Below are 72,089 nucleotides of genomic sequence, written 5' to 3'. Positions count from 1 at the left end.
TCAGCTATTGATCTCTTGCCAGCTGATCTGAAGTAAAGGTTGTGTTGAAACTGAAACTGTTGTGTGGTTCGATACCAATGAGAATAGTACCTCGAAGGGATCAAACGAACCACCTGGACCAGGTGGTTAGAAGGGTTTGGCTATTCTGTATTGTTCTTGAGGTAAAGAATCGGGATTGGGACCACTGGTCAGGGAAGTAGTAGCCACTATGTGACGGATTTGGCTTAGAGGGCTGCCTTCCTCAGATATGGCTGGTTGAAATGATGAGATAATAGAAAAAGGAGGCAGGCTTGGTAAACTTCTCACTCAATACTATTGATAACGTCAGTTGAAATTTATTTATAGTAGAGCAAGGAGTCGTAAGGTCCAATGGGACAGTCCCTCTATGTAGTCGGAAAGGGGACTCCCTTTTAGGCTGTGTGTCAGAGAATACCTGATCAGGAAAATGATTTGTAGGGGTTAGAGGCTCTTCAGGTAAATTGAACACTTTGATAAATTCTTTGTGTGAATTGGGCAACTTGATAAATTGTACAAATTAAAGGACACCCACTTTGAATGATTCAACGATTGTGATAGTGTGTATGTGTGAGAGACAGGTGTGAAAAGAATGGGGAACAACATCTCTCATAAGGCTTTCCCTCAGAAGAGAACACCTTTAACACACACGTATGTCCTTTACAGGCCTGATTCCAAAACAAAAACTTTGTCAACAAATGTGTGAAATGGACACAAAGAACTCAGAAGCCAATTTCACCTGATGGCACATTTAATTGTGATCACATAAAACAATTGGCAAAAATTTTGACAAAATTGAAAAGGCAAAGGAAACGGAGAGAGAGAGAGAGAGAGACATCTGTATGACTCTATGACTCTATGAGCTCACGGTGGCACAGTGGTTAGCACTGCTGCCTCACAGCGCCTGAGACCCGGGTTCAATTCCCGCCTCAGGCGACTGACTGTGTGGAGTTTGCACGTTCTCCCTGTTTCCTCCGGGTGCTCCGGTTTCCTCCCACAGTCCAAAGAGGTGCAGGTCAGGTGAATTGGCCATGCTAAATTGCCCGTAGTGTTAGGTAAGGGGTAAATGTAGGGGTATGGGTGGGTTGCTTCGGCGGGTCGGTGTGGACTTGTTGGGCCGAAAGGCCTGTTTCCACACTGTAATGTAAAACAGATTTTGGTGGTGTGTTCCCTGAACTAAGTGTTAACTCTTTGTGGTCTGTTTGAACTTTTGTTTGTTGGTGGTTACATGTGGTCTTGTACAATATTTGCTTTTTTTTTGTCCCCTGGAAGTCGAGATCCAGGAATGTTTTGAATTAAATCTACATTTTGGAAATCAGTGGTGATTTGAAAATGTAGTCTATCCTGTATCAGTGTGGATCATGTAACATACTTTTGAGAAACTATCAGTACTACCGTAAAGTAAAATCTGCCAGGAAATGCTGATTTTAAAAATTCAGTTGTAAAGATTGTTAACTCTTGGAATTGGAATTTATTGCGTTTGGAGTTTCATTTTCTGTCTAGAGTGAATTTCCAAATACTGTTTTAATGAGTAAGCTCATAGAGTCATTACAGATATACAGCACAGAAACAGACCCTTCGGTTCAACTTGTCCATGCCGACCAGATATCCCAACCCAGTCTAGTCCCACCTGCCAGCACCCGGCCCATATCCCTCCAAACCCTTCCTATTCATATGCCCATCTAGATGCCTTTTAAATGTTGTAATTGTACTAGCCTCCACCACATCCTCTGGCAGCTCATTCCATATATGTATCACCTTCTGCCTGAAAACATTGCCCTTTAGATCTCTTTGATATCTTTCCCCTTTCACCCTAAAACTATGCCTTCTAGTTGTGGTGAAAATTGAAGTGCTAGAAATGTTATTAATGACAGCAAATCTATTATTTAAACACTTTTTTATACTATGTATATGACATTTAAGTCTTGTTTCTGTACCCTCTGTATAGGTCAGGAAACTAGGGACCTGGGCTGTGGCCTCTTGAGAACAGGTGTTGAACCTAATTTTAAAGAAAAATTTTGAGAAAAAGTGGAAATTATTAATAAAGAATGGAAGGATAAAGCTGATAGTAAATGGCCAGTAGGTGATAGGGGGATAGAGGTATGTACAGCAGATGGAACTCCCAAAAGTTGGAGGAAGTGGGAAAGTACCTGCATAAGTTAACCAAAACTCTGCAAAGTTTACATTCACAGATACATTGTGCCTATCGAGATGGTGATGATCTTCCTGAAAGAGACTACCCTACTGTAGAACCTGGAGATTTTGTCCTGATTAAGACTGGGACCAGGGAAAATTGGAGCCAAGGACCATTTCAGGTGCTGCTGACCACCCCGTCGACTGTGAACGTGCAAGGACAACTCCGCTGGATTCTGAGAACTGACTATAAATGAGTCAGTGAAGGAACAGACAATGGTTAAGGAAGAAAAATGAATTGGATACTAGTGACTTTGGCGGCTTTTACTTTGGGGGTGGAAAGATTTCAGACTGACACCTGTTGTTCCTGGGAGGGCGTCTAAGATGATCTGTATATCATAATGCTTTTTCGTATTTGGCTTGTCAAAGTGCCCAAATGACAGAAAAAGAAACTGATTGTTGGGTATGTGCACCCTATTCACAGGGGGTATTCCTTTCTGGCCCGAAGTGACCAAATGGCTAATATGCCAAAACTCTTCTGGTGATCCTGATAAAACTGAAGACATGCGAGAATGGCGGTCAGCAGGGTATGATATGACCCTCTTTAGAGATTGGCTATTACAGATTCCATTTACCCCTTTTCTGGCACCATTTGCTTTAGTCAAGACAGGAACTTTTCCAGTGGCATTTATATAGGGTGTAGTAGATGGTCCTTTATTATCCCATCGATTGAACCTAGCCAAAATTTGGTTACTTTTTGATTGACTGGCCTGCCATCCTTAATAAGACATCAGGCTCACTCTGGAATGACCCGAGCCTCAGACATGTTATATAGGGTATGTTGTGCCTCACATTCAAATTTTAGATAAGATACCTTCACCCCCAAGGTCCCTCGCTGGTCTCCTTTCCTGACTGGGGATGTCTTCCCCTCATGTTGGAATCCATTTGCAGGGCAAAGAATTAAGTAAGTTAAAGACAGTATTGGAAATTGTCGCCAATGATACTGCAAATGCCTTGACCGGTATCAGTGCTGAACTATCCATGGTCAGGACAGTGGCCCTTCAGAATTGTTTGGGCTTGGACTCTATACTAGCTAAGGAGGGCAACACTTGGACTATTGTAGGAAAGGAATGTTGTACCTACATTCCTGACAAATCCACCAATATCACTGATCTCTCCAAGCACCCAGGAGATCCAGAAAATCCAAGATGTTGATTATGATTTACCTGGGTTCGGTAGTAAAACGGGATGGTGGCCATTTGGGGGTCTCTTTGGGAATATTGGGGACATGTTACATTTTGGGATTATAATACTTACTGTAATTGCCTGCATTCTTGCATTCAGATTCTTATGGCCACTGATATCTGATTGCTGTCATTATAAACTTTAGGAATAGTTAGGTCCATTCCATGGGATAATAAAGGACCATCTACTAGACCACTGGATAAATGCCACTGGAGAAGTTCCTGTCTTCACTAAAGCAAATAGGTTGATCATAAAAATGATCAGAAGGAGAGAATGATAAAGTATTGGGGTATCAATGGTAAAAAAAACTTCTATTTGTAATCATGATTTGCCTTACAAGTTTGAAATGGGAACTTGCGGACTGGCAGACTAGAGCTCAGAACAGAAGTCACAAGTGGCTGTGAGAATCATAAATCAAAAGAGTAATTTCCTTTGCATAACCTTGGAGATGTTCCTGTATACACTTCTTCCCAGTACTAGGACTGGGCTGTTCTTATTTTAATCAATAGGACATTGTTAGCCACTTTGCTTTATCTACTTTTGATTTATGAGAACTCTACTAGAGGTAATATCATTAAATCTTATGGGAATGAGAAATATGTGGTCACACAACTGAGGGCTATAAAATATACTGCTAAAGGTCAGAGGTCTATTAAGGATCCACCAAGAGATAGCTTAATTGCTACTCTGAGTTGTTGACTATCGACCCCTCACCAGCTGATCTGAAATAAAGGGTGTGTTGAAACTGAAACTTCTGTGTGGTCCAGAACTTTTTGAGTCAACAATAGGACCTGAATAGCAGGTGTTTGTGAACATCATCATTTCCAATTCACAGTCCGACCTGGACAAGCAGAAATTTCCTCCATTTAAGTATTGGGGAGTCTGAAATTATTGTCTTTCCTTCCTGCTAGATAATTCACTCCTTCATCATTGAGTCCGTACCTCTCCCTGCTAACTGTTGGAGGCTGAACCAGATTGTTCAGCACTATGGCAAATATTTCATCTCAAGCCAAGCTTCCAACAATATCTGAAAAATGGACTGCAGAAATTCACCAAAGATTCTTAAGACAGAACCTTCCAAGCCCATGATCAGTTCCATCTGGAGCGACAGTGGTAGCAGATTCATGGGAATACATCATTCTGATTTTGAAATATGTTGCAGTTTCTTCATTGTGACTGAGTCAAAATCCTCCTGAAGGGCATTGTGTGTCAATGAATTGCAACAGTTCAAGAAGGCAGCTCAGCACCACCTTCTCAAGGACAACCAGGGATTAACAATAAATGCTCACCAGCCAGCAATGCCAACATTCTACAAATGAAAATCATTAAAATATAGGCAGTGTTGGAAACCATATTTAGGCAGTTGGTGGAGGTAACTATGACGCACTAAACAGAGCTAAAATGGAGCCATTATTAGAGACAGAAAATGATAGAGATGTTATCAGATATGAAACAGCAGTGAATGCACCAGGATTTAGACCCACAGCAAAGGAGCCACACCAGCTCTCGTGCATTGGACCACTTACAAAGAACAGCAGTAAAAATTGAAAATTATGGACAAATTGTCAGAAATAGTCACCTCTAAAACAATTTCACCCTTTTCAATCAAAAAAGAACACATCTGCTCGAGCCTGAAGCTGCAAAGATATCAGAAATGCTGGAGTCATAGAAAAATCTTATAGTTGAGAAAATGCCCAGGGAATGGGTGATGTCACCATGCATTTGTTGCTGCGTGATGACATCACACACAGAAACAGATCATTTTGGTCTGTGCAAACCAGAGGTCACCACACCGTGTGAAGGGACCTGGAGAGGTGGCAGGGGAGATTTACCAGAATGGTTTGAGGGAGTGAGAGGTTGTTTTTTGGACACAGTGTGCTTGCACAGAGATTTGAAACCATTGTACAAGCAAGAGTGGGCCACTCGACCATGCTCTGTCATTCGGTCAGCTCATGGCTGGTCTGATTTTAATCTCAACTTTACTTTCTTGAATATTTCTGATAATCTTGCACCAGCTTGGCATTCAAGGATCTACCTACCTCTGATTTATTTGAAGATCCTGACTTATTTGAAGAGTCTTTCTCAGGAAGGGAATTCCAAACAGTCACAACCCTCTGAGAAAAGAAAATGTAACCTCATCCGTTTTAAATGTGCACTCCTTATTTTTAAAGTTTCTGTTTGCATTAGTAAGGTAGATAAAGAAAAATTTTCACTTTAGCTGATAGTAAATGTGTTATGGGACATAGATTGAAGATTTTGGGTAAGATCTATTGGGATGATGTGAGGAAGAAATAATTTGCAGCTATTAGTAAAGACTGAAATTCCATGCTAATATATAAAAAAGTCTGTCCTGTCAGCTTCTGTTGTGATGTCTGTTTACTGTTTTCCAATTGAAATTATCTTGGAATATCCTGCCAACATGGGTAGAAATTCAAAACAGACAACATTTTTATTGGTTTGGTTTTGTATGTAAATCTTCCCCTTCTGACTGTCATCAAAGGATCTTCTAAAATCAGACTGGGGGTAAATTCACAACATTCTACCCTGTCCCAGGATGACCATGTATGGTTTCTACTACATACTGCCAATTGTCGTGATTTGCAGTTCCTTGATTCAAGGATGATATCTACTCAGAGTGGTGAGTTTCTGACCTGGGCATTAATGTGACTGAGGACAGTCCAACTCTTTGGAGCAGACAGCTCATAGTATATCTAAGATCTTTATTCCCAGGGTAAAAGAGTCCAAAACTAGAGAGTATAGGTTGAAGGTGAGAGGGGAAAGATTTGAAAGGGACCTGAGGGCATTTTTTCACACAGGATAGTGCATATATGGAGCGAGCGCCAGATCAAGCTGTGGAGGCTGGTACAATTACAACATTTAGAAGAAAGATTTGCTTCCTTTTCTTCACTTCTGTGCCATTGCTCTGCTTCATCGATAAGACATTAGGTGTGAAAAACGGTTTGATGGACAAGTTAAACAATGGGCAGTAAACTCCTCCCAGTCATTCCAAACATTGTCCCTGACAAACATAGTGACTGTGCATGTGCCCTGGTGCTTACAGATGCCCAGCTGTTCCCCTGGGCCTGTCATTGGGACAAAGCTTGGAGCTGTCGTTTTCTTTATTTTGAATGGTTACCCGGGTTTTATTATTGCGATTTGCAGCCGACACAAAATGTTCGCCAAGCCTTTTCATTCACCAGATCTATCGCCCGTTTCTTTTTGTCTCAGTCGCAATATTTGAGGAACCAAAAAAGACCTAAACCACCTGATTCACCATCACACGGTTCACACATCCTCTGTTTGTAATTAGAAACAAAAACAGAAATTGCTAGAAAAGCTCAGCTGATCTGGCAGCATCTGTGCAGAGAAATCAGTTATAATTTCGGTCCAGTGACCCTTTGAAGTGAGCTCTGTGTTCACGCACTACGCTCCTGTTATGTTGATTCCTGGTATTCTTAACTGTGGTGATCTCTGGGTGAGATCACCGCCATGGAATGGACTGACTATTTGTGTTCAGATGCTTTCTTTTGGAGTGAAGAATGAAGCGAGACCACCAAATTACAGGGTGACCCTCATATCTGCCTGGTCTGGTTATTGCGCTTTCACTTACCTCCTGTTGACCGTGGCCCGAACATATAAAAGAGAACGTTCCGGAACAAGGGACCAGGAAGTTGACGGGAAGGAACATTTCCTGTTTTCATGAATGGGTTCGCACCTATCCGCGGTTTCCAGCTTCTGCAGTAGATCCTGGAATGTATCCCCCGCAGGTACTGTGGTAATGGGGAGGTGGCGGGGTGGGGAGGGGGGGTACATTGGTTCTTGCTAGATTATATTGACAATTAGCTGAACCAGAGACTGACACCATGATGCAATACACATCTCTTTTAAGAATCACAGCGTTGTTACTGTACAGAAAAAGTCCAGTAATCCTATGTGGCAGATTTACAAATGACCATCCAATCTAAATTCATGCTCCTGCCTTTTCCCTTTATTGCTGCCTGAAAATGTGTTGCGGGAAAAGCGCAGCAGGTCAGGCAGCATCCAAGCAGCAGGAGAATCGACGTTTCGGGCATGAACCCTTCTTCAGCCCTTTCGTGAAGAAGGGCTCATGCCCGAAACGTCGATTCTCCTGTTCCTTGGATGCTGCCTGACCTGCTGCGCTTTTCCAACAACACATTTTCAACTCTGATCTCCAGCATCTGCAGACCTCACTTTCTCCTTTATTACTGCCTCCATCACATCCTCATGTATTGTTTTATGCACCCTAACCACCCTAACCTTCGGAGGCTGGAGGTGTAAAATGAATACAGAAGGTCATGGTAAAGTGCTGCTGGAAGAGTCATGTCAGACTGGAAACGTTAATTCTGTTTCTCCTGACACAGATGCTGCCAGACCAACTGACTTTCTCCATCACATTTTATGGAACATTATTAAGTTCTTGAGAAAATAGATGTTTGACAACATTTCAGACAGACGTGGAAGGTGTTTTATATCTTTCCTCTGGGAATTGGGTTGAAATTGATGTTGAGTTTGGAAATCCATCAGGATAACACTGCAAGCTCGAGGCAGACTTATGATTCCTGCTTCTTCTGACTATAATCTGTTTGATTGATATTGCCAGCCAAATTAATAATCCGAAACACATTCTACCTGGAAGTGTGGTAAGACTGTAGCATGAGGGAAAGTGGTAGAACACTGCAACAGGTTATGTTGCCCTTCCTGTAGACCAGCAGAACATAGAGTGCCAAATGTTCATCTTCGATCTCACCTGGGGTCTTACCTGAATGGGACTGAGGTGCTGGAATATCAAAAGTGCAATGAGACTATTTGAAAGAAGAGCAGGGGAGGTAGAATCCCTACAGTGCCAATAGAGGCTATTGGCAATGCCAATCAAGTCTGCACCAATGCTCTGAAGGGGATCCCAGCCAGACCCACTCCGTTCCCACATTGCACATGACTAACCCCACTAGCCTACACATCCTTGGACACTATGGGACAATTTAGCATGGCCAATCTACCAAACCTGCATATCTTTCCACTGTGGAAGGAAACTGGAGACAGACACAGAGAGAACATGCAAACTCCACACACACTCAGGTCCGTGGCATTGTGACACAAGATTGCTGTGAGGGGAAATTGAAAATATTGTTGTCTGCAAAAATCACAAGGTTGAATAATGAAGGGAGGGGGTGTAGGTTAAGCTAGATATGCTTGTACAAACAATTGTAAGCATCTGTTTCCCGCTTCTGCAAAAACAAAAAAAAAACCACAATCAAGAGGTCATAAGGCTCTGTGAACGAAGAATGGGAGGAAATGCTGCTTTAGCAAGCAAGGAAGCAGACGGCAGTGAAGGAGAATATACGCTAACAATAGACCACAGAGGGATGTGGTGAAACAGCCAAGCAAATACCTGCACTTTATCACGCACAAGGCCGGATGAGGCAAGAGATAAACAAGAGTAATGGGTGCCAGGTTTAGAGAAGTGGGAGATGTAAACAGGGGAGGAGCAATGGAATAAGCGGGGGGAGGAGTAAAGAGAAATGAATTGTATAAAAATTATGTACTTGTTAAACTCGGGGTGCCTATCTTGTAGACACCACTCTTGCAAGAGTATAATAAACGATACTGCTGCTTCAGATCTTGTCTCGAACTGAAATTATTGAAGTGCCAAATATTTCCCACATTTGCTAACTTCTGTACTCGTGTTTTGCCCAAAAAGCAATCTCTATTCAGTTCTACCAGCAAGTGAAACATCATGCCTTACCCAGATAATGTGGGAGCACCACTGTTTCTCTTTGAGTGTTCAGTGAAAGTGATGCCCACTGCAGAAACATGCCCCCCACCCAGTGTGTTGGGTAATGTTTATCCCTCAATCAAGGTGACAAAAACAGATTCTGTATTTGAACCAACAGTTTGTGGGAGTTGGCTGAGTAGATGTTGGCTGCCATGTTTCCATATTAGGGAAATATTCACATTTATAACAGGAGTTCCTTATCTGGAAGATGCTCTGAGATGTCCACTGGTGATGAAAAGCATTTTCTGAAAGCAAGCCAATATTACTTGGATTTTCTGAAATCTCAATCTTCTGGTCATGTGCGCAATTCCCGAGCTTCAGTCGGGATATCTTGGCTGGTGCAACTTGTAAAAACCTGTTCCTCATGAATGGCTTTTTCTGTGTGAAAGGAGCAAAAGTCCTTTTAAATTTTACAACAGCTATAGCAGATTATTCCTGTCCTTTACCTAACTCTGAAAGTTCAGCCCCTAAATGAGAAGCGGCAGAAGTTACTGACACATAGAACAAAGAAAGTGCTGACTATGTTGATTGTGACTCGGCAGACAGGTAAACATTTCTTATCGAAGTGACAGCGTTTTGTGAAGCAGATTCACAGATTTGTTCACTGTCTGACAGTGACCGTGGTGTTTAAAGTTAAGGAATGTAATAACTTTGGGATTTTCTAGGCTGATGAACTTCAGCACCTTGAAATTCAGAGGCTTCAAATGGATATGAAAAAGGAGAAATTAAATTATGAACATATATGCCTCTTAGTCTCAGGATAAAGGGGGAAATTAATTCACGACTGAACAAACCTAGCTAGTTCAGTAGGTCGCACATGCGTCTATTAATCTCACGATCGTGGGTTCACCCCCAGACTGGGCGCCTTTACTTTGGAACTTCACTTTCTGAGTTGATACCTGGCTCTTCATTCCTCTGGCAATGTGATCATTCAAACAAGATTTTTCTCCTGCTGCTTTTGTTGTCAGTCTCTGGGTGAAAACTGTTTTCACTTCATAGGAAGGGCCAGAGACAAGTTTGTAGGCGCAGCCTCATGTGCAACAAATGATAGCACTTTCAAAGGGCAAGTTCTACTCCAGTCCCTGGACCAAGAAAACCGCTTAGAGTCACAGATTGAGAACAGAGACTCTGGGTGAACTGATAGTAGTAGTGGATCCATGTCAAATGGAGCCAAACCATAATTAACTGATTCAGAAGCTTAGGGGAAATACATCATTGATGTCCTCTTAATATTGTCCATTTCCCAACAGAAACATATCATTCTGCATGACCTGTTTGTGTTTGGTCAATGAAATGCTTGTTCCCAGTAATGGAGTGAAAGGATTGTAAGTTTTTGGGGAGGGACAAAAGAGTTCTGGGTGAATGGGGAATTAAAACTCTCTCAGAACAAAGAGCTGATTGGTCCAGAAAGATTCTCCCAACTTCTGTTTCTTGTGCAAGTCACATTTCCTTTTACGTTTCACCATCTTCCCTTTTGTTAATTCAATCTCTCCTGTCTTCCACCCTATTCACAGAGCTTCTTCATTATTCTTTCCTCTTCTCCCCTTCCCCTGTCTTTGGATTTGTTTCAAACTTGTTGCAGTTCAGTTCTATTGGAAGGTCGTCATGCCGAAATGTTATTTCCCTTTCCCTCTCTCCACAGGGGCTGCATGAACGGCTGAGTATTTGTAGCATCTTCTAATTGTAAAGTCAAAATCCAAAGATGTGCCAGTCAGGGGAATTGGCCATGTAATATTGCCCATAGTGTTAGGTGCATTAGTCAGAGGGAAATGGGTCTGGGTGGGTTACTTTTCGGAGGGTCGGTGTGGACTGGTTGGGCTGAAGGGCCTGTTTCCACACTGTAGGGAATCTAATCTAATCAAATCTAAAGAGCCACTCTGCAACAAGAACAATAGAGAAGTCTGTGTTTCACTGTGATGCAGGAAGGTAACCAACTGAAGTAATGAGTCAATCGTCAAATTGTACCCATCACTCACCGCTATCATTTCTGAGGTTTTAAGGGGTTCTGGGGAAGGATCACTGAACTCGGATTGTTAACTCTTTCCTTCTACAATAGATGCTGCCAGACCTGCTGAGTTTCACAGCAATTTCTGCTTTTGTATCATCTCAGAGTTTATGGATCTGGAAATGAACACTGGTATCAATGGCACTCTCGTCCCATGGTTTTATTTTAAATCGAATAGAGATGTCAAAGGATCTCCTTATGGCCATAATTTTACTGTTTTGTTTTAATTCAGTGTCAATACCAGTGTCACTGGGTAAAGTGAAGTGGCCTGGCTGAGTCAGTCAGGCATTTCAGTCTCGATAATAGTGTTAATTGACATCCCACCCCCGTTAACATTTCAGGTTAGTTACTAACCAGGTGCTCGCAGTGCACTCTTAAGGATTCTCAAACAGCAGCCGCTGTGTGTGGGGGTTCTCTCCTGGCAAAATGATCCAGGTCACGTGGTGTATATTGCAGAGAGACTGGGAATTTATGGGAGAATGGTACCAACAGGACTGTCCTTTGTATCTGCTGGGATCATTCTCTGATTGAAATACCAGAAATACTGGTGTAAACATAGGCCTGGCGTCATGCGAAGAGTTAAAATAATCCATTTGCAATCCCTTTGTGATTTCCCAGCAGACATTTCAGAATCGCAGAATTGTAATGTTGCAGATGGAAACCATTCAGTCCAACTTGACTGTAATGGTTCTCTGAGGATTTTTTTTACTCATTGCCAATCTTCAGCATTTTCCTTGGAACATTGTTTCTGTTGAACTAATTATCCAGTACCCTCTGGAATATGACAATCAAACTTTTCTGCCTTCATGTGTTGCTGCCTTCATGTTAAAATGTTACAGAAAACAACGTATCAGAACGAAAAAAATACAAGAGGATTTATTGTCTCTTTTGGTTTATGTTTCACGAGAACTCAGAATGATCTCGACTTTAGCCTAATGAATCATCCCTAGACACTGAGACACATTTGAAAAGTAACAAAAATCTCAGGTAAAGAGTTCCGACTTCAGGAACTGTCCTAAAGAAGGAAAATGTGGATTCCATGTTTGTTCCAGTGAGCAGCAATGGGTCTTTGTTGAGGGAGGGAATTGTTTCTGTTCCATTGTTAGGCATCGTTTGCAGGAGAAAATTGTCTCTCATGAAAATGGTTGGAATACAAACACCAAATGCTGAAAGCAGCGACAATTGGAGTGGTTGCAAAAACAAAAGCTTTGAGCAGCTTCCCGGTGGTCTGGTTAGGAATCAATACTTTCACTGCTGTAGCCTGGGTTCGATTCCCCAAAGGGAAATTATGACTTATTGCTTTGGTTGTGTAATAGGACAATCCTTTAGGGAAAGAAATCTACCATCCTCACCTGGTCTGGCCTACATCTGACTCCAGACCCACAGCAATGTGATTGATTTTCACTTGTCCTCTGAAATGGCCTAGCAAGCCATTCGGTTGTATCGATTGCTACAAACTTTCAAAGAAATGAAACCAGATGGATCACCTGGTATCGACCTAGGCATCGGAAAAGACAATGGAAGAAACAGTTGTGTCGACCCTGCAAAGTCCTCCTTACTAACATCTGGGCACTAGTGCCAAAATTCAGAGACCTATTTCACAAACTGACAGAGTCATACTCACAAAGTCATACCTTGCAGACAATGTCCCAGACAGCAACATCACCATCCCTGGATATGTCCAGTCTCACAGTCAGGACAGACACAGGGGAGGTGCTGGCATAGTGGTATCCAGTTCGGAGGGATATGCCCTGGAAATCCTCAACATTGCATCTGGACCTCATGAGGTCTCATGCCTTCAAGCTAAACATGGACAAGGAAACTTCCTGCTGATGAATCAGTACTCTGCAGCGAGTAACTCACCTCCTGACTCTCCAAATCCTGTCCACCATAAGGCACAAGTCAGGAGTGTAATGGAATACTCCCCACTTGCCTGGATATGCACAGCCCCATCAGCACCCATGAAGTTTGACACCATCCAAGACAAAGCAGCCCACTTGATTGGCACTGCTGTACTATTTACGAGATACACTGCAGAAATTCACTAAAGATCCTCAGATAGCACCACCCAAACCCACGATCACTTCTATCTAGAAGTACAAGAGCAGCAGATGCATGGGAGCACCACCACCTTAAGTTCCTGCCAAGCCACTTACCATAATAGTTTGGAAATAAATCTTCATTCTTTACTGTCACTAGGTGAAAATCCTGGAACTTCCTCCCTAATTGCATTGTGGGTCAACTTACAGCAGGTGAATTGCAGCGATTTAAGAAAGCAACCCTCACCACAACTTTCTCAAGGGCAACTAGGGCAATAAATGCTGTCCAGCATAAAAAGGACAGGATGTACAAAGCAAAATACTGCTTCTGTACTATCCTCTGTAAATACCCAAGTGAGGAACAATCCTGGGTTCAATACAGAATACATCATCCTCCACACCATCCTCATCTAACAGGGCTAGGTACAGAATAAGATACACCTCGACATTATTACTCCCTCAAGCAACGTATTATTTGTCCTTCTCAGATAAAAAAAAAGGACAAATGATTATGATTAGACTCCCTACAGTGTGGAAACAGGCCCTTTGGCCTAACAAGTCCACACTGACCCTCCAAAGAATAACCCATCCAAAGCGATTTCCTCTGACTAATGCACCTAACACTTCGGGCAATTTAATAGGGCCAATTCACCTGGCCTGCATGTCTTTGGACTGTGAGAGGAAAACAGAGAAAACCCACTCAGACAAAGTGAGAATGTGCAAACTCCACCAAGGCTGGAATCGAACCTGGGTCCCTAGCACTGTGAGCCATCATGCCACCCTAATGGATCTATGGTCAGTATGTTCATGGCTGATTGTCTATCTCGATGCAATATTGCTACTTTCTCTCCATATTCTGTGATGTTTTTAATCTCTAAAAGCTTTATCATTCTCGTTCCTAAATATATTGAGTGACTTGAGCTGCATAGCATTCTGTGGGTGAGAAATCCACAGATTGACCACTGTTGGAATGTAGAAAGTTCTCTTCATCTCCATTCAAAATGGCCTAGCCCATATCCTGAGACCATGACCCTACCGAGGCCAATCAACACTCCCCAATGGGGAAACAGTCTCTGCATCTAGCCCAGGTAGAATTGGATACATTTCATTCACATCCCATTCTCCTGAACACAGGCCAAGCTGAACCAACCTATCCCCATGGGACAGTTCTACCATATCAGCCTCTGCTGCCCTCCTTCTATGGCAAGGATATCCTCTCTTAGGTAGGGAGAAGCAAAGTACACATGACCCTCCTTGTCTGGACATATTAAGTCCTCTGTTTCACTGCGTTAAGACATGCCTAAATCTTAAATGCAATCTGTTTACAGTGAAGGCCAATGAAGCATTTACCTTGCAAATCTGTTGCTGTAGCTGCCTTTCATGGAGTGGTTTACAAGGAGACTCAGTTTGATAGGATACGAGCAGACTCAGGAGGATCTCAGCAGTCTGATGAAATGGATAGACACATGGCAGTTCACTGAAATGCTAAGAAGGGTGCAGCAATTTATTTCGGATGGAACTCTGAGGAGAGGCAATAAAACCTGAATGGTACCAATGTTAAAATGGGCACATAGCTCATCTTGTTGGTGAGTTTTTAAGAGTCACTGTGGGTCTCAGAATTTGCCATTCTAGTTAGGTTTAACAACCTGAAAATGTTGGAAAATTGCATTATATTTGAATTTGTGCATCTTCACAGTTCTCCCTCTCAGTTCTTGTCTGATATTTTCTGACTCCCCCGTCCCTCTCTCTCTCTCTCTCTCTCTTTGTGCTTGCCTCTGTGATGCTCTCTGTGTCTTCCACCTTCCCCATCTCTGACAGTTCTCTGACTGTATATTTTAACATTGTAAATGTGAAGGCTCAATTAGTGTAACAGTGTTTGCTGTGTTCTGGAGGACATAAGATTGGCTGGTAAACAGGGTCATTTCCAGCTTGGTGAGCTAATAATAGGGAGGTGCCAGAAGGATCAGTGCTAAAGACACAGTCATTTACAATCGATATTAATGAATTATACAAAGAGAAGAAGTGTAATGTCTCCAATATCACTGATAAGACCACGTTGGGTGGGATAGAAAGTTGTGGGGACAACCAAAGAAGCTTTAATCAGATATAGACAGGTTTACTGAGTAAGCAAGGAATTGGCAGATGGAATATAATGTGGAGACATATCCATATGCAGCAGAGATTTATAAACTACCTTATTGATATATTAAAATACCCATTCCCTGCCAAGTCCACAGTTTCAGACCCAGTGAGGTTTTGTCCTGGTGTGAAGGTAGTTTTCTGACTGGATATTATAACATTGCAACATGGAGGACCGAGTGTAACACAGTTCGTTACTTCTCATCATATTATCTACTTTGCTATCTGTATTGCGTGAGATATATTTAAAATATTGCAGAGAAAATACAAGGTGGTGAAAGGCAATTCACGTTTTTAGGAAAAAAAGGAAAAACAGAATGCTTCTGTTTAAAATGGTGAGAAATTATTAAACATTATTGTCCAGTGTACATTGATGGTATCCGAAAACAGAACCACACTTGGAGAACATTACAAACTCACCAACGCACAGAATCAGCCAACTTTACAAATGCCTCTCACTCACGCTTGAGCACAGTTTCTCAAATGCAAATGTAAGCTCTCACTCCTCACTGTCACACTCATTCCTTCACAGTCACACGCACTCTCTCACATGAACTGAGCCAGCAAGTTTGTTTAATTGCAATTTTGTTTTTTTTAGTTTGTTTTTAGACAGCAGAATATTTGAAGCCACAGTAGCTCTGTGGTGCAATGGAAAGCGCATTGGACTTCTACGCCTTTGTTAATGTTGCTATTCAAAGGTTGTGGGTTTGCATCCCATCAGAGTCGAGTTTTACTGGGCAGCACGGTGGCTCAGTGGTTAGCACTGCTGCCTCACAACACCATGGTTCCAGGTTCGATTCCAGCCTCAGGTGACTGTCTGTGTGGGTTTCCTCCGGGTGCTCCGGTTTCATCCCACAATCCAAAGGTGTGCCGGTCAGGTGGATTGGCCATGCTAAATTGCCCATAGTGTTAGGTTCATTAGTCAGAGGGAAATTGGTCTGGGTGGGTTACTCTTCGGAGGGTCGGTGTGGACTGGTTGGGCCGAAGGGCCTATTTCTACACTGTAGAGAATCTAATCTAAAACTCTGTGACAGATTCTGAACAGGCCTCACACCGAGGCTGACCTGACATTGTCACACTTTGCATATTCCTATGTCTCTACTTGTTTGAAGTTAGACAGACAGTGCCAAAACCTTTAATTATCTAAGGGGAGTAGTTTTAAACAAATACTGGAATTTGCATCTGTTCTAACAGAATTCTCTACAACCTGCTTCTGCAAATCAAACTAATACTTCCACAATGCAGGAATGGATGAATGAAAACACTTTTGTCTCATTTGCTCTTTTTCTGTGCTGCAAGAATTCCAAACCCAAATTGAAGCCTTCTCTGTTCCTGCACCGAGTTTAACATTATAGCATTTAGTTTATATTGTCCTTCCTCAGTCCAACATCCAAACGGCATTGGTTGTGTGTTGCTGTGTTTCATCTGCAGGAGGCTAAGAGATGAGATGTGTTTTAATCTGCAAAGCCAGGATGAATGATTCAAAAGGTGTCAGTCATCTGACATTTTAAGTTTGTTAATGGCAGCCATTTCACATCAGCATAGCACTGACACTGACTTTATAAACAGAGAAAAGAAAGAAGGAATGACGACTTGGGAATCCATGTCCATTTGAGTGTAGCATAGATTCACCAGAATGATAGCTGGACAGCAAGAGTTCAATGGCGAGGGAGTGAAATGACACAAACTGAGTTAATCCCTTGTGGTTGGAGGGTTCCTAGGCGGAAGATGAGGCGCTCTTCCTCCAACTGTCATGTTGCTATGGTCTGGCGATGGAGGAGTCCAAGGACCTACATGTCCTTGGTGGAGTGGGAGGCGGAGTTGAAGTGTTGAGCCACGGGGTGGTTGGGTTCGTTGGTCCGGGTGTCCCAGAGGTGTTCTCGGAAACATTCCACAAGTATGCGGCCTGTCTCCCCAATGTAGAGGAGACCACATCGGGTGCAGCGGATGCAATAGATGATGTGTGTGGAGGTGCAGGTGAAATTCTCTTAAAGGTACAATACACACCTTCAACTTCATAACAATGAATTCAGAGCCTTTGGCTCTGAGGACGAGTCATCTAGATTCAGGGTTGTATTCCTGAAAGATCTGAGGTAATGAAAAATTTTCAGACAATAATGGAAACTGCTGGGATAGATAAACAGAAAGGCTTCTTGCTGCTTCTGGACTGAGATCTAAACATCTAGCAGTACTCTCAAACATTTTCAAGATGAAAATGATGGAATAAAGCACGGTGGCTCAGTGGTTAGCACTGTTGCCTCACAGCACCAGGGACCCATCAAGCTCATGGCACAGTGAGTAGCTCTGCTGCACAGGTAGTAAGGTATACAGACCGACACTCTGTGGGCACAGATGGTACATTATCTCCATGGTGCCTGGATCAGGATGTCGTGGAGTGGCTGTTGGGCATTCTAAGAGTGGGAGGCTGAACAGCCTGTGGTCATGAAACATATGGACACCAACTACAGAGGTAAACAAAGAGATGAGGACCTGAAAGCTGCATATAGGAAGATACATTAAAATGCAGGACCCCAAATGTAGTAATGTTATGCTTACTCCCAATGATATGTGCTTGTGACAGCAGGAATAAAAAGATAGATCTAATGAATGTGTTGCTGGAGAAATGGTGTACCAGAGAAGCTTTAGATTATTGAGGCATTGGGTCTGTCTCTGTGGAGGCTGGGTCCTGTACCAGCCTGAAAATGTGTTGCTGGAAAAGCGCAGCAGGTCAGGCAGCAGCCAAGGAACAGGAGAATCGATGTTTCGGGCATAAGCCCTTCTTCAGGAATGAGGAAAGTGTGTCCAGTAGGCTAAGATAAAAGGTAGGGAGGAGGGACTTGGGGGAGGGGCGTTGGAAATGAGATGGGTGGGAGGAGGTCAAGGTGAGGGTGATAGGCCGGAGTGGGGTGGGGGCGGAGAGGTCAGGAAGAAGATTGCAGGTTAGGGAGGCGGTGCTGAGTTCGAGGGATTTGACTGAGACAAGGTGGGGGGAGGGGAAATGAGGAAACTGGAGAAATCTGAGTTAATCCCTTGTGGTTGGAGGGTTCCTAGGCGGAAGATGAGGCGCTCTTCCTCCAACTGTCATGTTGCTATGGTCTGGCGATGGAGGAGTCCAAGGACCTACATGTCCTTGGTGGAGTGGGAGGCGGAGTTGAAGTGTTGAGCCACGGGGTGGTTGGGTTGGTTGGTCCGGGTGTCCCAGAGGTGTTCCACAAGTATGCGGCCTGTCTCCCCAATGTAGAGGAGGCCACATCGGGTGCAGAGGATGCAATAGATGATGTGTGTGGAGGTGCAGGTGAAATTCTCTTAAAGGTACAATACACACCTTCAACTTCATAACAATGAATTCAGAGCCTTTGGCTCTGAGGACGAGTCATCTAGATTCAAAACGTTAATTTGCTCTCTCTCCATAGATTCTGAGAGAAAGTGAGGACTACAGATGCTGGAGATCAGAGTTGAAAAATATGGCACTGGAAAAGCACAGCAGGTCAGGCAGCATCATAGGGGCAGGGGAATCTATGTTTCGGGCATAAGCACTTCATCCTCCATGGGTGCTGCATGACCTCCTCTGATCTCCAGTATTTGTCGTTTTCAGTGTAGCTTCCCGGATCTGCAGTAACTTGCTCCAACCTTACAGAAAGATGTCCCTGTTCCTGCTCTTGAATCCTCTCACTTTGAAGGCCAACATATCATTTGTATTCTTAACTGCTTGCTACACCTGCTTGCTTACTGAACGAGAGTCAGAGAGAATAATGAAACAAAACGGAGACAGTGACGCTGATATGAAATTGTTGAACACAATATCCCCATCACACCCGTGCTGTCATCAAACACCTATTTATGCTTGACCCATTTTTCAGCACTTAGTGTGTAATCTATACGAAAGTGCTTTGTATGATCATTTAAACACTTGTTCAAGGCTACAATGGTTCTGACATCTGTTACCATTTCAAATGCTGCCAGACCTGCTGAGTATCCCAGTGCCACATGCTCATGAGAGGAGGAATAGGCAAATAGTGGAGATTAATGATGGGTGACAAGTTGGGGCAGGGATTCGCATATTTGAATCTTTGGAATCTCTTTTGCAGTATACATAATCTTTATAAGAAGGATGGGTTGCAGCTGAATTAGAAGCAGACAAGTATTCTATTGGGGGGATTTACCAATGCTACTCGGGAGTGTTTAAACTAGTGGTGGGAGGAGGAGGGTGAGTAGGATCTTAAAGAGATAGAGAAAAGAGATCAGTCTGAGGCTGGAACAATTGAGAAGAGGAGCAAGTCAAATAGTTAAGACAAATAGGAATGATGTAAGACTGATAAATTAAATTACATTTAATTTAATTTAATTATTTCAATGCAAGTGAAGGTATTGACAGGTAAGGCAGATGAACCCAGGGCATGTTTGCAAAGATGAGACTGGGATATCACAGCTGTTAAAGAATTGTGGTTCAGGGAATTGTAGGACTGGCAGCTTACTTTTCCAGGGTATATGAAGGACGGAAAGGTAGAGTGTGAGAATGTGGTGCTAGAAAAATAGCAGGTCAGGCAGCATCCGAGGAGCAGGAGAATTGACGTTTCGGGCATAAGCCCTTCTTCAGAAATGATAGGTTTAGTTACAGGATCTGGATTGGCACAGGCTTGGAGGGCCAAAGGGCCTGTTCCTGTGCTGTAATTTTCCTTGCTCTTTGTTCTTTATATAGACTGTTCAGATCAAATGATTCCTTTAAGGTGACCCCTATCCAATCAGAACTTGACATTGGCGTCATGTCGTGAACCCTTCTCCATGACATCGTGCCCCCAATCTGACTGGCTCAGGGATATCCTCTAAGTGCCCTTCTGGAGGCATTATTTGTGTGGGCTGATGCTGTGACCACTCCATTGCCGTGTTTTCATTCGCTGCCTGAACATGCCTTAGCTTGATGTTTTGCCCTCTGGTGCCGGAGATCCCCAGTGAAGGGATCTCCATAAAGATCCCCTCTTACATCAGGGATCTGGAATGGTGGAGAGTGTTGCACGCGGAAATCCCATGCAACCGCCGACTAAGCAAGTTTCCCAGGTGCCAGACGAAATGCACATTCTGTCGTCTGGTGGAGACTGTCATCCGCTTGTACATTGAGTGTGCTCATCTGCAGTCCCTTTTTAGATTTTTCAAAAGGAATGCTGTTAAGAGTTTGTTTGCACTTCAGCAAACACTCATGATCTACGGGCACCCAATGTAGGGAGGGATTGAAAAGTCTATGAGCCTTCTCGTGGCTTTCCTCCTGGGCCTGGTCAAGATAACCATTAACAGGTAAAGCCAGTGGGCTGAAAGAGGGGCTTATCTTTCCTGCCCGTCTGCCACTCCTTTGCAGCTATGTCTGTGCTTGGGTGACCCTGGAAAGGGAGCATGCGGTGCTCACTGGCATGGTGGATGCCTTTTGAAATCGCTGGAGTGTGTTATTAACAACCTGAATAATGATACTAGATTAGATTTTAGATTAGATTACATTACAGTGTGGAAACAGGCCCTTCGGCCCAACAAGTCCACACCGACCCGCCGAAGCGCAACCCACCCATACCCCTACATTTACCCCATACCTAACACTACCGGCAATTTAGTATGGCCAATTCACCTGACCCGCCCATCTTTGGACTGTGGGAGGAAACCGGAGCACCCGGAGGAAACCCACACAGACACGGGGAGAATGTGCAAACTCCACACAGTCAGTCGCCTGAGTCAGGAATTGAACCCGGGTCTCTGGCGCTGTGAGGCAGCAGTGCTAACCACTGTGCCACCATTTCTTCCCTTTCATTTAGATTCTGTTATCATCTCCCCTCTCCCCTTATCCCATCCTAGTGGGACTGTCTGCCCTTTCAAGTCTGGCTGCTGGAGACACACCGTTGTCCTGCAATTCTCACATTCTGATCACTTAATCAGAACTATCAACATCATTTCTCCACCAGCACTCTATGATCACCACCCCAATACACCCCATCTCAAACTAGCATAAATGCTGTCTCCTCCACACTTCACTTCAGCTCTGATGAAGACATGTTAGCTTGCTCTCTCTCCATAGATGCTGTCTGACCTGCTGCAACTGCTAGCATTTGTTGTTTTCAGTACAGATTCTAGCATCTGTGGTAATTTACTCCTATAAAGACATGGGTGATAGCTTTGGAAAGTTGGTAGGTAGGGCTGCAGTCTAATAGCTGACTGTGAAACTGAACCTGAGAAGAATCTTCAGGGAAGAAAGTTTAGGGTAAAAACAAGGAGATAGATGAGTTTATGTTTATAGCTTAGATAAGGAGGGAATATGCGGGATATACTGATTTATACTTTTAGACTGAGAAGTGCATTCACACCATCCCGAATAATGTGTTCTGAAGGTCTATCCGGCACTCACCTTCTGTAAGACCATATTCTTCTTGAGCGGTCACCGTGGATTGGGGGTGATGTTCTTCCACTCCAGTGTTGTGGTACCTGAGGTTATTAAGTAGTTCAATGCTATTTCCATGTGCACTGCCACATGTGGGACAGGTGGTATTTGCTGAAACGAGTGGGTGTGATGCTTAGATTTTCATATGCTTCCTTCATTGGAAACCTTTGTTTTCCATCCAGGCCTCTTGGAGATGCTCAAAAGGGTTGACTTCTTCACAGATGCTTTTTCTCCAAATTGCATGTTATTTGGCCAAATATTCCCCCAAGTGAATAGAAAAATAGAGTAAATTTTAATATACTTGTCGGAGAATTGAGCCCGATAAATCAGAGACCACAAATGAGGATCGTAGTGAAATTGACAAGCGGTTTATTGAACAAAGGGATATTGCAGAAGAGAAATTGACCAGGCTGACACAGAACTGAATCTCTGCATAGATTCTTCCCAGAACAGAAGGTGCAGGTAGGCTTTATAAGGATACAACACAACGATGATAAATGTAGAGCGGTTACAGTACAATGGTGAAAATTGTAAAGCGATTAAAACAAGAATAAATTGAATGTAAGTTAACCAAGCGTCTGGCAGTAGCAATTCATTTGTAATTGACACAGGAGATTCCAGCCATCTGTAAGTGGGTGAGAATATCTTCCAGTGGATTCTTCATTGTATTTCCGTCCATGTGAATATGTGTGAATGTTCCTTCACCTGGCATACAGGTCTGTCCATTGTGTTCATCCTGTGAGAAAAGTCTTCCCAGGGTCTCTATGTCTGCCTCTTCGTTGACACGATATCGGTTTCAATGGGAAAGGAGCCTGCTATTAGGGTGTTGGGACTGCAGTGTTAATCTGGGCTGGGTGCTGATTGTGAAAGCTGTTTTAGGAAGTGCATTGTCTGGTCTGGGAGTAGCTTGGCCATGTCTGGTTTCTATGTTAGCCTGTTTGGCCAAGACTGGGGCCCTCTGGGTAGTTTCTGTATATGTTGGCAGTCTTGATTTCTGTATTTTACAGGCCACCTTCTGTGGTTTTTTATGTGGCAATGCTGTGGTTGAGCAGGGTGGCAGATCTTTTTCCCACAATACTGAACGTACTCACGTACTACTGTTCTCTGCAACAAAAACAGGAACCGCTGCTCTGTGTAATATGCACTGGGGCTGCTGTTCTATTTACAATACAGAGAACTGCTGTTCTCTTTAATCTACTCAATTACTACTGTTCTCTGTAGTATGCTCAGGGAGTATTGTTCTCTGTAAAATACTCAGGGACTGCTGTTCTCTGTAATGTACACAGGGACTGCTGTTCTCTGTCTAATACACGGAAACTACCGTTCTTTGTAATATACACAGGAACTGCTGTTCTGTGGTACATACTGTACACAGGAATTGAAATACCATGCACAGGAACTATCTGTAATATCACTCTAATTTATATAAGAACTGTTCTCTGTAATATAGGCATGGACTGCTGTTCTCTAAGATACCAACAGGGACTGCTGGTCTCCATCATATTGATCGGGACTGTTGACCTCTTTAATATAGACCAGGACTGCTGTTCTCTATAATACAGACAGGGACTCACCATTCTATTGATCTGGACTTCTCTAGACTACAGTCAGGGACTGCAGCTCTCCTCAATATGCACTACCACTGTGATTCTCTGCAATACACCCAGGAAGTGCTCTTCTCTGTAATGTACTCAGATACTGCTGCTCTCTGCAATAATCACAGGGACTGTTGTTCCGTGTAATATGCACAGGGACTGCTGGTCTTTGTAATAAGTACAGGGACTGCTGTTCTCTGTCTAATACACGGAAACTACTATTCTGTGTATCCTGTATATATTAGATTTGTACTATATACAGGAACTGCTGTTCTGTGGTACATACTGTACACAGGAATTGAAGTACAATGCATAGGAACTATCATAGGACTGCTGTTCTCTGTGATATAATAGACAGGCAGGAAGATGGATGAACACAGCAAGCCAGGCAGCATCAGGAGGCAGGTAAAAACAATGACTGCAGATGCTGGAAACCAGAGTTTAGATTAGAGTGGTGCTGGAAAAGCACAGCAGTTCAGGCAACATCAGGAGGCAGAGAAGTCAACGTTTTGGGGGTAACCCTTCTTCAGGACTTCTCCACCTCCTGATGCTGCCTGGCTTGCTGTGTTCTTCCAGCCTCCTGCCTGTCTATTTTGGATTTCACCATCTGCAGTTTTTTTGTTCTCTATGATATCGACAAGGACTGATCTTCTCCATAATACAGGCATGGATTGCTGTCCTCCAAACTAATAACAGGGACTACTGCCCGCTATAATATGCACAGATATCTGTTCTCTGTATATATATATTAATAGGGCTTATTGTACAGAGGGACTGCTTTTCTCTATAATATATTTAGGCCCTGCTGTACTCTACTCTATAGATCAGGACTGCCGTTCTCTAGATTATAGGTAGGGGCTTCACCTCTCCTCATTATGAACTACCACTGCAGTTCTCTGCAATATGCACAGGAACTATTCTTCTTTGCAATATGCTGTTCTCTGAAATAAACACACAGGACTGCTGCTCTGTGTAATATTTGCAGAGACTGCTATTCTCTGAAATATACACAGTGACAGCTGTTCTCCACAGTATTCACAGACATCCTGTTCTGTCTAATATACAGAGGGACTATTGTTTTCTGTGATATACACAGGGCGGGGTGGGATCATTCACCACAGCAGATTCGCCGCCGCCGATTAACCACTGCTCTTTGACCACCGAGGACACTAATCCACCACCCATTGGCCACTGAAGATGATTCGCCAACACAAGTCAGTCATATATTTTTAATATTGGTGGTATATAAAATTGTCGTTATATTGGTTAAAGTGGTGTTGGCGTTGTTTCTTTTGGCGGATAGTGGTCAAGGAAGTAATCGTATATTTGGAAGGAAGTAATATTTGGTAGGGAATCTTGGATACATCATTTAGCAGAATCGACGTGGTTTGTGGATGGTTGAAATGGTGAAGTCCTTAGTACCTAATCCCAGACCACAGTATATCCATTGTGACTTTGAGCAGGCAGCTATCATGGCTTTGAGAGAATGCTTTCCTGAAGTTAAAATTAGGGGCTGTTTCTTCCATTTGGCACAAAATATGCACAGACATATTGCTGCAGTTGGAGCAACTCGTCAATACAACACCGATCCTGATTATGCTTTAAAAGCAAAAATGATAATTACTTTGGCTTTTGTGCCACTTACTGACCTTGATAACTATGTAGAAGCACTCGCAGGTTTTTTGCCTCAAGAACTACAACCAGCACTAGATTGGTTTGAATTTAATTATAAATATTACAACACTCTACAAAGACGTGGCAGTAGCCGAAGAGCACCTTTGTTTCCCCATGATATGTGGTCGGTCTATGAGACAACAATAAACGATGAAGATCGCACAAATAATCACGGAGAATTGCTTTTGAACTCGGAGCTCACCACCCAACCATATGGAAATGTATTGGAATGTTAATGAAAGGGGGGCGGGGTGATTTATATAGGAACAGCTGATAGCGGGTTACCCACCACAAATAAAGCTAAAAAAGTATCGAGACGCAGACGATAGAATAAAAAAAATGTTTTTGAAGACGGCGAAAGAGATTGTTTGGAATGTCTTAGAGGAATAGCGCATAACTATCAAATGAACTAAAATTTCATTGTTTAATATTAATGTGAGATTTTACTGCCATTATAAAGATTTAAAAAATATATTTCCTTTTTCTGGTTAAAGTTTGTTTATTTTTATATATAAACCAATAAAATGATATTTATTTTACCTCTTTTTTATCACTATGACTACATGTAGTTGTATAAATAAAGGGGACTGAGAAGTATGAAAGAACAGGCGGGAGGGAAAACAATCAGTACATGTATATATTTCCGGTGGCGAATAGTCTCCAGAGGTCAAATGACCCCAGTGGAGAAACGCTGGTGGAGAACCGGCAGTGGCTAATCATCGGCGGCGAATCGTCACCAACCCACACAGGGACTGCTGTTCTCTAATATACTCAGGAGTTGCGGATCTGAGTGTTATAAAAAGGAGCTGCGAACTTCTGTAACATGCACAGGAACTGTATATATATATATGCGGGGACTGTTGTTCATTATATAATCGACAGGGACACATGTTCTCCATAATATTCCCTGGGAATTCTATGCAACATTCACAGGAACTGCTTTTTTCCTACAGCTACACATCGACTGCTGCATTCTCTAAATACGCAGGGACGGCTGTTCTCTGTAATGTAGATCAAAAATCAAATGACACCAAGTGTAGTCCAAGAGGTTTATTTGAAATTGCAAGTTTTCAGAGCTCTGGTCCTTCCTCAGGAGTGGTATCTGTATTATACACATGGGCTGCTATCCCCTGTGATGTGTATTGTAACTGAAGTTCTACACAATATACAGGCAGTGATTGCTGTTCTCTGTAATATGCACAGGAACTGCTGTTCTCCACCATCTGACTGCTGTCCTTTAAAATATAGGTAGGAATTGTTTTTCTCCATAAAATATTCACCAGATTATTTACCGGGAGTCTGTTCTGCTTAATATACAGAGGGGCAGCTGTTGTCTGTGATATAGGCAGAAGTGGGTACTGCAGATGCTAGAGATTAAGAGTCAAGGTTAGAGTAATGCTGGAAAAGCACAGCAGGTCAGGCAGCATCCGAGGCGCAGGAAAATCGACGTTTTGGGCAAAAGCCCTTCATCAGGATGCCCAGGGATTGCTGTTCTCTCTAATATACACAGAAGCTGCTAATCTATATAATATATGCAGGGAATGTGGTCGTCTTTTATATAAACAAGGACTGCACTTCTCTATAATATAGACTGAGACTGCTGTTCTCTTTTCTATAGATAGGAACTGCTGCTCTCTAGCTTGTAGTCAGGGACTGTAGCTCTTCCCAATATGCACTATCTCTGTGGTACACATGAACTGCTCTTCTCTTAATATGCACAGGAACTACTGTTCTTTGTGACATAGACAGGGACTGTTTATAGGGACAGAGAGTGTTCTTCTATAAAACAGCATGGTGGCTCAGTGGTTAGCACTGTTGCCTCACAGCGTCATGGATCCAGGTTCAATTCCAGCCTCAGGCAACTGTCAGTGTGGAGCTTGCACATTCTTTCCATGTCTGCATGAGTTTCCTGCAGGTGATCCAGTTTCGTCCTGCAATCCAAAGATGTGCAGGTTAGGTGAATTGGCCATTCGAAATTGTCCATAGTGTTCAGGGATGTGTAGGTTATGGGCATTAGTCAAGGAAAATGTAGAGTAATGGGGTGGGTTACTCTTCAAAGTGTCAGTGTGAACTTGTTGGGCCAAATAACCAGTTTCCGCACTGTAGGTATTCTATGAACATGTACATACATTGTTCTATAAAACATTCCCAGGGACTGCTGTCCTCTACAATATACACAGAGAGTGCTTTTCTACAAAAGAAAGATGGTCTGCTGATCTTCTCAATATACAAAAGGATTGCTGTTCTCTGTAATATGCATAGGAAGGAACTGACAATCTCTCCAGTATACAGAGGGACTTTTGTTCTCGAGAATATACACAGGAATGTCTGACCTCTATTTTACACAGGAACTGCTGTCCTTTCAAATGTGCACAGGAACTGCTGCTCTGTGGAATATACACAAACTCCTCAAATACACAGGAATTGCTGTTCTCTGATATCCACAGGAACTACTGCTCTGTGGAATATGCACAGGGAACTGTTGTCCTTGTCATATAGACAGAGACTGTTGTTCTCTCTAATATTGACAGGGACTGCTGTTCTCGATAATATAGAAAGGATCTGCTGTTCCAAGTAATGCAGTCAAGGACTGCTGTTCTCTATTCTGTGGATCAGGACTGCTGTTCTGTAGACTTGAGAAAGGGATTGCATCTCTCCTCAGTATACACAAGGACTCTAGCTCTATGCAATGTACACAGGAACTGCTGTTCTCTGTAATATGCACAGAGACTTCTGTTCTCTGTAATAGACACAGCGACTGATGTTCTCCGTAAAATACACAGGGACTGTTTTTCCAGTAACATACTTAAGGACTGCTGTTCTCTCCAATACACACAGAGACTACAGTTCTCTGTGACATACACATGGACTGCCGTTCCCTGATATATGCGCAGGAGCTGTGGGTTTGTGTAATATAAACTGGACTGTGGATATACTAAATATGCACAGTGACTAATGTTCTCTATCATATCAGCATGGACTGCTTCTCTCTAATAAAGGCACAGATGGTTTCTGTCTATAATATAGACAGGAGCTGCTTTTCTCCATAATATAGACAGGGACAGCTTTTCTCTGTGCAATGCGGAGGTCCTGCTGTTCCTTGTCATATATACAGGAACTGTTGTTCTCTTTCCTATAGAGAAGGTGGGCTGTTCTCTACAATTTCACAGGGACTGCTGTTCTATACAACATTCACAGGAACTGCTGTTCTCTACAATACAGGGGCTGCACTGTACATAGGGACTAGTCTTCTCCACAATATACACACCAACTGCAGTCTGTGTGATAGACACAGGGCTGCTGCTTTCTATAATATACACAAGAGCTGCAGATCTCTGTAATGAACACAGGAGCTGAGGATTTCAGTATTTTACATAGGAACTGTGCATCTATATGATATGCAGGGACTGCTACTCTCGATAATATAGACATGGACTGCTGTTCTCAATAATATAGATATGGACTGCTGTTCTCTATGATATAGACAGGGACTGCATTTCTCTGTGATGTAATCAGGGGCTGCTGTTCGCCACAATATGCTTAGAAACAACTGCTGTCCTCTATAATATCACTGGGACTGCTGTTTGCTACAATCTACATGGAGACTGCTATTCTCCTCTACAGTATGCATAGGAATTGTCATCTTCACACAGCAAATGCTGCCCTCTCCAATGTGCACAGGAAATGTTCTGTACAAAGTACACAGGAATAGCTCTTCTCTATGAGAGATTCGGGACTGGTGTTCTCTGTAAAATACAGACTGCTGTTCACTGTAATGTATGCAGGGACTGGTGTTCTCCATAATATTAACAGGGACTGCTCTTCTGTCTGGTGTGGCCAGGCACCACTGTTCTCTGCCATAGATACAGGAGCTGCAGGTCTCTACAATATACACAGGAACTGCAAATCTCTGTATTATATACTGCAACTGCGGAATTCTGCAATGTACACTGGGATTGCTGTTCTCTGTAATATACACAGTGACTGTTGTTCTCTATAACATCATCACAGACTGCTTATCTGTAATAAAGGCATGGACGGTTGCTGTCTATAATATAGACAAGAACTGTTTTTCTCCACAATATAGACAGGGACTGCTTTTCTCTGTGCTATACGCAAAGCTTGCTGTCCCCTGTAACATACACAGGAACTTTTGTTCTCTTTCATATAGAGAGGGTCTGCTGTTCTCTGCAATTTCTCTTCTGTATAATAGACACAGGGACTATACAACTTCTATACAACTTTCACAGGAACTGCTGTTCTCTATAATATATACAGAGATTGCTATTCTTTGTACTGCACACCTGGCCTGCTGTTAGATTCATAAAGTCGCAGAGATGTACAGCATGGAAATAGACTCTTCTGTCCAACTCATCCATGCTGACGAGATATCCTAAATTCATCTAGTCCCGTTTGCCAGCATTTGGTCCATATCCCTCTAAATGCTTCCGATTCATATAGCAATGCAGATGCCTTTTAAACGTTGTAATTGTCACAGCCTCCACCATTTCCTCGAGCAGTTCATTCCATACACACAGCACCCGTTGCATGAGAAAATTGCCCCTTAACTACCTTTACCCTCACACCCTACACTTGTGCCCTCTAGCTCTGGACTCCCCCACCCCAGGGAAAAGACCAGTCTCTATTTGCCCCATCCATGCATGTCATGATTTTATAAACCTCTATAAAGTTACCCCATAGCCTCTGACACTGCAAGGAAAACAGCCCCAGTCTATTCAGCCTCTCCCTATAGCTCAAACCCTCCAATCCTGGCAACATCCTTGTAAATCTTTTCTGAACCCTTTGAAGTTTCACAACATCCTTCCTATGGAAGGGAGACCAGAATTGCACACAATATTCCAAAATCAATATCCTGTACAGATGCAACATGATCTTCCAACTCCTGCACTGAATGCTCTGACCAAGCATATTAAACGCCTTCTGCACGAGCCTATCTACCTGTGACTGTACTTTCAAGGAACTAAGAACCTGCACTCTAAGGACGCTTTGTTCAGCAACAGTCATAGAGTCATAGAGATGTACAATACGCAAACAGACCCTTCGGTCTAATGTGTCCATGCTGACCAATCTAGTCCCATTTGCCAGCACCCGGATCCCTCCAAACCTTTCCTATTCATATACCCATCCAGAGACCTTTTAAACGTTGCAATCATACTAGCCTCCACCACTTCCTGTGGCAGCTCATTCCATACCCGTACCACCCTTTGCATGAAAACGTTGCCCCTTAGGTCTCTTTTATATCTTTCCCCTCTCACCCTAAACATATTCCCTCTAGTTTTGGACTCCCCTACCTCAGGGACGAGACTTTGTCTATTTATCCTATCTATGCCCCTTATGATTTTATAAGGTCACCCCTCAGCCTCCGATGCTCCAGGGAAAACAGCCCCAGCCTATTCAACTTCTCCCTGTAGCTCAAATCCTTCAACCCTGGCAACATCCTTGTTAATCTATTCTGAACCCTTTCAAGTTTCACAACACCTTTCCGATAGGAAGGAGACCAGAATTGCATGTAATATTCCAAAAGTGGCAACCGCAACATGACTTCCCAACTCCTGTACTCAATACTCTGACCAATAAAGGAACGCAAACCAAACACCTTCTTCACTATCCAATCTACTGTGACGCCACTTACATGGAGCTATGGGCCTGCACTCCAAGGTCTCTTTGTTTAGCAACACTCCCTTACCATTAAATGTATAACTCCTGCTAAGATTTGCTTTTTCCCCAGGACCTCACCATTAAGTGTATAAGTCATGCTAAGATTTGCTTTCCCAAAATGCAGTGCCTCACATTTATTTAAATTAAAACTCCATCTGCCACTCCGCAGCCCATTTGGCCCATCCGATCAAGTTCCTATTGTACTCTGTGGTAATCTTGTTCGCTGTTCACTACACCTCCAATTCTGGTGTAATCTGCACAATTGTCCTCCACAACTTTCACACGAATGCTATTCTGTCTAATATCTGCTATCCTCTACAATATACACAATGATAACTGTTCTGCATAACATACAGATTGTCTGCTGATCTTCCCAATATACACAAGGACTGCTGTTCTCTGTGATATGCACAACGACTGCACTTCTTAGTAATATGGTCAAGAACTGCTATTCCCTGTAGGAGTGCTCTCTTCAATATACAGAGGAACATCTGTTCTTGACAATATACACTGCAGGTGCTGTTCTACTCAATATTCAGAGGGATTGCTATTCACTGCATGATACACAGGACTGTCTGCTGTCTGTATTATACACAGGAACTTCTGTTCTCAGTAATATACACAGAAACTGCTCTTCTCCATAATATACACAGGGACTGCTGTTGTCTGTTATATCGGCAAATACTGCTGTTCTCTATGATATACACACAGGGACTGCTGTTCTCTATCATATTGACTGGGACTGCTGCCCTCCAAAATACAGACTGTTCTCTATAAAATAGACATGGACTGCTGTTTTCCATTATGTAGATGTGGACTGCTGTTCTCTAGACTCTCGACAGGGACTACAGCTCTCCTCAATATACACACACTTATATTTGCTGCTGTACATGCAGGAACTGCTCTTCATTGTAATAGACACAGGGTTTGCTATTCACTGTAATATATATACAGAGCCTGCTATTCTCTGTGATGAGCACAGGGATACTGTTGCCCACAATATTCACAGGAATACTGTCATTTCTAATATACACAGGAACCGCTGTTGTCTGTGATATAAACAGGGACTGTTGGCCTCTATATAATCGACAGGGACTGCTGTTCTCTGTAATATTTGCAGGGAATGCTATTATAGACAAAATTCACAGAACCTGCTGTTCTCCGTAAGATACACATCAACTGCTGTGCTCTCTAATATACATAGGGGCTGCTATTCTCTCTGATGTACACTGCAACTGCTGTTCCCACATTATATAGAGTGACTGCTCTCGTCTGCAAAATACACAGGGACAGATCTTCTCCAAGATATGCACAGGGACTGTTGTTCTGTATAATATACACAGGAGTGGCGGATCTCTGTAATATACACCAGAGATGCAGATATCTGTAATGTGCACAGGAACTGCAGATGTTTATAATATATGCAGGATTTGCTCTTATGTATGATATACATTGGAATGGCCAATGACACTGATATACTCAGGGCCTGCATTTCTCTGTAACATACAAAGTGTCTGTTGTCCTCTGCAATATCACAGGGACTGCCATTCTCCATAATATACCTAGGAAATTCTGTTCTCTACACATTTGCAGGGACTGTTGTTCTCTACAATATCCACGGAAATTACTGCTCTTCTCAATATACGCACAAACTCTTGTTCTCTGCACTATATACAGGATCTGCTCGTCTCTGTTCTCTGTAATATAAACAGGGACTGCTATTATCTGTAATATACTCAGGCACTGCTCTTCTCAACAAGATCCCCAGGTCCTGCTGTTCTCTAAAGTATACACAGGGATTGCCTTTCTCTTCAATATACAGAAAGTCTGCAGTTCTCTATGAAATACAGAGCAACTGATATTCATTGAAAGACGCATAGGAACTTCTGCTCTGTGTAATATGCACACAAACTGCTATTCCCTTTAACAGGGCAAAAGTGAGGACTGCACATGCTGGAGATTAGAGTTGAGAGTGTAGTGCTAGAAAAGCACAGCAGGTCAAGCAGGAGCAGGAGAATCAATGTTTTGGGTAAAGTCCATCAACAGGAATGAGGGCTTCCCTATAATAGACAAACGGAATGCTCTTCTTTCGCATAAACAAAAGCACTGCTTTTCTGTTTCACATACACACAGACTTCGCTTCACTTCAATATTAACCAGGACTATAGTTCTGTTTCATATGCACAGAGACTGTTGTTCAGTACAATATAAACAGGCACTACAGTTCTCTGTAATAATTGCTGTTCTGTTTCACATGTACACACATTGCAGTTCTATACAATGTAATCAGGAAGTGGTGTTGACTCTAATGCTGTTAGGGAATGCTGTTCTCTAAAATATAGACACAGATTGCTGTTCTCATTATACACGGAAACTGCTGTTCACTGCTTGAGACATAGGAACTGCTATTCAATGTAATATGCACAGGGTCTTCTGTTCCCTATAAAAACAGAGCGACACACACAATGACTGCTTTGGAGATGCTGGTGTTTTTTTTGTTGATTAGATTACTTTACAGTGTGGAAACAGGCCCTTCGGCCTAACAAGGCCACACCGACCCGCCGAAGCGCAACCCACCCATACCCCTACATTTACCCCTTACCTAACACTACGGACAATTTAGCATGGCCAATTCACCTGACCTGCACATCTTTGGACTGTGGGAGGAAACCGGAGCACCTGGAGGAAACCCACGCAGACACGGGGAGAATGTGCAAACTCCACACAGTCAGTCGCCTGAGGCGGGAATTGAACCCGGGTCTCTGGCGCTGTGAGGCAGCAGTGCTAACCACTGTGCCACCGTGCCGCCCACAGTGTTGGGCTGGGGTGTACAAGTTAAAAATCACACACCAGGTCCAACAGGTTTAATTGGAAGCATACTAGCTTTCGGAGCGCCACTCCTTCATCAGGTGGTTGAGCGGCACTCCTGAAGCTATTATGCTTCCAATTAAACCAGGGGACTATAACCTGGTGTTGTGTGATTTTTAACAATGACTGCTGTTCCATATAATATAAAGAAGAACTACTGTTCTCTGTAATATGCACAGAAACTACTGTTCTCTGTGACATAGGCAGGGACTGCTAATCTCTGTAATGCATTCAAGGATTGGTTTTCTCCACAACGTTTTCTGGGACTGCTGCTCTGTACAACATGTGTGCAGAGATTGTCCTCCACAATACACACAGCATCTGCTGTTCTCCTCAATACATATAGGGACGTCTAATCTGTTTAATAAGCACAGCAAGTGCTATTATCAATAATCTATACAGGTACTGTTGTTTTGTTTCATTTATACAGACTGCTGTTCCATTTAATATAAATAATGACTGCTGTTCTCCATAATATACACATGAACTGCTGTTCTGTGTAATATAGGAGAAAGTGAGGACTGCAGATGCTGGAGATCAGAGCTGAAAAATGTGTTCCTGGAAAAGCACAGCAGGTCAGGCAGCATCCAAGAAGCAGAATCGATGTTTCAAGCATAAGTCCTTCTTCAGGAATGAGTAAGTTGTGCCAAGCAGGCTAAGATAAAAGGTAGGGAGGAGGGACTTGGGGGAGGGGTGTTGGGAATGTGATAGGTGGAAGGAGGTTAAGGTGAGGGTGATAGGCTGGAGAAGGGGTGGGGGCGGAGAGGTCGGGAAGAAGATTGCAGGTCAAGAAGGCGGTGCTGAGTCCGAGGGTTGGGACTGAGATAAGGTTGGAGCGGATGGGAAATGAGGAAGCTGGAGAAATCTACATTCATCTCTTGTGGATGGAGGGTTCCTAAGTTCGGTGGGGCAGGAGCAGGCTGAGACAAATGGGTCGGCCGGGGCAGTCAGGTTTGTGGATTTTGGGCAGGAGGTAGAAACGGGTGGTGCGGGGTTGTGGGACTGTGAGGTTGAAGGCAGTGGATGGGAGATCCCCTAAGAACCCTCCAACCACAAGGGATGAATGTAGACTTCTCCAGCTTCCTCATTTCACCTCCCCCCACCTTATCTAAGTCCCAACCCTCAGACTCAGCACCGCCTTCTTGACCTGCAATCTTCTTCCCGACCTCTCCGCCCCCACCCCCTCTCCGGCCTATCACCCTCACCTTAACTTCCTTCCACCTATCACATTCCCAACGCCCCTCCCCCAAGTCCCTCCGCCCTATCTTTTATCTTAGCTTGCTTGGCACACCTTCCTCATTCCTGAAGAAGGGCTTATGCCCGACTCGTCGATTCTCTTGCTCTGTGTAATATAGTCAGGGACTTCTGTTCTTTATACTATAGACAAGCATTGTTGTTCTCCAAACAATGCACAGACACTGCTGTCCTCCATACTATAACACAGTGAGTCCTGTTTCCTACAATATACATGATGACTGACTGCTTTTTTTTTCAATATACAGAAGGACTGATGGAGGACGGGACAATTTTCTGGCTGTATCAGGCTGCTCCTTTTTTGAGCTATTTTAGATGTTGCAGGTGATTTCTTTGAATTCCAGGAGCAGCAATTACTGTTTTATAAGCTGTTGCATTGTTTTGGAACTTTGGAGAAGTAAAAAGTCAAAACAATGGCACTTTTAAATGGGAAAGGCAGCACATGGTCAGGTCAATGCGAGAGAGTGAGAGAGAGAGAGAGAGAGAGAGAGAGAGAGAGAGTGAGTGAGTGAGTGAGTGAGTGAGTGAGAGAAAGAAACCCACACTGCTAACTGACACAGCTGTGAACCTGCACAGTTACTGTCTTTGCTGTTTGAATTCATGTATCACTGGACGTTGGAGTGCATCTAGGAAAATTAACAAACAGTGAAATTCACAACTAATCTTGGAGGAATCTGTTTGGGAGAGGTCACAGCACAGAAACAGAAGTGAACAGTAAGTCTACAGTAGTGAGTAGAGTGGGTTCTTTCTTGACTATACGTTTTAGTGAGATATGTCTCTTGATTAAATTTAAAAATATAAGCCACAAGTATTAAGTTAGCTTGGGAGCAGTGTTTTGTAGAGAATAAGACGGTGCTATTTTCTGGCTCTGCAGATTGGAAGAAGCAAAAATAATCTTTCAGTAGAGTGATATGCTCTTCTTGTCAGATGTGGAAGTTTACATGTTACTGAGCATTTATCTTCAATAAATGCTGGTGGTTGTGAATCCTATCAGATCGAATGGATCAGTTGGAGCGACAGAGGCAATGAGGAATTTACAAGAGCAAGGGGGTGTGATAGATGGCAGTTATTGGAAAGGAGAAAAATCGCAGATATAGTCACATACATGGGTTAACTCCAGGAAAGGTAAGAGAGGTAGGCAGGTTGTACAGGAGTCTTCTGTAGCTATCCCCTTTCAAACAAGTATGCTGTTTTGGAAAATGTAGGGGGGATGGATTCACAGGGGAATGTAAAACAGCCAAGTTTTTTGCATCGAGACTGGCTCTAATGCAATAAGGGTTTAATTGGGTTATAAGAGAACTTTTGTGTTAGGGGACTCTCTAGTCTGAGGCATTTCTGTGGCCAGCAGTGAAAAATCAGAATGGTGTGTTGCCTCCCTGGTGCCAGAATCAAGGATGTCTCAGATAGGGTACATAATGTTCTCAAGGGGGAGAGGGGCCAGCAAGAGGTCATTGTACACATTGGAACCAATGACATAAGAAGAAAAAAGGATGAGATTCTGAAGGGAGATTAGAGAGAGTTAGGCAGGAATTTAAAAAGGAGGTCCTCGAGAGTAGTAATATCCGGATTACTTCTGGTGCTACGAGCTAGTGAGGGCAGGAATGGGAGGATACAGCTGATGAATACATGGCTGAGGAGCTGGTGTATGGGAGAAGGATTCACGTTGGAATATCTTCTGGGGTAGAAGTGAACTGTACAAGGAGGATGGATTTACCTGAATTGGAAGGGGATAAATATACTGGCAGGGAGATTTGCTAGAGCTGCTCGGAAGATTTAAACTAGTAAGGTGAGGTGGGGTAGGGAGGGGTGGGACCTGGGGAGATAGTGAAGAAAGAGATCAATCTCAGACTTGTACATTTGAGAAAAAAAGTGATTCTAACATTCAGGGCAGGCAGGGACAAAGCAGAGAACAAGGTAGGACTAATAAATCAAACTGCATTTATTTCAATGCAAGAGGCCTAACAGGGAAGGCAGATGAACTCAGGGCCTGGTTAGGAACATATCATAGCAATTACAGAAACATGGTTCAGGGATGGGCAGGACTGGTAGCTTAATGTTCCAGGATACAAATGCTACAGGAAGGACAGAAAGGGAGGCAAGAGAGGAGGGGGAATGGCGTTTTTGACAAGGGATAGCATTACAGCTGTGCTGAGGGAGGATATTCCCGGAAATACATCCAGGGAAATTATTTGGGTGGAACTGAGAAATAAGAAAGGGATGGTCACCTTATTGGGATTGTATTATAGACCCCCTTATAGTCAGCGGGAAATTAAGAAACAAATTTGTAAGGAGATCTCAGTTATCTGAAAGAATAATAGGTTGGTTATGGTAGGTGATTTTAACTTGCCAAACACAGACTGGGATTGCTGTAGTATTAAGGGTTTTGATGGAGAGGAATTTGTTAAGGGCAAAAAGGGGACATGAGATAGCTTTGGCAAATAGAGTTTAATTACTCTTTTGTCCTTAATATATTTGTAAAAACCCTTTGGATTCTCCTTAAGTAGAGAATAGAGCCCCTCAAATATCAGCAAGGTCCTAGGGAGTGTTGCTGAACAAAGAGACCTTGGAGTGCAGGTTCATAGTTGAAAGTGGAGTCGCAGGTAGATAGGATAGTGAAGAATGTATTTGGTATGCTTTCCTTTATTGGCCAGAGTATTAAGTACAGGAGTTGGGAGGTCATGTTGCGGCTGTACAGGACATTGGTTAGGCCACTTTTGGATATTGTGTGCAATTCTGGTCTCCTTCCTCTCGGAAGGATGTTGTGAAACTTGAAAGGGTTCAGAAAAGATTCCAAACGATGTTGCCAGGGTTGGAGGATTTGAGCTATAGGGAGAGGTTGAATAGGCTGGGGCTGTTTTCTGTGAAGCGTTGGAGGCTGAGGGGTGACCTTATAGAGGTCTACAAAATCATGAGGAGCATGGATAGGATAAATAGACAAAGTCCTTTCCCTGGGGTGGGGGAGTCCAGAGCTAGAGGACATAGGTTTAGGGTGAGAGGGGAAAAGATATAAAAGAGACCTAAGGGGCAACTTTTTCAATGCAGAGGGTGGTACATATATGGAATGAGCTGCCAGAGAAAGTGGTGATTAGATTCCCTACAGTGTGGAAACAGGCCCTTCAGCCCAACAAGTCCACACCGTCCCTCCGAAGAGTAACTCACCCAGACCCATTTCCCTCTGACTAATGCATCTAATTAGATCAGATTAGATTCCTTACAGTGCGGAAACAGGCCCTTCGGCCCAACCAGTCCATACCGACCCTCCGAGGAGTAACCCACCCTCTGACTAATTGACCTAACACTATGGGGCAATTTAGCATGGCCATTTCACCTGACCTGCACATCTTTGGACTGTGGGAGGAAACTGGAGCACCCGGAGGAAACCCACGCAGACACGGGGAGAATGTGCAAACTCCACAAAGACAGTGACCCGAGGCTGGAAACAAACCTCCGACCCTGGTGCTGTGAGGCAGCAGTGCTAACCATGGAGCCACTGTGCCACCCCAAAAGGAGGCTAGTACAACTGTAACATTTTTTTTTAGATTAGATTCCCTACAATGTGGAAACAGGCTCTTTGGCCCAACCAGTCCACACCGTCCCTCCGAAGAATAACCCATCCAGACCCATTTCCCGCTGACTAATGCACCTAACACTACAGGCAATTAAGCATGGCTAATTCACCTGACCTGCACATTCTTGGACTGTGGGAGGAAACCGGAGCACCCGGAGAAAACCCACGCAGATACAGGGAGAATGTGCAAACTCCACACAGATAGTTGCCTGATTAAAAGGCATCTGGATGGGTATATGAATAGGAAGGACTTGGAGGGATATGGGCCGGGTGGTGGCATGTGGGACTAGATTGGGTTGGGATATCTGGTTGGCATGGATGGGTTGGGCCTAAGGGTCTGTTTCCATGCTGTAGATCTTTATCTTCCAAAGACTGCGGTTCTCTGTAATACATACAGGAAGTAATATCCTCTGCAAGAGACACAGGAACCGGTGTTCTCTGTAATATGCACAGAAGCTGCTATTCTGTATGACATTGACAAGTTCTCTTTGCATTCATATACAAAGGGATTACTATTCTGTTTCATAGACATGCAAACTGCATTTCACTTTAATATTAATTGGGTCTGTAATTCTGTTTCGTATGCACAGAGATTGCTGTTCAGTACAATATAAACAGACAGTGTGTTTCTTTGTAATAAAAACAAAGATTGCTGTTCTGTTTCAGGAGACTGCTATTCTCTGCAATATATGGATGCGAGCATAAGAGGTACAGTTAGTAAGTTTTCAGATGACACCAAAATTGGAGGTGTAGTGGACAGTGAAGAGGGTTACCTCAGATTACAACAGGATCTGGACCAGATGGGCCAATGGGTTAAGAAGTGGCAGATGGAGTTTAATTCAGATAAATGCGAGGTGCTGCATTTTGGGAAAGCAAATCTTAGCAGGACTTAATGGTAAGGTCCTAGGGAGTGTTGCTAAACAAAAAGACCTTGGAGTGCAGGTTCATAGCTCCTTGAAAGTGAAGTCGCAGGTAGATAGGATAGTGAAGAAGGCGTTTGGTATGCTTTCCTTTATTGATCAGAGTATTGAGTATAGGGGTTGGGAGGTCATGTTGCAGCTGGACAGGACATTGGTTAGGCCACTGTTGGAATATTGCGTGCAATTCTGGTCTCCTTCCTATCGGAAAGGTGTTGTGAAACTTGAAAGGGTTCAGAAAAGATTTACAAGATGTTGCTGGGTTGCAGGATTTGAGCTAAAGGGAGAGGCTGAACAGGCTGGGGCTGTTTTCCCTGGAGCGTCGGAGGCTGAAACCTTATAGAGGTTTACCTGGGCACGTGGGCACAGTGGTTAGCACTGCTGCCTCACAGCGCCAGAGACCCGGGTTCAATTTCCGACTCAGGCGACTGACTGTGTGGAGTTTGCACATTCTCCCCGTGTCTGCGTGGGTTTCCTCCGGGTGCTCCGGTTTTCTCCCACAGTCCAAAGATGTGCAGGTCAGGTGAACTGGCCATACTAAATTGCCCATAGTGTTAGGTAAAGGGGTAAATGTACGGGAATGGGTGGGTTACGCTTCGGCGGGTCGGTGTGGACTTGTTGGGCCGAAGGGCCTGTTTCCACACTGTAAGTAATCTAAAAGTTAAAATCTAATCTAAAAAAATTATGAGGGGCATGGATAGGATAAACAGACAAAGTCTTTTCCCTGGGATCGGGGAGTCCAGAACTAGAAGGCATAGGTTTAGGGTGAGAGGGGAAAGATATAAAAGAGACCCAAGGGGCAAGTTTTTCATGCAGAGGGTGGTACGTGTATGGAATGAGCTGCCAGAGGATGTGGTGGAGCCTGGTACAATTGCAACATTTAAGAGGCATTTGGATGGGTATATGAATAGTAAGGGTTTGGAGGGATATGGGCCTGGTGCTGGCAGATGGGACTAGATTGGGTTGGGATTAGATTGGGTTGGGATATCTGGTCGGCGTGGTCTGTTTACATGCTGTACATCTCTATGACTCTATATAGAGTTAGCTGTTATCCTCAAGAGACACAGGAATTGCTCTTTTCTGTAATATGCACAGGGTTTACTGTTCTGTATAATAAACACATCGACTGTTATTCCAATTCATGTACACAGCCGCTGCTGTTTCACATAAGAGATAACATAATAACATAATATTGTTATCTGCAATATAGTCAGTGGCCGCTCTTCTCAACAACATTCCCAGAGACTGCTGTTCTCCTCACTATAAACAAGGACTGCAGTTCTTATTCACTATAACATACACACGTACTGTTCTTCTCTTGCATGTACAAAGAGACTGCTGTTCTTTTTTATATACACACAGACTGCATTTCACTTTAATATTAACCGGGACTGTAGTTCTGTTTCAAATGCACAGAGTGCTTTTCTGTACAATAGAAACAGGTGGTTCTCTGTAATAAAACAGAATTGCTGTTCTGTTTCAGACATAAAGATTGAACACAAAGATTCAACACAATGTAACTGGGAAATGCCGTTCTCTGCAAAAGACACAATAATTGCTTTTCTCTATAATACGCAAAGGGTCTGCTGTACTCTATAATAAACATAGGGCAAGCTCTTCTGAGTCCTGCATACAGCGACTGCTCTTCATTATATTTAAAAGAGGGACTACTGTTCTCTATAATATGCATAGGGACGGCTGCTCTATGTAATGTAATCAGGGACTGATCTACTCTACAACGTTACCTGGGACTATTGTTTTCTATCATTTCCACAGTGACAGCTGTTCTCAAAAATATGCACAGGATCTGCTGTTCTCCTCAATATACACAGGAACTGGTATTATCTATAACCTACGCGTGGACTGCTTTTCTGTTTAATATACACAGACACTGCGGTTTCCTTTCATTAAAACAGTAACAGTTTAACACTACAATGTAGACATGGACTGCTTTTCCCTATACGATCGTTAGGGACTGCTGTTCCCTACTAAAGGAAGGGAACACTGTTCTCCATACCATACAAATAGCAGGGACTGCTGTTCTCCATACTGTACACAGAGACTGCTGCTTTCTATACTTCTGACAGGGTCTGCTGTTCTATATACGAAAGACAGGGACTATTGTTCCCTGTATAAAAGACAGGGACTGCTGTTTTCTATAACATTCTTAGAGCCTGCTGCTCTCTACAATATATGCAGAAACAATATACACCTAAACTCTTATTCTGTGCAATATTTACAGGAACTTTGTGAGAACGACAGACTCGTGTTCTCTGTAATATGGATAGGGACATCTGTTACCTGTAATATAGTCAGTGACTGCTCTATTGTAGAACATCCCCAGGGATTGCTGTCACCTACAGTATACACAGGGACAGCTTTACTCAGTATACAGGAGTGTGGATCTCTGTAATACACTGTAAACAGTAACTGCTGTTCTCTGCAAGAAACACAAACAGTTTCTCTCTATAACATACACAGGAACTTGTTCTCTCTCATATACAAATAACTGACTTTCATATACACAGACTGCACTTCACTATTAACAGACACTGGAGCTCTGTTTCATTTGCAGAGGCTGCAGTTCAATACAATATAAACAGGACTGCTGTTCTCTGCATTATTATCAGGGAATGCAGACCTATGTAATAAAGAACAGCGATCACTGTTGTGTTTTGTATGTACGTAGACTGCTGTTCCCTACACTATAAACAGTGACAGCTATTCTGCATGGGTGTTGTGTTCTCGGTAATAAAGAAAGGAACTACTGTTCTACATAATATACATAGGGACCGCTTTTCAGAATAATATTCTCAGGGGCTGCTGTTCTCCTCAATATACATAAGGATTACTGTTCTCTGTTAAATCGGGAAAGTAGGACCAATCTGAAACGAGGAATTTACAGGGCTAAAAGGGGTCACAAACTTTAGCAAACAGGGTTAACGAAAATCCCAAAGCCTTTTATTCGTATGTAAGGAGCAAGAGGGTAACTAGGGAATGGGTTGGCCCACTCAAGGACAAAGGAGGAAAGTTATGCATGGAGTCAGAGAAAATGGGTGAGATTCTTAATGAGTACTTTGCATCAGTATTTAACAAGGAGAGGGACATGATGGATGTAGAGGTTAAGGATAGTTATTTGATTACTCTAGGTCAAGTTGTATAAGGAGGGAGGAAGTGTTGGGTAAAAGGCATTAAGATGGATAAGTCCCCAGGTCCGGATGGGATCTATCCCAGGTTACTGAGGGAAGAAAGAGTGGAAATAGCTGGGGCTTAACAGATATCTTTGAATGCGGGTGAGGTCTCTGAGGACTGGAGAACTGCTAATGTTGTCTCCTTGTTTAAAAAGGGTAGCAGGGATGATCCAGGTAATTATAGACTGGTGAGCCTGACATCAGGGGTGGGGAGCTGCTGGAGAAGTTATTGAGGGATAGGATCTATTCTAAGTTGGAAGAAAATGGGCTATCAGTAATAGGCAATGTGATTTTGTGCAGGGAAAGTCATGTCTTACCAAATTAATAGAATTCTTTGAGGAAGTGACAAAGTTGATTGATGAGGGAAGGGTTGTAAAGTGTTTGATAAGTTCACCTGCTGGAAAATGTGAAGTCGCATGGGGTCCAGGGTGTACTAGCTAGATGGATAGAGAACTGGCTGGGCAGGAGACAGTAGTAGTGGAAGAGAGTTTCTCAAAATGGAAAACTGTGACCAGTGGTGTTCCACAGGGATCCGTGTTGGGACCACTGTTGTTTGTGATGTACGTAAATGATCTGGAAGAAGGTATAGGTGGTCTGATTAGCAAATTTGGAGGTGACACTAAAATTGGTGGAGTTGCAGATAGTGAAGGGGACTGTCAGAAAATACAGCAGAACATAGACAGATTGGATAGTTGGGCAGAGAAATGGCAAACGGAATTCTATCCAGGCAAACGCGTGGTGATGCATTTTGGAAGATCCAATGCTACAGCAAACTATATAGCAAATGGAAAAGCCCTGGGAAAATTGATGTACAGAGAGATCTGGGTGTTAAGATTCACTGTACCCTGAAGGTGGCAACGCAGGTCAATAGAGTGGTCAAGAAGGTATATGGCATGCTTTCCTCCATCAGATAGGGTATTGGGTACAAGAGTTGAAAGGTCATGTGACAGTTCTATAGGACGTTCGTTCTGCCGCAATTGGAATACTGCATCAAGTTTTGGTCACATTACAAAAAGAATGTAGATTCTTTGGAGAGGGTGCAGAGGAGGTTCACCAGAATGTTGACACTAGCTATGACGAGAGGTTGAGTAGATTAGGATTATTTTCATTAGAAAGACAGAGGTTGGGGGTGGAACATGATTGAGGTCTACAAAATTATGAAAGGATGGATAGCAAGAAACCTTTTTCCCCAAAAACTCAATTACTAGGGGACAGGAGTTTAAGGTGGGAGGGGAAAACTTAAGGGAGATGTGCATGAAAAGTTATTTACGCAGACAGTGGTGGGTGTCTGAAATATGTTGCAAGCCAAGGTGGTAGAGGTGGGCACAATAGTGTTATTTAGGATGCATCTAAACAGGTACATGAATGGGCAGGGAGCGAACGGATACAGATCCTTGGAAAACCAGCAACAGGTTTAGATATAGGTCTTGGATCAGCACAGGCTTGGTGGGCAAAAGGGCCTGTTCCTGTGCTACAATTTTCTTTGTTCTATATACACAGGGCTTTTTTCTGTAATCTGGAGAGTAACTGCTACTGTCTACAATGTACACGTGGACTGCTGTCATCCTTAATAAACACAGACTGTTGTGGTTCTGTTCGCCAAGCTGGGAATTTGTGTTGCAGACGTTTCGTCCCCTGTCTAGGTAACATCCTCAGTGCTTGGGAGCCTCCTGTGAAACATAGACTGCAGTTCCCTTGCACAAAGAAGGGGACTGCTGTTCTGTTTTATATACATAAAGACTGCACTACATTTCATTATTAAACAGGGACTGTAGCTCTGTTTCATATGCACAGAAATTGCTGTTCAGTATAAAATGAATGGTCACGGTCACTCTCTCATGTAAACAGGGAATGCAGTCCTTTGTAATAAAACACATTGCTGTTCTGTTTCGCATGCGTAGAGACTACTCTTCCCTATAGTATAAAGTAGAACATGACATATGCAGAGCATGTTGTTCCCTAGTAATATCAAAAGGAACTGCTGTTCTCTGCAATATGTTAAAAATCACATAAGACCAGATTATAGTCCAACAGGTTTATTTGGAAGCACTACCTTGCAGAGTACTGCTCCTTCATCAGGTAGTATGCACAAGGACTGCTGTTGTCTATAATATACAAATGGACTGCTGTTCTCACCAATATACAGGAGGGCCGTTTTTCTCTTTAAAACAGAAAAGTACTCACATTCATGATAATATTCCCAGGAACTTCTGTTCTCTGCACCACTCCCAGGGACTGCTGGTTTACAATACATAAAAGGGATAGCTGTTCTGCAACCATATACATAGGGACTACTGTTCTCTGTTATATAGACAGGGGCTTCTTTTCTCTCTAATCTGGACAGTAATTAGTACTTTCTATAATATAAACTGGGACAGCTCTTCTCATCGGAGTATGTGCAATGACATTGTTATGGTCTTATTGAGAGAAAATGGAGAAAGATGAAAGTCCAGAGCTCAGGCAAGGAAATACCTGAGAAACAATTTGGGCTAGTGGGCAACTGATTAGGACAGAAGCAGCTGATTGGATTGTCTTAATCTTAGTGACGAAGAATTTCCACCAGCTCCTCGCATTTACTGGAAGAACATTTCAAATTAGATCTAACAAGAACCTAGTTTAAAAAAAAACATTGATTTTACTTCATCTAGTGTGCTAACACCAACACATAGGCTGGAGGTTATTGACATCAGCTCCAGTCAATATTGTTGAACCATTGGTGAAATAAACAGCAAAATAGATGTGCTACAGTTACTGGTGAACTCGCTGGTGTTTCAGCAGGGTAGATGAAGTCTTGAATGCTTTCTCACACTGGGAGCAGGTGAATGGCCTCTCCCCAGTATGAACTCGCTGGTGTGCTAGCACAGCAGACAACTGAACGAATCTCTTCCCACATTCAGGGCAGCTAAATGGTCTCTCCCCAGTGTGAACTCGCTGGTGAGACCTCAGGGTGGATGACTGAGTGAACGCCTTCCCACAAATAGAGCAGATGAATGGCTTCTCCCCAGTGTGAATGCGCTGGTGTGTCAGCATTGCAGATGACTGAGTGAACCCCTTCCCACACTCAGGACAGCTGAACGGTCTCTCCCCAGTGTGCACTCGCTGGTGCACAGTGAGCTGCTCAGACTGTTTGAATGCAGAGCCACAGTAAGTGCACCTGTATGGTTTCTCCTCAGTGTGAATACGTTGATGGCGTACCAGGTCCCCAGAATATTTAAAGCACTTCCCACACTCCGGACAGTGAAAAGGTCTCTCCTCAGTGTGAACTCGCTGATGTTTCTGCAGGTCAGCGAACTGAGTGAAACCCTTCCCACATGTTGAGCAGATGAATGGTCTCTCCCCTGTGTGAATCCGTTGGTGTTGTTGCAGCCCTGATAAGCGTGTAAATCCTTTTCCACACTCGGGGCAGGAGAATGGTCTTTCCCCTGTGTGAATTCGCTGGTGTCTCAGCAGATCAGCTGAATGAATGAATCCTTTCCCACACTTGGGGCAGGTGAATGGCCTCTCTCCAGAGTGAACTCGCTGATGTCTCAGCAGGTTGGATGAGCGAACGAATCCTTTCCCACACTCAGGGCAAGAGAATGGCCTCTCCCCTGTGTGCCTGCGCCAATGAGTTTCCAGCTCAGAGGGGGATCTGAATCCTTCCTCACAGTCTCCACATTTCCATGGTTTATCTCCACCGTGAACAGTGCTGTTTCTTTCCATATTAAACATCCAATGAAATGGATGTCACAATAAATTGTGTCTGTCCTTGATGTGATGTACTCTTTTAGCTTTGTGATTGCAAATCATCTCCTTCGAATACCCTGTAAAAATGATTGAAAACAGGACAAAATGGAGTGAGAGAGAACCAACAAAAAACAAAGGCAGATTGTGAAGTACAGCTGAATGAATCTGGACATTTGTGCCGCCAACAGAAGGAAAAAGGTGATATAAAAGCCGTGGGATTGTTATACAATCCAAACTGAGTTACTGATGTCCATAAAAGCAGAACTTAGGCCATTCAGCCCCCTGAGACTGCTCTGCCAATCATTGCTGATTGGGGTTGAGAAACCTTTCTCCCACTTTCTCCCCATAACCCTTGACATTGAAGAACCTATCCATCTCAGTCCTAAATGTACCCAATGACCTGGCCTCTGCAGTCTTCTGTAGCAAGGATCTCCATAGATTCACCACACTCTAGCTGAAGAAGTTTCTCCTTCTCTCTCCTGGTCTTTCCTTTACTCCAAGGCTGTGCCCTCAGGCCATAGTCTCTCCTACCATTGGAAGCACCTTCCCAACATCTACTCTGTCCAGGCCTCTGCCAGGTCTTCTGCATGTTTCAATTAGATTCCCCCTCATCATTCTAAACTCCATTGAGTATAGATCCAGAGTCCTCAAATGTTCCTCCTATATTAAGCTTTTTATTCCTGGGACCATTCTAGCCAACCTCCTCTGAACACGTTTCAGGGCCAGTACATACTTCCCGAGATATGGGGCCCAAAATTGCACACAATACTTAGAATGTGGTATGACCAGAGCCTTATACAGCCTCAGAAATACATCCCTGCTTTTAAATTCAAGTCCTCTTAAAATAAATGCCATCATTGCATTTCCCTTTTTAACTACTGACTCAATCTGCAAGTTTACCTTGAGAGAGTCCTGGACTAGAACCCCCAAGACTCTTTGTACTTCAGACTTCTGAATTTGCTCCCCATTTAGAAAATAGTCCATGCCTCTATTCTTCCTACCAAAAAGTGCACGACCTCACACTTTCCCACATTGTACTCCATCTACCACTTCTTTGTCCACTCTCCTAACCTGTCCAAATCCTGCTGCAGCCTCCCTGCTTCTTCAACGATAGCTTTTGCCTATCTTTGTATCATCTGCAAACTTTGCCAGAATGCCCTCAGTTCCTTCATCTGGATTGTTAAAGTATAATGTGAAAAGTTGTGGTCCCAATAAAGCCTTGCGGAACACCACTTGTCACTGGCTGCCATCCTGAGAAGGATCCTTTAATCTCCACTCTCTGCTTTCTGCCAGACAGCCAAACTTCTATCCATTCTAACCTCTTGCCTCTAATACCAAAGGCCCTTATCTTACCCAGCAGACTCCTGTGCGGCAGCTTGCCAAAGGCTGTCTTGAAGTCCAGGTAGATAACATCCAGCGGCTCTGCTTGGTCCATCAGGGAAGGGAAGTTGCCACCAATTTGTCCAGTAGCAGAGTCCACCTGCTCCAGGAGGAGGGATGTCAAGAGAGAGCACACGCAACAGGAGAGCGTGCGACAGAGCAAGGAGTGAAAGACAGAGAGACAAAAGGTCGAGGTAGAGACAGAGATACTGGTGTTGAAGCTATACTGTTGGTTACGAGTCGAACGGACACACATGCCTTTATCAGCTCTGTGTATTATACCTTACCTAACAACACAGTGGAAGCACCTTCATCATACACTTTGCAGCTGTTCAGGAAGGTTAAAATGTCATGTATACTAGAAAGTTCCTCTCATTAGTGACATTCAAATCCAAGAATAATGTGTGTACACAACAAAGATTGATTGTTTCAAGGACAAGTATTGCTGAAGATGATATACCCTGTTACTTTTTATGGACAATGTCCATTTAGCAACCGGAATTCCCCTGGAACCTTGCTCCCTTCAACAGTTTCACAATGGAAATTGCAGGGCCAAACTAGATCCTGATGTATTTGGGGCGAACCTCAGCAGCTTTTCCTCACCTCCTCTCCAGCTGGAGCAAAGGCTTCAAAAGTATGAGCACCTACAACGAAACATAAATTGCCAGTCTACAAGGAGATGGCTGGGAGTGGGGATGATCAGACTTGCACATGTAGAAAACCAGCACAGGCACGTCGGGTTAACTGAGCAACTGCAGCACAGGAGGCAGCCAACAGCACTCTGAGTCAATGAGAAAAGACTGACAGTGCATCCAATGAGCAAACTCTGTAACCAACACCCATCCAGATATAAACTTCTTCCTCTTAATTGCTCTGCCTGGGTTTACAAACTGTGTCCTGGGAGCATCTATGATACAAGAATAAAGAAACACTGCAGCTTCTAGAAATCTGCAAGGATAAAATCTCAAAAATATTCAGGTCAGGCAATGGAGACAGAAATAGCTGTAATAATTCATAGTGTATACACTACATTACAATAATATTAAACAGTGCAGAAGCTGATGGTCAGTAAAAGAAGTTGCAGGAATGTGAAGTATACCATGTGACAAAAAAAAGAACGTTCCTGATTTTTAAAGAATCCTGTGGGAAGGTCAAGCTGGTAAATCAGCAGGGATAAGCAGCTGTGGAAATCTGACTAATAAAACAAAACATTGGTAAGATAGCACCATTGTTGGAGACCGAGGAGGTTAGACAATGCCAGAGCGGTGATCAGAGGTGAAAAAGAGCAATGGATGGACAGAGCCTGAGAGACTTGTAGCACGGAAACAGACCATTGGGTCCAACTGGTCTACGCCGACCAGATATCCTAACAATGTGTTAGCACTGCTGCCTCACAGCGCCAGAGACCCGGGTTCAATTCCCGCCTCAGGCGACTGACTGTGTAGAGTTTGCACGTTCTCCCCGTGTCTGTGTGGGTTTCCTCCGGGTGCTCCGGTTTCCTCCCACCATCCAAAGCTGTGCAGGGTCAGGTGAATTGGCCATACTAAATTGCCTGTAGTATTAGGTAAGGGGGAAATGTGGGGGTATGGGTGGGTTTCGCTTCGGCGGGTCGGTGTGGACTTGTTGGGCTGAAGGGCCTGTTTCCACACTGTCATCTAATCTAAATCTAAATCAATCTGCCTTCTCATGGCCCAGCACACCACTATTCAACCCGGACCATCAAGCCAGGGGATCAAATCTCATTCGATGGAGAGTGCAGGAGGGCTTGCCAGGAGCATCTCCAGGCATACCTAAAAATGAGGTGTCAACTTGGTGAAGCTAACAACAGGACTATCTGCCAAACAATATGAGCAGCAAGTGATAAGCTAAGTGATCCCATAATCAATAGATCAGATCTAAGCTTTGCAGCCCTGGCACCTCCAGCTATGAATGTTGGTGAATAACCCACTGGAGAGGAGACTCCAAAAATATCCCCATCCTCAATGATGGAAGAGTCCAACACATCAGTTCAAAAGATAAGGCTGACATAATTGCAACAATCTTCAGCCAAAACTGTCAAGTGGATGATCCATTTCAAACATCCTCCACACTTTCACAACATCACAGATGCCAGTGTTCAGGCAATTCGATTCACTCCACGTGATATCAAGAAATAGTTGGAGTCACTGGATTCTGCAATAGTTATGGACAACATTCCAGCAATAGTACTGAAGAATTGTATTCCAGAATGTGACACTCCCCCAGTGAACTGTTCCAGTAAAGTCACAACAGCGGCATTTACTCAATGTGAAAAATTGCTCGGGCATAGCCTCTACAGAAAAAGCATGCCAAATCCATCCCAGCCAATTACTATTCCATTAGTCTACTCTTTATCATCAGTAAAGTGATGCAAGACGTCATCAACAGACTATCAAGCAGCACCTGCTCAGCGATGCGCAGTTTGATTCCAAAGGGCCACTCCTGACTTCATTGCAGACATGGACAAAAACAACAGAGTTCCAGAGGTGAGTGAAGAGTTATGTAAAGGCTACATTGGAACATGTGAGGCATCAAGGAACCCTTGTAAAACTGGACTCAATGGAAATCAGGGGAGCAAACTCTCCGCTGGTTGGAGTCATATCTGGCACATAGAAAAGTGGTTGTCCCCCATTGAAGGTCAGTCATCTCAGCTCTAGGACATTTCTATAGGAATTTCTCAGGGTAGTGTCCTAGGCCCAACCATCTTCAGCTGTTTGATCTATCATTCAGTTAGTGGTAGGCATGATCCAGCACCATTGGTGTCTCCTCAGAAACTGAAGTCCATGTTCAAATGCAACATAATGGGAACAACATCCAGGCTAGGGCTGACAAGTTGCAAGTAACATTCGCATTACACAAATCCAAGATGGGACAATCAAGATGCCCATTTCCAAGATGGGACAATCTAACCACTGCACCTTGACATTCCATGTTATTACCATCAATGGGAATATCACTGACCATAACTTAACTAGATCTGTCACATAAATACAATTGCTACAAAATAAGGTCAGAGGCCAGGAATACTGCAGAGAGTAACTCACCTCCTGACTCCCCAAACTTGCCTGGATGGGGGAAGCTCCACCAACATTCAAGAAGCTTGGCACCAGCCAGGTCAAAGCAGCTCCATTGATTGGCATCACATCCACAAGCAGCCACTCCCTCTACCACAGACACTCTGTGACAACAATGTCTAGCATCTACAAGATGCATTGCAGAAATTCATTAAATGTCCTCAGACAGCACCATCCAAACCCATGACCACCTCCATCAACACAGAAAAGGGCAGCAGATACATGGAAACATAACCACCTAAAAGTTCCCTTTGAAACACTCATCAACCTTACATTGAAATATATTATCTACTACTTTTCATCATTTATCTAAATGATTTGGATGCGAGCATAAGAGGTACAGTTAGTAAATTTGCAGATGACACCAAAATTGGAGGTGTAGTGGACAGCAAAGAAGGTTACCTCAGATTACAACAGGATCTAGACCAGATGGGCCAATGGACTGAGAGGTGGCAGATGGAGTTTAATTCAGATAAATGCGAGGTGCTGCATTTTGGGAAAGCGTCCTAGGGAGTGTGGCTGAACAAAGAGACCTTGGAGTACAGGAGTTGGGACATCATGTTGCAGCTGTACAGGACATTGGTTAGGCTACTGTTGGAATATTGCATGCAATTCTGGTCTCCTTCCTATCAGAAGGATGTTGTGAAACTTGAAAGGGTTCAGAGAAGATTCCCAAGGATGTTCCCAGGGTTGGATGATTTGAGCTATAGGGAGAAGTTGAATAGGCATGGGCTGTTTTCCCTGGAGCGTCAGAATCTGAAGGGTGACCTTAGAGGTTTACAAAATTGTGAGGGGCATGGATAGGATAATTCGACAAAGTCTTTTCCCTATGGTAGTGAGTCCAGAACTGGAGGGCATAGATTTAGGGGCAAGATATAAAAGAGTCCTAAGGGGCAACGTTTTCACGCAGAGGGTGGTACGTGTATGGAATGAGCTGCCAGAGAAAGTGGTGGAGGCTGGTACAATTGCAACATTTAAAAGGCATCTGGATGGGTATATGAATAGGAAGGGTTTGGAGAGATATGGGCCAGGTGCTGGCAGGTGGGACTAGATTGGGTTGGGATATCTGGTCGGCATGGATGAGTTGGACCGACGGGTCTGTTTCCGTGCTGTACATCTTTATGACTACGACTCTATTCACTGTTGCTTGGTCAAAATCCTGAAATTGCCTACCTAAGGGCATAATGAATCTACCTAAAGCGGTTCAAGTAGACAACTCACCACCACTGTCTCAAGGGCAACTAGACACAGTCAATAAAATCTAAACAAAAACAGAAGTTGCTGGAAAAACTCAATAAGTCTGGCAACGTCTGTGAAGAGGAATCAGAGTTAACGTTTTGGGTTCAGTAACCCTTCCGCAGAACTCACATCCCAAGAGAAAATTCTGTAGTTTATATACAGCAGGAGAAACAGACCCTAGTAACATAGACTTCCTCCCAAAAATGATTCACACCGAAATCCAGTCACTGGAGTTACTTGTGAACTCAGTGGTGTCCTAGCAGTCTGGCTGACCGCATGAATACCTTCCCACATAGAGCAGTGAATGGATTCTCTCAAGTATGAATTCGCTGATATGCAGTGAGTTGAGATGAAAGCAAGAACCCAGTCCTGCAGCAAGAACACCTATTTCCATCTCTGTGACATCACCCTAATCTCTGCTCATCTGCTGCTAAAACTCTTGCCCATTCCTTTATTACTTCTAGACTTAACAATCCTAACAAACTCCAAGATGGCCTTCCACATTCAAATTCACTGTAATCTCAAGAATATCTAAAACTTCGCAGACCAAGTGCTCACATATTCCAAGACTTGTTTTACCCCTCATCGCTTGTGCTCCCCAATCCACAAAGACTCCTATTTAAAAGCAACATTTTTAAAATCTCACCATGACTTAATTCCTTGCTGTGGTCATCCCTATAGCACACAACCTTTGAGGCCTCAACAACTCATTTAGCTTCAGACTCCAACAATTCCTTGCTTCACCATTGGTGATGGTTTCTAACGTTGCCAAGTTAATAGAGTCTGGAATTCTCACCATAAACCTGAGGTCTGCACTCCTCCTTTAAGATATTTCTGAAACCTGCTCTTTTCGCGATGCTTTTGGTCACCGGACCTAATAGCTCCACCTGTGGCTTCTCGTCAAAAGCTCCTCTACAATATTTCTGTTACATTAGAATCGTGTCAAATTCAGACATACATTGTAATTCTTCACTATTGCTTGGTGAATGATCTGCAAGTCATTACCTAATTGCATTGTGGAAGTACATTCACCAAAAAAAATTACATCAGTATAAGAAGGTTAATCATTACATTCTCCACAGATTCCAGGACTTTGCCAATAATGGTTGGTATCTGTGAAAGGAGAAACAGAGTTCATGTTTGAGGGTATGCAAAATGAATTACAGGGAATGAAAATGGTGCAGAATTTGATGGTCAGAAATGTAAGGGAAATGGACTCCCATCCTGGAAAAGGAATGCCTGACTGTGAAATAAATTGTGTACAAATGAATCTGAAAAGACAACAGCAAGGATTGGACAGCAGTGGAAAACTCAGTTATAAAATAATAAACAGCTAAAACGCATCCAATATTAGAGACTGAGGAAGTCAGATATTGACGATGTGTTGAAGAGGGAGCACTGGGGTAAATCACAGCAAGGTTCAGTATTATGATCCCAATTGTACGAATACTGAACAAACGGATATATTTTGATTGATCAAAATCTTTTAAAGTAGGGCTTCCCTACTTCGCCGGGAAACTGCAACAGGTAATATGGAGCACTCACATGTTACAAGAATTTCGCCTCCACTAAATACCTGCCGTGTAATAGCAGTAACTACGCTGCCTGAAGCCAGCTCTTTGCTTCAGTACTTCGCCAGCGTTAAATGCATCTCCCGGAAATACAGGCTCTCTCCCAGTCGGGGCAACACGGAAGAACTGCGCATGCCTCCCGCTACACTTTGCCACCTAAAAATATGGCGGCCGCGAACACGTATCTGGCGGATCATTGCCCGCAGTAAAGATGGTGGCGGTTACCAGGGGGCTATAACAGCCTACGCCCAGAGCCGATTTCGCATTTGCTACAAACCTGGGACAGGGAAGTTAAAATTTGCTCTTTTTTCGACATGCGTTTCTAAAACCGTTTATGCTGTACGATCACCATTTCCCTCCCGTTTTCATTACCGTGTTCTACACCTTCCGTAAAGGCCAACAATGCAGACACAACAGCGCAGAGCCTGCTGTCCAAGGCAATCACGTGACTCACTCCGATTGGTTGGAGGACAAACCGCTTGCGCTCGGTCCAGCCACGCCCCTAATTTCCTATTGGGCCAGAGTTGACATCAATCACATGGGCTGGAACATGCGCAGTACTTTCTTCATTTTTCGTTTTCCAATTCAAAATACGGTTGTTTTGCTGAGTGTTCAGATCATGAGACCATAATATATTGGAGTATATTAGAGTAAAATTAGTGCAGATGCTGGAATCTGTACTGAAAACAAAATACGCTGGAAATCGAAAGAGCTCAGGCAGCATCGGTAGACAGACAGTAACCTAAGGTTTTGAGTCCAGATGATTCTTCATCAGCTAACGGAGAGTGATATGTTTCTCAACTCCATTCTCCTGCCTTCTACCTCTATCTTAAATACACCCAATAACTTGGCATCCACCACCTTTTGCAGCAGAGAGTTCCACAGATTCACCACCTTCAGTTGAAGAAATTTCCACATCTCAGTTAGATTAGATTAGATTAGATTACTTACAGTGTGGAAACAGGCCATTCGGCCCAACAAGTCCACACCGCCCCGCCGAAGCACAACCCACCCATACCCCTACATTTACCCCTTACCTAACACTACGGGCAATTTAGTATGGCCAATTCACCTGACCTGCACATCTTTGGACTGTGGGAGGAAACCGGAGCACCCGGAGGAAACCCACGCAGACACGGGGAGAACGTGCAAACTCCACACAGTCAGTCGCCTGAGGCGGGAATTGAACCCGGGTCTCTAGCGCTGTGAGGCAGCAGTGCTAACCACTGTGCCAGTTCTGAAATGTGATTCTATTACTCTGAGGCTGTGTCCTCGGGTTCTAGTCTGGAAATACTTTCTCCACCTCCACTCTGTCCAGGCTTCAGTATCCTATAAGTTTCAATGAGGTTCTCAGTAATCCTTCTAAACTCCATTGGGCACAGTGCCAGAGTTCTCAAGTGCTCCTCATAGAACAAGCCCTTCATCACCTGGTTCACTCTTCTGAACGTCCAATGCCAATACTTCCTTCCTTAGATTATGGGGCCCAAACTGCTCGAAATTTCAAATATAATATGACCAGAGCCGTATACAAACTTCATTCTCAATTCCAACAAATGTGAGGATCTCATGAATTTTATTTGTCACTCAGGATAAGATAGTAGGTTCCCTCTAGCTGAAAATATTCCACCTGAATTCAGATATGAGGTGTTATTCTTTCATTCTGAGCCTGTGCCCTCAGGTTCTGGTTTATCTTACTCATGGAAAAATTAGATTCCCAACAGTATGGAAATAATTCCTTCAGTCCAACAAGTCCACACTGACCCTCCAAAGAGTAACCATACAGACCCATTCCCCAACCCTACATATACCCCTGACTAATGCACCCATCACTATGGGCAATTTACCTGACCTACACATCTTTGGATTGTGGGAAACCAAAGCACCTGGAGAAAACCCATGCAGACACGGGGAGAATGTGCAAACTCCACACACACAGTCGCCTGAGGTGGGAATCGAACCTGGGTCTCTGGCGCTGTGAGGCAGCAGTGCGAACTACTGAGCCACCATGCCATCCCTTCTCTGACCAGGCCTCTCAATATCTTCTAAGTTTCAATGAGATTCTCGCTAATCCTTCTGAACTTTTTGAGTACAGTCCCAGAATACTCAATTAGTTAGGTCACTTTGGAATATCACATTCAATTCTGGTTTAGCTGCTGTAGGAAAGATGTTGTTAAACTTGTAAAGGTGCAAAAAGATTTACAAAGATGTTGCTGGGTTGGAGGGTTTGAGCAATTGGGAGGGACTGAATAGGTTGGGGCTATTTTCCCCACAATGTCAGAGGTTGAGGGGGTGACCTTATAGAGGTTTATAAAATCATGAGGGGCATGGATAGGATAAATTGCCAAGGTCTTTTTCCCAGGATCCAAAACTAGAAGGCTTGGATTTAAGGTGAGAGGGGAGAGATATTAAAGGGATCTAAGGGACAGCTTTTTCACACAGAGGGTGAATGTATGGAAGAGATATGAGTCTATGACTCTGTATATGACAAGGAGAAAGTGAGGTCTGCAGATGCTGGAGATCAAAGTTGAAACTTTATTGCTGGAACAGCACAGCAGGTCAGGCAGCATCCAGGGAACAGGAGATTCGACGTTTCGGGCACAGGCCCTTCTTCAGGCCCTTCTTCATTCCTGAAGAAGGGCCTGTGCCCGAAACGTCGAATCTCCTGTTCCCTGGATGCTGCCTGACCTGCTGTGCTGTTCCAGCAATAAAGTTTCAACCCTGTATATGACAAGCCCTTCATCACTGAGATCATTCTTGTAAACCTATTCTTGTACCAACATATCCTTCCTCAGATACTGAGTCCAAAACGGTTCACAATCTTCAAAATCCAACCTGACCAGAGCCTTAAAAAAGAGATATACAACAATGGCTTTATATCTCACCATCTTGAAATGAATGCTAAGATTGCATTTGCATTCCTAACTGCCAACTGAATTTACATGGTAACATAAACAAAAACTTGAACTAGGAGTCCTAAGTGCCTTTGTGCTCCAGATTTCTGAAGCCTTTCACTGTTTAGAAAAATAGGAGTAGATAAAGAATGTAGTTTGAAAAAGCACAGCAGGTCAAGCAACAGAGTAGAGTGGAGGGGGGGGTTGACTTTTCAGGTCGGAACCTTTTATCAGGACTGGGGGAGAGGTTGAAAAATAATTAGAGGGAATATGGGGGTTGGGTCTGTGGGAAAAATGAGTGGGATGGCAAGAGGTGAATGCAGATAGGAGGTGGCTGTGATTGGTCAGTGAGAAGGGTGGATCAAACAGGTGGAAAAGAAGATGGATAGGTTGAGTCAGGCTAAGGGGGAGGGTTGGAGCTGGGATTTGGAAAATGTGAATTCTATGTTAAAGGCCCTATGGATATAAGCTCCCGAAGCAGAAGATGAGGTGTTCTTCCTCAAGTTTGCGTATGGCCTTGTTTTAATGATGGAGGAGGGCCAGGATGGACATGTCATCAGGGGTGTGGGAGAAGGAGTTGAAATAGATGGCAACTGGGAGGTGGGGTTGATTGAAGCAGACAGACCATAAAGGTTCCCTGAACCAGTTCCTCGGTTTGCACTCAGTCTCTTTAATGTAGAAGAGACACATCGGGATGCAATAAATCAGATTAGAAGAAATGCATGCAAATCTCTTGGAAAGATTCTTTGGCCCTTGGACGGAGGTGAGGGGAATGGTGCGGGGCACATTTTGTACCTCTGCAGCCGCAGGGAAAGGTTCCAGCTGTGAAGGATGTTTTGGAGAAGAGTATGAACCTAACGAGGAAGTTGTGGAGGGACCAGTCCCTGCAAAAGGCGGAATGGGGGGGGGGAATATTATGTTGGTAGTGGGGTAAGACCGGAGGTGGCGGAAGATGATGTGTTGTACTTGAGGATTAATGGGGTGGAATGTGAGGACCAGGGGGAATACTATCCTCATTATGGTTGAGTGGGTTTTGTTTGAGAGCAGAGAAGATACAGTTGAGGGCATTATTGGTCATGGGAGAGGAGAAATTGCAGTCCTTGAAGTAGGAGGACATCTGGATATTCTGGAGTGGAACTGCTCGTCCTGGGAGGAGGAATTGGGTCCTATGGTGGAGGAATTGGGAGTATGGGATTGCATTTTTGCAAGTGGGGGTGGGAGGCAGTGTAATCAAAGTAGCTATGGGAGTCATAGAACAATACAGCGCAGTACAGGCCCTTTGGCCCTCGATGTCAGTGGGTTTGTAGTAGATGTCAATGCTGAGTTGGTTGGCAGAGATGGAGACAGAGAGGTCTAGGAAGAGGAGGCGGGTGTCAGAGATGGTCCACGTTAATTTGATGTCAGGGTGGAAGCTGTGGGTGAAGTGGATGGACTGTTCGAGTTCCTCGTGGGAGCATGGAGCAGCACCAATACAGTGATGTAACAGAGGAAAAGAGGATGGTGCCAGTATAGCCGAGGAAGAGGGACTGTTCCAGGTACCCTACCAAGAGGTAGGCATAGTTCGGACCCATGTGGGTATCCATGGGCATCCATCTGGTTTGTAGGAAGTGGGAGGATTGAAAGGAAAATATTGTTAAGGGTGAGTACCAGTTCTGCCAAGCAAATGAGCACGTCAGTGGCGAGGCACTAGTTGGGTTTGCAGGAGAGGAAAAAATTGAAGACCTTAAGGCCCTCCTCATGGGGATACAGAGACTGAATATCCATGGTGAAGATGAGGCGTTGGGGGGTCCAGGGAACTGAAAGTCATGGAGAAGGTAAATGGCATGGGTAGTGTCCTGAATGTAGGTGGGGAGTTCCTGGACCAAAGGGGATAGGACTGAGTCAAGATGAGAGGAGATGAGTTCAGTAGGGCAGGAGCAGGCAGAGACAATCGGTTGACTGGGGCAGTCAGGTTTATGTATTTTAGGGCAAAGATAGGAATAGGCTGCGTGGGGTTGGGGGACTATGACATGGGAGATCTGAGGCAATGAAATTGTGGATGGTCTTGGAGATGATGGTTTGGTGATGACAGGTTGACTCATGGTCGAGGGGGCAGTAGGAGGAGGTGTCAGTGAGTTGGGAGTGTGGTTTCAGTGAGGTTGAGTTTGGTGCACCAAACTACCACTGTGCCTCCCTTGTCACCTGGTTTGACGATGAGGTTAGGGTTAGAAGTTGAAGGGGTGATGTTGAAGTGGGTGAGGGGATGGAGAGATTGAGGCTGTTCATGTCATGACAGCAGTTAGAGATGAAACGGTCAAGGGAGGGTAAGAGGCCAGCACAGGGTGCCCAGGAGGATGGAGTTTGTTGGAGGCAGAGGAAGGTGTCTTTAGAGGGTGGGTGGAGTTCACGTTCAAAGAAGTAAGCATAGAGGTGGAGGAAAAAGTGTTCGACATCTAGATGTGTGCAAAACTTGTTGATATATAGGTATACTGGAATGAAGGTGTGTCCTTTGCTGAGGACTGACCATTCACCCACTGAGGGGGAGGTCTGGGGGAATGGTAAATATCCGGCAGGGCTTAGGGCTAGGACTGAGTGTTGAACTGGTGTTGAGAGTTGGGGTGGAGATTGTCTCTGGGGTGAGTATATGTGTGGGATCATGCGATTAGCAGTGACGTCAGTGGTTGCGTGATTGGTGGCATCAGCATAAGTGGTGACTTTGGCGGAAGCGACATTGTCAGTGGCATTCACAGCACTGGTGTTGTCTATGGGGGCGACATGGTAGGAAGCAGAGGCACAGGTAGTGTGTTCAACATTTAGAAAGTTGTCATTGTCTCCATTCTTCCGACTAAGATGCTATATTTTATTTCACCTGTGCTATCTTTGTCCAGTTCCTTCACCTAAATTGTTAATGTATAACATGAATAGTTATGGCCCCAACACTGTGCCCTACAGATCACTGGTTGCCATCTACAGAAAGACCCATTTATTCTCAAACTCTGTCATCTGTAGTCAGCAAATCCTCTATCTATGCCAGTACTTTGCCCCTGACATAATCTGCTGTTATCATATTTAACAGCTCCTGTGTGGCACGCAGTTCAAGACAAAGAACAAAGCAAATTACAGCATGGGTACAGGCCCTTTGGCCCTCCATGCCTGCGATCCAGATCCTCTATCTAAACCTGTCGCCTACATTTTGAAGGATCCGTATTCCTCTATTCCCTGCCCATTCATGTATTTGTCCAAAAAGATTTCAAATGATGCTGTTGTGCCTTTCTCTAACACCTCCACTGCCAACGCGTTCCAGGCACAACTACACTCTGCACAAAGAACTTTCCACACATATCTCCCTTAAACTTTTCCCCTCTCACCTTGAACTTGTGACCCCTAGTAATGGAGAGCCTCACTCTGGGAAAATGCTTCTTGCTGTCCAACCTGTCTATGCCTCTCATGATTTTGTAGATCTCAATCAGATTCCCCTCAACCTCTCTCTCTAATGTAAGTAATCGTAATCTACTCAACCTCTCTTCATAGCTAATGCCCTCCATACCAGGCAACATCCTGACAAAAACAGCTACATAAAAACAAGGACTGCAGATGCTGGAAACCAGAGGCTAGATTAGAGTGGTGCTGGAAAAGCACAGCAGGTCAGGCAGTATGCGAGGAACAGGAAAATCGACATTTCGGGCAAAAGCCCTTCATCGGCTCTATTCCTGATGAAGGGCTTTTGCCCGAAATGTCAATTTTCCTGCTCCTCGGATGTTGCCTGACCTGCTGTACTTTTCCAGCACCACTCTAATCTAGACCCAATATCCTGGTGAACCTCCTCTGCACCCTCTCCAAAGAATCTACATCCTTTTGGTAATGTGGTGACTAGAACTGTACGCAGTATTCCAAATGTGGCCGAACCAAAGTCTCATACAACTGTAACATGATCTGCCAACTCTTGTATTCAATACATCCAATGAAGAAAAGCATGTCGTATGCGTTCTTGGCCACTCTATCAACCTGCTTTGTCACCTTCAGGGTACAATGGACCTGAACACTCAGATCTCTCTGTATATCAATTTTCCCAGGGCATTTCCCTTTATTGTATAGTTCGCTCTTGAACTGGATCTTCCAAAGTGCATCACCTCGCATTTGCCTGGATTGAACTCCATCTGCCATTTCTCCAATCTATCTATATTCTGCTGCATTCTCAGACAGCCCTCTTCACTATCTGCTATTCCACCAATCTTAGTGTAATCTGCAAACTTGCTAATCAAACTACCTATAACTTCCTCCAGGTCACATATATATATATATATATATATATAAATTACAAACAACAGTGGTCCCAGCATGGATCCCTGTGGAACACCACTGGTAACAGTTCTTGGTTTTGAGAAACTCCTTTCCATTGCTATGTCTCCTGTTGCCGAGCCAGTTTTCTAACCATCTAGTTAGTATACTCTGGACCCCATGCGACTTCACTTTCTCCATCAGCCTACCATGGGCAGCCTTATCAAATGCCTTACTGAAGTCTAAGTATATGACATCTGCAGCCCTTCCCTCGTCAATAAATTTGTCACTTCCTCAAAAAATTCTATTAAGTTAGTAAAACATGACCTTCCCTGCACAAAACCACATTGCCTATCACTGATAAGCCCATTTTCTTCCAACTGGGAATAGATCCTATCCCTCAATACCTTCTCCAGCAGCTTCCCTACCACTGACGTCAGGCTCACCAGTCTATAATTAGATGGATTATCCCTGCTACCCTTATGAACAAGGGGACAATTCTCCAGGACCTCATCCATGTTCAAGGATGCTGCAAAGATATCTATTAAGGCCCCAGCTATTTCCTCTCTTGCTTCCCTCAGAAATCTGGGATAGATCCCATCTGACTTGTCCACCTTCAGACCTTTTAGTATACCCAACACTTCATCCCTCCTTAGGCTGACTTGATCTAGAGTAATCAAACATCTATCCCCAACCTCAACATCTGTCATGTCCCTCTCCTCAGTGAATACCAATGCAGATCTTCTGGAGATTTAAATAGGCTTTCCTTTGTCTAACTTACTCGTTAACTCCTCAAAGAATTCTAACAAATTTGTCAGGCATGATCTCCCCTTGGCAAAGCCATGCTAACTCAGCCCTATTTCACCATGCAGTTTCAAATACTTCACGATCTCATTCTTAATAATGAATTCTAAAACCTTAGCAACAACTGAGGCCTATAATTTCCAGTCTTTTGCCTCCCTCCCTTCTTAAACAGGGGATTACATTAGCCATTTTCCAGTTTTCTGGAACCATTCATGACTCCAGTGATGCCTGAAAGATCACCAATCACCAATGCCTCTACAAATGATCTCCTTCAGAATCCTGGGCTGTAGTGCATCTATCCATATGTTTTATTCATCTTCAGAAGATTGTCCAACATCTTCTCCTCTGTAATAGCCACCAAAGTCACCTTTGACCTGACTGTCTTGAAGTTCTGATCGGCTTCTGGTGACCATGAAGACTAATGTCAAGTTGGCAGGTTGGAAGGATGTTGTGAAACTTGAAAGGGTTCAGAAAAGACTTACAAGGATGTTGCCAAGGTTGGAGGATTTGAGCTATAGGTAGAGGTTTAATAGTCTAGGGCTGCTTTCCCTGGAGCGTTGGAGGCTGAGGGGTGACCTTATAAAGGTTTGCAAAATCATGAGGGGCATGGATATGATAAATAGACAAAGTATTTTCCGTGGGGTGGGGGAGTCCAGAGCAAGAGGGCAGAAGTTTAGGGTGAGAGGGGAAAGATATAAAAGAGACCTAAGGGACAATGTTTTCATGTACCGGGGGTTGCAAATATGGAATGAGCTGCCAGAGGAAGTGGTGGAGGCTAGTACAATTGCAATATTTAAAAGGCATCAGGATGGGTATATGAATAGGAAGGGTTTGGAGGGATATGGGCCAGGTGCTAACAGGTGGGACTAGATTGGGTTGGGATATCTGGTCGGCATGGACTGGTCTGTTTCCGTGCTGTACATCTCTATGACTCTAAGTCACTGTTCAATTCCTTCACCATTTCTTTGTTTCCCATTACTACTTCTCCAGCCCCATTTTCCAGCTGTCCAATGTTTTGTCTTACCTCTTTACATTTGAAGATCTCTTTCAGTATTCTTTTGTGTTACTAGCTTGCTCATATTTCATCTTCTCCATGTTGCTTTTTTAGTTGTCCTCTGCTGGTGTTTAAACTCCTCCCTTTCCTCTGGCTTCCCACCGATCTTCACCACATTGTATGCCTTTTGTTTTTATTCTCTCCTTGACTTCCCTTGTTTTTCTAACAAACTTGTTCAAAGATAAAAATCACACAATACCAGGTTATAGTCCAACAGGTTTAATTGGAAGCACACTAGCGTTCAGAGCGACGCTCCTTCATCAGGTGATAATGGAGGGCTCAATCCGAACACAGAATTTATTGCAAGAATTTACAGTGTGATGTAACTGAAATTATACATTGAAAAATTGATTGCCTGTTAAGCCTTTCATCTGTGAGAATACAGTGATAGTTTCACTTCTTTCATGTGTAAATCACAAAACCTTTTTTTAAAGAAGTTGCATTCTCGGGTTAGCTGTTAACAATGGTGATAGCTAGACAATATGTTGAAGGTGTTGGCCCCCTGTGTTCTCCATCTATGCCATGATGTTTAGATTGATTCTAATCTAAAAAGTGAGATAACAGAGTTTTACATAAATTCATGCAGTTTTTGAGCAAAGTACAATGTAACCCTGCAAATACAAATTCACCCCACAAAATATAGGTGTGCATGTGAGTCTTTGTCTGTCTGGGTTGGGGGTTGTGAATGTGAGAAAGTGTATGTGTGTGTGTAGTGAATGCAGAGTGTCTTAAGTCTGTGAGGGGGTGCATGTGTGAGTTTGGGAGTGTGTGTGTCGGTAAGGGTGTGTGTGGGTGTCTGTGTGTCCATGTGTATGTGTGTATAGGAGTGCCTGTGTGTGTGTAGGAGTATCTGTGAGTGTGTATAGTGCAATAGTGGTCACCTGTAATGTGACAAAAAAGAATACAAGCATGGACTACTTTCTAAATGGTGAGAAAATTCGTAAAGCCAAAGTACAGAGGGATCTGAGAGTGCTAGTTGAGGATTCTCGAAAGGTAAACATGCAGGTTGAGTTCATGATTAAGAAAGCGAATGCAATGTTGTCAATTATCTCAAGAGGGTTGGAATATAAAAGCACGGTTGTGCTACTGAAACTTTATAAAGCTCTGGTTAGGCCCCATTTGGAGTACTGTATCCAGTTTTGGTCCCCACACCTCAGGAAGGACATACTGGCACTGGAGCGTGTCCAGCGGAGATTCACATGGATGATCCCTGGAATGGTAGGTCTAACATATGAGGAACGGCTGAGGATCCTGGGATTGTATTCATTAGAGTTTAGAAGATTAAGGGGAGATCTAATAGAAACTTACAAGATAATACATGGCTTGGAGAGGGTGGACACTAGGAAATTGTTTCCGTTAGGTGAGGAGACTAGGACCCGTGGACACAGCCTTAGAATTAGAGGGGGTAAATTCAGAACAGAAATGCGGAGACATTTCTTCAGCCAGAGAGTGGTTGGCCTGTGGAATTCATTGCCACAGAGTGCAGTGGAGGCTGGGACACTAAATGTCTTCAAGGCAGAAATTGATAAATTCTTGATGTCACAAGGAATTAAGGGCTACGGGGAGAGTGCGGGTATGTGGAGTTGAAATGCCCATCAGCCATGATTAGATTAGATTAGATTAGATTAGATTACAGTGTGGAAACAGGCCCTTCAGCCCAACGAGTCCACACCGACCCGCCGAAGCGAAACCCACCCATACCCCTACATTTACCCCTTACCTAACACTACGGGCAATTTAATATGGCCAATTCACCTGACCCTGCACATCTTTGGACTGTGGGAGGAAACCGGAGCACCCGGAGGAAACCCACGCAGACACGGGGAGAACGTGCAAACTCCACACAGTCAGTCGCCTGAGGCGGGAATTGAACCCGGGTCTCTGGCGCTGTGAGGCAGCAGTGCTAACCACTGTGCCACCGTGCCGCCCACGATTGAATGGTGGAGTGGACTTGATGGGCCGAATGGCCTTACTTCCGCTCCTATGTCTTATGGTCTTATAGACATGAACCCAAGGTCTCGGTTGAGACCCTCACTATGGGTACCGAACTTGGCTATCAGCCTCTGCCCGGCTGTTAACATTGTTAACAGCCGGGCAGAGGCTGATAGCCAACATTGTTAACAGCTAACCTGAGAATGCAACATTTTAAAGAAAAGGTTTTGTGATTTACACATGAAAGAAGTGAAACTATCACTGTATTCTCACAGATGAAAGGCTTAACAGGCAATCAATTTTTCAATGTATAATTTCAGTTACATTATAATAAAATTCTTGCAATAAATTCTGTGTTCGGATAGAGCCCTCCATTATCACCTGATGAAGGAGCGTCGCTCCGAAAGCTAGTGTGCTTCCAATTAAACCTGTTGGACTATAACCTGGTGTTGTGTGATTTTTAACTTTGTAACCCAGTCCAACACCGGCATCTCCAAATCTTGCACCAAGCCCAGGTCTTTTGGTCCAAGAGTAGGAACATTCCTACCTCGTCACAAGAGAGTCCCCGTGATTTCCTTTTTTGGGATGGATTGCATCGTTGTGCCTGTAAAATGTTTCTGGAGCACAGCTGGTGAGCTGCGCCTGAACGAAACTTTGCCAATGGGAGGAAGGGGGCGGAGCTGGAAGACCGAGCAGAGGCGGTCCTCCGACCAATTAGAGTGAGTGAGGGGCGGGGCCGGAGGATTGACGGGGAGTGCACGCTTCAGAAATGGTCAGGAGGGGAAGAAGCAGAATGTTTTACAAATTCGGTTTATTCTCATGACGTCGTGGAACACTAAATCTCCCATTAAATCAATGGGACATCATAAGAAATAATTGAGGTGCAGCTCATGATAATTTATGTATTTCAAATTAATTTACAGAAGTCGAATAAGAAACTTCCTTTAAGGCCCGCAGAACAATTGTGAATGGCGATCCTTTTACCGAATATTCCTTGTTGACATGATCTGGAGGTGCCAGTGCTGGACTGGGGTGGACAAAATTAAAAATCACACAACACTAAATGATAGTCCAACAGGTTTATTTGGAAGCACTAGCTTTCTAAGCGCTGCTTCTTCATGTGGTTGTAAAGTTACATTCTCAAGGTATCAAGGTCAGCTCAGCTCAGCTAATGCATTGAAGGTGTGAGGTTAAAGTCTGTGTCCCAGTGTTGGGTCGGATTGATTATGTTTCTAAAATGGGACTTACAGAATCTTACATGGATTTATGGAGTTTTTGAGCAAAATAAAATGTAATTCTGCAAGTACAAATTCACCCCACAAACTTGCAGGTGTGTGCGTGCAGGGGAGACTGAGTGTGTGTGTAGTGAGTGTAATGGGGTATAAGTCTGAAAAGGTGTGTGTGTGGGGGGGGGGGGTGATGTAAGTGTGAGCGTTTGAGAGAGCTCACACATGCACCACACACGCAACTCTTCACAGACTTATACCCCAATTCACATACACATACACACACAAACACCCCACATGCACACACCCTAAATGAGCTGATATGGCACCTATTGTTAAAGATATCTTGAGAATGTAACTTTTTAAAAAGTTCCGGGATTTATATATTAAAGAACCGAAACTAACGTAATCATTCTAAAAGATGAAACAATCTAAATTTCTTTAATATTACATCCCATGACACTGCAACCCTGTTGCTATAAATCCTGTATTTTATGAACTTGCTCCACAGACACCTGATGAAAAAGCAGCGCTTCGAAAGCTAGTGCTTCCAAATAAACCTGTTGGAATATAACCTGGCGTTATGTGATTTTTAAGCTTGTTGACATGAATACTGTATTCTCAACGCACGCACCAACCGGCTCAAACGCAAGCGCAGTTCGGTTTGTATGTGGAGCATGCGCAGTTTAATGTTGATGGGGCCTGTGAAAGACACTGAGCCGTTTTCACCGATGGCTGCGATCGGCGGCAAAGGGAGTGGAGCCGTTATGTGAGAGCGTGGCTGGGACAAAGGAACAGCGGTATCTCGTTAACGCCTTGTGTCGGTTGCAAGGCCCGAATAAGACTCTCCGGGCCCCGCGTTAGGAGATCCGGTCTTTGTCCAAGGCAGGGGCCCAGGTATACGACCGCAAGTTGTTTTTTGTTTGAGGGACCAGGGAGTTGCGGGCTTCAGGCCTGCCATTCTTCTCAGGCTAGAGCGCGTGCGCGGCCATCCCAGTGGGCGAATGCTGTGACATAACTGAGCAAGGGTCGGTGTGAGGAGGCAAGTAGGGGAGTAACATCAACTACAGGGAGGGTGATTGTGGGGTCTGATAGCATCAATAAGTCTACAGACCATAATGGAATGGATGAGTTAAGAAGCACGTCATTTGAGAATGGGGTGAAGTTGGTGATGATATCGAAGTGAACATTGGTGGTTTTACAGATGATTATGGCTGGAATCTCAAACAAAAACAATTTGCTGGAAAAAAAGCTCAGCGGGTCTGAAGCATCTGTGAAGAGAAATCAAAGTTGACTTTTTTTGATTTCTGTTCACATATGCTGCTGAGCTTTTCCAGCAACTTCTTCCTTCGTTTCTGATTTGCAGCATCCGGAGTTTTGTTTTGGTTGGGGTCTCAATTTGGGATGCCAAGGTTCTGAACAGTCTGTTTCAGCACCAGTCAGATGCCAGAGAGAGGAATTCAATCGGCTAAGGAATGGAGTTCGTAGGAGGGATTGAAGGTATTAACTTTCATCCTCCTAATATTTAATCAAAGGAAGTCTGTTCCTCCAGTAATGAATGTCAAACAAGTCAGGATGGTGCATCTTGGAGGATAACTTGGTGATAATGACAAGTATTTAGATGTACTAGCCTGAACCTTTGAGATGATGAAACTCCTATCAAATGTATGGATGTTTAGATATATGGAGTCCCCTTTCTTTGATCCCTGCCTCTCCAACTTCCTCCCCATATCTCTCTCTTTTCTCTGTCACTCTGCACCATAAATGTGCTACTGACTTGTGCAGGCCTGAGCAGACGTAGCAGCTAATTCCCAAATTGTTATTAGTTCAGCCTCTGTTCAATTTCTATGACAATCCACCAGCTTTGTTGGTCACTTTTCCAAAATGCCACCTCCCCACATATTGCCAGATTCACTCATATAATCTCATAACCTGAATTTATATCTTTGTGTCTTGTCTCTCATTCCATTTTTCTGTTTATGTCAATTAACAGGGTAGGCGAAATAGAGGCTTTGAAGTCAGGATACTGAAACCAAACATCACACTGATCTGATGGAGTCACCCAATCTATCATAACTAGACTATCAACAGATTTTAAACATGGAAGGAGAAAGCATTGCTCACAGTGAGGAGAACAGTTACACATGTTCAGGATGCAGAAAAGGTTTCAGCCAATCAACTAGTCTCAAGAAACACAAATGCAGTCACGCTGGGGAGAAACCATGGAAGTGTGGTTACTGTGAGAAAGGGTTCAGTCACTGCTCTGCACTCGAAATTCACCAACGTGTTCACACTGGAGAGAGGCCATTCATTTGCTCCCTTTGTGGGAGGCGATTTACTCAGTTATCCACCCTGTTGAAACACCAGAGAGTTCACAGTGAGGAGAGACCTTTTAAATGTCCAGACTGTGAGAAGTACTTTAAAAGTTCCAGTGATCTGATGTCCCATCGGCGTGTTCACACTGAGGAGAGACCTTTTAAATGTCTAGACTGTGGGAAGTGCTATAAAAGTTCCAGTGAGCTGATGTCCCATCGGCGTGTCCACACTGAGGAGAGACGGTTTAGGTGCTCTGACTGTGGGGCTGGTTTCAAGTGGTCATCTCAGCTTACTGTTCACCAGCGCATTCACACAGGGGAGAGGCCATTCACCTGCTCCGAATGTGGAATTGGATTCACTCAGTCATCCCATCTCAAGTCACATCAGCAGGTTCACACTGAGGAGAGACCTTTTAAATGTACAGACTGTGGGAAGTGCTTTAAAAGTTCCCATTATTTGCAGTCCCATAAACGTGTTCACACTGATGAGAGACCTTTTAAATGCTCAGAGTGTGGGAAGTGCTTTAAAGGTTCCAGGGAGTTGATTGTCCATCACCGTGTTCACACTGATGAGAGACCATTCAGGTGCTCTCACTGTGGGAATGGATTCAAGAGATCATCTCAACTCACTCTACACCAGCGTCTTCACACTGGGGAGAGATCATTCATCTGCTCTGAGTGTGGGCAGGTATTCTATCGGTTCTCCACCCTGTTGAAGCATCAGCGAGTTCATTCTGGGGAGAAGCCATTCACTTGTACTGAGTGTGGGAAGGGATTTTGTGAGGCTTGCCATCTCAAGGCACACCAGCGAATTCACACTGAGGAGAGACCCTTCAAATGTCCAGATTGTACGAGGAGTTATAAAAGCTCCAGGGAGCTGAAGTTACACCAACGTGTTCACACTGATGACAGACCATTCAGGTGCTCTCAGTGTGGGACTGGCTTCAAGTGGTCATCTCGTCTCACTGTACATCAGCGCACTCATACCGGAGAGAGACCGTTCACCTGCTCCGACTGTGGGAAGGGATTCACTCAGAAAATTCACCTGATGACACACCAGCGAGTTCACACTGGAGAAAGACCTTTTAAATGCACACACTGTGGGAAGTGCTATGTAAGATCCTGGGATCTGATACGCCATCAACATGTTCATTCCAATGAGATGCCTGTTAAATGTCCAGAATGACACAAGTGTTTTAAAAGTTCTGGGGCATTGATGCTACAGTGCAACGAGAGACTGCTCAGTGCCCTTACTATGGGACTGGGTTGTGATGATCATCCCAACTCACTGTTCACCAGCACATTCACACCGGAGAAAGGCCATTCATTTGCATTGAATGTGGGAAAGGATTCCCTCAGAAATCCCACCTCACTGGCACACTGCTGAGATAGTAGCAAGTTTACGAGTGATTTCAGGATATTTTTCTGTTAATTACATTCAGGATAAAGCATGTTAAAACATCCAGCTCAGCTTTATGTGAGAATACTAGGGGTAAAGAGAAATATTTGGATGTTACATTGAACTCATGTCTGCTGAAGCTGTTTAATGTCCCCGAAAATTCCTTCGAATAAAGATCAGAAACTAGATGTCCATGTAAATGGGCTATAAGTAAAAAATAGATGACTTCATTTTCCATACTGTCTGGGAGATGCTACTCAGCACGAATGCTGTGGAGGATGAATTTCTGCAGTTTGTACTGAAGCATTTCTGAAGTAGAACATTGAAGGATCAAAAAGGAAACAGATTGTTTTAGATTTAGTATTCTGTAAAGTGAAACTGTAATTGATAACTTTACTGTTGAGGGGCCTTTGTTGAATAGAGACCATGATGTGGATTTTTTAATCAAGTTTGAAAATGATATAGTTCATTCTGGAATTGAGATCTCCAACCTGAATAATGTAAACTATGAAGATTGGAATGGCAAGTTGGCTGTGATGGATTGGAAAAACACACAAAATGGTTTGAAGTTACACAGTAATGAGGATTTGAAGATGTATTGCATGGTTTACAACAATTAAGCATTTCCTGAAGACAGTAGGAAAAATAAATCAGCTATGGCTGACAAAAGAACTGTAAGATTATATTAGATAAAAGGTAGTAGTTTTGAAGGTCGCACGAAAAAATGATGAACCAGGGGATTGGGTGTAATTTTTAATCTAACAATGGATTAGAAGGTAATGGATTAGAAGGTAATGAAAGGGGAAAGAGAAGATATATGGAAGCACAGAAGGAGCATAAAGGTGAACTCTAAAAGTTGCTTAGTTACATGAATGCAAAAAATGCCAAAGCCTCCCAATTGGCTCCCCAATAGTTGCAGAGGTGTGCAGCATCTACAATGTACAATGCAGTAACTCACCAAGGCTCCTCCAACAGAACTTTCTCACTGCCTCTCACCCAGAAAGCCTAAACAATCAATAGATGGGAATACCACTTATTGCAACTTTGCTCTCAACCCATACTCCATCATAACTTGGGCCAAATTATCTTCCTTTCATCATCACTGGGTCAAGAGTATGGACCTAACACTACTGTCAATGACCCGATACCGCAAGGACTGCAAACATTCAAGAAGTCAGATTATCATCATCTTTTTGTGGGCAATTAGGGTTGGGCAATAAATGTTGGCAGTGCCAGCAACATCACATCCTGAGAATGAATCAAAAAATGAAAGGTGTGATACTTCACTGAGCATTTGTAAAGGATGTTGCAGGGGAAATGGATTAAACTGCTGTTTATGTTAAGGTCTTTCAAAGTAGTTATACATACAGAAACTTCTACTCTTTTGTGCAATAAACATGTGTTGTTTATTGAAAGAAAATTGGTAGCATCGTGTGAATATGTTCAGTAATTAACCGCCATCCTCTCCAAATTTCAAACATTTGGGGTAATAACATTTGGAGAATAAAGGCAATTTCATTGAAACTTACAAGATCCTTACAGCATGGATGTTGATAGGATTTCTTCCCTAGCAGTTGAATCTATAATCAGGTGACATTTTCTCAGAAATAAGGTATACGTTAGGGTGAGGCAAATCTTTTCACTCAAAGGGTGGTGAACCTTTGGAATTTTCTACCTAGGGGTTCATGGAATCTCAACCATTGAGGATAAATCAACAGTTTTCTGGAGGTGAATGACAATAGGAATACTGCAGGAAAGAAAGACCAGCCATGAGGTAATTGGTGGAGCAGGCTAAGAGGCTGAATGTCCATTCCTGTTCCACATTGAAGGCTTTCACTATTTCTTCCATCTTCAAGTCTAATGACAATTGAGGAACTGTTAACTTTGTGACTCAATGAGACCATCTGATCAGTTCCCTCCAATGCTCATCTTGTCCATTTGACCAACCTGATACCCTGGGTGTCCTCCAAGGATCTGTGGTAGGCCCTTCAAATTTCTCATCCATTCAAAAACAGTGTTAGTTTAAACACATACCCCAGGGGGGCAGTACGGTGGCTCAGTGATTAGCACTGCTGCCTCACAGCTCCAGGGTTCCAGGTTTGATTCCAGCCTCGGGTGACTATGTGGAGTTTGCACGTTCTCCCCCTATCTGCGTGGGTTTCCTCCAGGTGCTCCAGTTTCCTCCCACAGTCCAAAGATGTGCAGGTTAGATTGGCCATGCTAAATTACCCATAGTGTTAGGTGCATTAGTCAGAGGGGAAATGGGTCTGGGTGGGTTACTCTTCAGAGGGTTGGTGTGGACTTGTTGGGCTGAAGGGCCTGTTTCCACACTGTAGGGAATCTAATCTAATCAAAAGAAAAAGAAACATTTTGCTCCATTTCACCATCATCCATTTCCATTCCTCCACTGTTGCATAATTATCAGTTTGAGTACTGCACATACAGTAACAGATGAGCAGAAATTTCCTCCAAATAAAAATTAAGGCCAAAGCAATGGTCTTCAGTCTCTGCTACCAATTCTGTTCCTTAACTAGCAATTCTATCCCTCTCCCTGGGAAATGTCGAAGGCTCAACCAGGCAATTTGTTAAATTTGACCTCAAAATGAGTTTCTGATGGCATATCACTTCATGTTGCATATTATTTGCCTTCAAGCATTCAGGATTAAAGAGTG

The 72,089-nt window shown here is 43.6% G+C and overlaps 2 protein-coding genes across 4 annotated transcripts; one reads left to right on the top strand and one right to left on the bottom strand.

Annotated features, from left to right (window-relative positions):
- Window positions 1-44,551: 44,551 nt before the first annotated feature.
- On the bottom strand, window positions 44,552-54,002 carry LOC122553885 (uncharacterized). 3 transcript variants are annotated; one of them, XM_043698352.2, is made up of 2 exons: window positions 53,912-54,002; window positions 44,552-46,334 (listed from the first exon to the last, which is right to left on the bottom strand). In XM_043698352.2, the coding sequence occupies exon 2, from the start codon at window positions 46,240-46,242 to the stop codon at window positions 45,280-45,282; it is 963 nt and encodes a 320-aa protein (XP_043554287.1). In that variant the 5' UTR covers window positions 46,243-46,334; window positions 53,912-54,002; the 3' UTR covers window positions 44,552-45,279. The 3 variants fall into 3 exon arrangements, with proteins under 3 accessions (XP_043554287.1, XP_043554286.1, XP_087846307.1); XM_043698351.2 differs by having other exon boundaries at window positions 53,817-53,986; XM_087990181.1 differs by lacking the exon at window positions 53,912-54,002 and adding an exon at window positions 47,611-53,788.
- Window positions 54,003-67,771: 13,769 nt separating this feature from the next.
- LOC122553884 (uncharacterized) lies at window positions 67,772-70,183 on the top strand. Its single transcript, XM_087990179.1, has one exon. It carries the CDS (start codon window positions 67,804-67,806, stop codon window positions 69,202-69,204), a length of 1,401 nt encoding a protein of 466 aa, XP_087846305.1. The 5' UTR covers window positions 67,772-67,803; the 3' UTR covers window positions 69,205-70,183.
- Window positions 70,184-72,089: the final 1,906 nt, after the last annotated feature.

Source organism: Chiloscyllium plagiosum, unplaced genomic scaffold (genome assembly GCF_037043375.1).
Source record: "Chiloscyllium plagiosum isolate Xiang-an unplaced genomic scaffold, Cpla_swu_hap1 HiC_scaffold_8, whole genome shotgun sequence".
Taxonomy (NCBI): Eukaryota; Metazoa; Chordata; class Chondrichthyes; order Orectolobiformes; family Hemiscylliidae; genus Chiloscyllium; species Chiloscyllium plagiosum.
Note: the sequence above shows the minus strand (reverse complement) of the source record. Positions and strands in the feature narration are given on the sequence as shown.

Bases quoted from the DNA above. Each gene is read 5' to 3' on its own strand.
- LOC122553885 (XM_043698352.2), bottom strand. From the start codon at position 46,242: ATGTTTAATATGGAAAGAAACAGCACTGTTCACGGTGGAGATAAACCA.
- LOC122553884 (XM_087990179.1), top strand. From the start codon at position 67,804: ATGGAAGGAGAAAGCATTGCTCACAGTGAGGAGAACAGTTACACATGT.